Source organism: Hordeum vulgare, chromosome 5H, assembly GCF_904849725.1.
Source record: "Hordeum vulgare subsp. vulgare chromosome 5H, MorexV3_pseudomolecules_assembly, whole genome shotgun sequence".
Lineage (NCBI taxonomy): Eukaryota > Viridiplantae > Streptophyta > Magnoliopsida > Poales > Poaceae > Hordeum > Hordeum vulgare.
The window spans coordinates 509,093,061-509,165,149 of record NC_058522.1 but is presented as its reverse complement, the minus strand read 5'-3'; the positions used below and the strand labels follow the sequence as shown (position 1 = coordinate 509,165,149).

General features: G+C 46.3%; 3 protein-coding genes across 3 annotated transcripts; 2 read left to right on the top strand and 1 right to left on the bottom strand.

The window, feature by feature from the left end:
• The first annotated feature begins 28,689 nt into the window (after positions 1-28,689).
• Positions 28,690-30,241, top strand: LOC123451801. Its single transcript, XM_045128342.1, has 2 exons — positions 28,690-28,832; positions 29,317-30,241. Exon 2 carries the CDS (start codon positions 29,363-29,365, stop codon positions 29,936-29,938), a length of 576 nt encoding a protein of 191 aa, XP_044984277.1. The 5' UTR covers positions 28,690-28,832; positions 29,317-29,362; the 3' UTR covers positions 29,939-30,241.
• Positions 30,242-32,680: 2,439 nt separating this feature from the next.
• LOC123451799 (auxin-responsive protein SAUR36-like) lies at positions 32,681-35,229 on the bottom strand. Its single transcript, XM_045128340.1, has one exon. It carries the CDS (start codon positions 34,084-34,086, stop codon positions 33,274-33,276), a length of 813 nt encoding a protein of 270 aa, XP_044984275.1. The 5' UTR covers positions 34,087-35,229; the 3' UTR covers positions 32,681-33,273.
• Positions 35,230-35,374: 145 nt separating this feature from the next.
• LOC123451800 (auxin-responsive protein SAUR36-like) lies at positions 35,375-36,656 on the top strand. Its single transcript, XM_045128341.1, has one exon. It carries the CDS (start codon positions 35,987-35,989, stop codon positions 36,443-36,445), a length of 459 nt encoding a protein of 152 aa, XP_044984276.1. The 5' UTR covers positions 35,375-35,986; the 3' UTR covers positions 36,446-36,656.
• The last annotated feature ends 35,433 nt before the right edge of the window (positions 36,657-72,089 follow it).

Here is a 72,089-nt window from a genome sequence, read left to right as displayed (position 1 = left end):
AACCAGTGGTCTTATTCACCATCAACACTTGATGCTCTTTACGGAGTTCAGACTCTGCGACTTTCAGCATCGCAAACAACTCACCGGGTGACTTGTTCATCCCTTGCATGTTGTAGTTCAACACAAAGCCTTTATAGCTTGGCGGCAGCGATTGAAGGATTCTGTCAGTGATAGCCTCTTGCGGGAGTTCAATCCCCAGCTCAGCTAGACGGTTTGAGTACCCAGACATTTTGAGCACATGTTCACTGACAGACGAGTTTTCCTCCATCTTGCAAGCATAGAATTTATCGGAGGTCTCATACCTATCGATCCGGGCGTTCTTCTGAAAGATAAACTTCAACTCCTGGAACATCTCAAATGCTCCATGACGCTCAAAGCGACGTTGATTCCCGGTTTTAAGCCATACAAGACTGCACATTGAACTATTGAGTAGTCCTCCTTACGTGCTAACCAAGCGTTCCTAACATCCTGATCAGCCGTAGCGGGTGGTTCATCTCCTAGCGCAGCATTAAGGACATAATCCTTCTTCCCAGCTTGTAAGATTAGCTTAAGATTACGAGCCCAGTCTACAAAGTTGCTTCCATCATCTTTCAACTTAGCTTTCTCTAGGAACGTATTAAAATTCAGGGTGACTCTCGCGTGAGCCATGATCTACAACACAAACATATTCAAAGTGGACTTAGACTATGTTCAAGATAATTAGAGTTTAACTTAATCAAATTATTTGCTAAACTCCTACTCAAAAAGTACATCTCTCTAGTCATTTGAGTGGTTCATGATCCACTTACACTAGCTCAAGTCCGATCATCACGTGAGTTGAGTATAGTTTCAGTGGTAAGCATCCCTATGCTAATCATATCATCTATATGATTCATGATCGACCTTTCGGTCTCATGTGTTCCGAGGCCATGTCTGCACATGCTAGGCTCGTCAAGCTTAACCCGAGTGTTCCGCGTGCGCAACTGTTTTGCACCCGTTGTATGTGAACGTTGAGTCTATTACACCCGATCATCACGTGGTGTCTCGAAACGACGAACTTTAGCAACGGTGCACAGTCGGGGAGAACACAATTTCGTCTTGATATTTTAGTGAGAGATCACCTCATAATGCTACCATCGTTCTAAGCAAAATAAGGTGCATAAAAGGATTAACATCACATGCAATTCATAAGTGACATGATATGGCCATCATCACGTGCTTCTTGATCTCCATCACCAAAGCACCGGCACGATCTTCTTGTCACCGGCGCCACACCATGATCTCCATCAACGTGTCGCCATCGGGGTTGTCGTGCTACTCATGCTATTACTACTAAAGCTACATCCTAGCAAAATAGTAAACGCATCTGCAAGCACAAACGTTAGTATAAAGACAACCCTATGGCTCGTGCCGGTTGCCGTACCATCGACGTGCAAGTCGATATTTTCTATTACAACATGATCATCTCATACATCCAATATATCACATCACATCATTGGCCATATCACATCACAAGCATACCCTGCAAAAACAAGTTAGACGTCCTCTAATTTTGTTGTTGCATGTTTTACGTGGTGACCATGGGTATCTAGTAGGATCGCATCTTACTTACGCAAACACCACAACGGAGATATATGAGTTGCTATTTAACCTCATCCAAGGACCTCCTCGGTCAAATCCGATTCAACTAAAGTTGGAGAAACCGACACTTGCCAGTCATCTTTGAGCAACGGGGTTACTCGTAGCGATGAAACCAGTCTCTCGTAAGCGTACGAGTAATGTCGGTCCAAGCCGCTTCAATCCAACAATACCGCGGAATCAAGAAAAGACTAAGGAGGGCAGCAAAACGCACATCACCGCCCACAAAAACTTTTGTGATCTACTCGAGAAGACATCTACACATGAACCCAGCTCATGATGCCATTGTTGGGGAACGTCGCATGGGAAACAAAAAAAATTCCTACGCGCACGAAGACCTACCATGGTGATGTCCATCTACGAGATAGGATGAGTGATCTACGTACCCTTGTAGATCGTACAGCAGAAGCGTTAGCGAACGCGGTTGATGTAGTGGAACGTCCTCACGTCCCTCGATCCGCCCCGCGAACAATCCCGCGATCAGTCCCACGATCTAGTACCGAACAGACGGCACCTCCGCGTTCAGCACACGTACAACTCGACGATGATCTCGGCCTTCTTGATCCAGCAAGAGAGACGGAGAGGTAGAAGAGTTCTCCGGCAGCGTGACGGCGCTCCGGAGGTTGGTGATGACCATGTCTCAGCAGGGCTCCGCCCGAGCTCCGCAGAAACGCGATCTAGAGGAAAAACCGTGGAGGTATGTGGTCGGGCTGCCGTGGAAAAGTCGTCTCAAATCAGCCCTAAAACCTCCGTATATATAGGTGGGAGGGAGGGGGCCTTGCCTTGGGGCTCAAGGAGACCCAAGGGGGTCGGCCGAGCCAGGGGAGGAAGCCTCCCCCCCAAACCGAGTTGGACTAGGTTTGGTGGGTGGGAGTCCTTCCTTTCCTTCCCACCTCCCTTTTTTTTCTTTGTCTTTGATTTTTGTATCTCTTGCGCATAGGCCCCTTTTGGGCTGTCCCACCAGCCCACTAAGGGCTGGTGCGCCACCCTCAAGGCCTATGGGCTTCCCCGGGGTGGGTTGCCCCCCCCCCCCGGTGAACTCCCGGAACCCATTCGTCATTCCCGGTACATTCCCGGTAACTCCGAAAACCTTCCGGTAATCAAATGAGGTCATCCTATATATCAATCTTCGTTTTCGGACCATTCCGGAAACCCTCGTGACGTCCGTGATCTCATCCGGGACTCCGAACAACATTCGGTAACCAACCATATAACTCAAATACGCATAAAACAACGTCGAACCTTAAGTGTGCAGACCCTGCGGGTTCGAGAACTATGTAGACATGACCCGAGAGACTCCTCGGTCAATATCCAATAGCGGGACCTGGATGCCCATATTGGATCCTACATATTCTACGAAGATCTTATCGTTTGAACCTCAGTGCCAAGGATTCATATAATCCCGTATGTCATTCCCTTTGTCCTTCGGTATGTTACTTGCCCGAGATTTGATCGTCGGTATCCGCATACCTATTTCAATCTCGTTTACCGGCAAGTCTCTTTACTCGTTCCGTAATACAAGATCCCGCAACTTACACTAAGTCACTTTGCTTGCAAGGCTTGTGTGTGATGTTGTATTACCGAGTGGGCCCCGAGATACCTCTCCGTCACACGGAGTGACAAATCCCAGTCTTGATCCATACTAACTCAACTAACACCTTCGGAGATACCTGTAGAGCATCTTTATAGTCACCCAGTTACGTTGCGACGTTTGATACACACAAAGTATTCCTCCGGTGTCTGTGAGTTATATGATCTCATGGTCATAGGAATAAATACTTGACACGCAGAAAACAGTAGCAACAAAATGACACGATCAACATGCTACGTCTATTAGTTTGGGTCTAGTCCATCACGTGATTCTCCTAATGACGTGATCCAGTTATCAAGCAACACAACACCTTGTTCATAATCAGAAGACACTGACTATCTTTGATCAACTGGCTTGCCAACTAGAGGCTTGCTAGGGACGGTGTTTTGTCTATGTATCCACACATGTAAATGAGTCTTCATTCAATACAATTATAGCATGGATAATAAACGATTATCTTGATACAGGAATTATAATAATAACTATATTTATCATTGCCTCTAGGGCATAATTCCAACACATGTCTATGTATCTGTTCCTATGACCATGAGATCATGCAACTCCCGGAAACCGGAGGAATGCCTTGTGTGTTATCAAACGTCGCAACGTAACTGGGTGACTATAAAGGTGCTCTACAAGTATCTCCAAAGGTGTCTGTTGGGTTGGCATGGATTAAGAGTGGGATTTGTCACTCCGTGTGACGGAGAGGTATCTTGGGGCCCACTTTGTAATACAACATCACAACAAGCCTTGCAAGCAATGTGACTAAGGAGTTGGTCACGGGATCTTGTATTACGAAACGAGTAAAGAGAATTGCCGGTAACGAGATTGAACTAAGTATGGAGATACCGACGATCGAATCTCGGGCAACTAACACACCGACGGACAAAGCGAACAACATACAGGATTAACTGAATCCTTGACATAGAGGTTCGACCGACAGAGATCTTCGTAGAATATGTAGGAGCCAATATGGACATCCAGGTACCGCTATTGGTTATTGACCGGGGAGTGTCTCAGGTCATGTCTGCATAGTTCTCGAACCCGCAGGGTTTGCACACTTAAGGTTCAATGACGTTTCGGTATAGTTGAGTTATAATTGTTGGTAACCGAAGGTTGTTCGGAGTCCGGGATGAGATCCTGGACGTCACGATGAACTCCGGAATGGTCCGGAGGTAAAGATTTATATATAGGAAGTCATGTTTTGGTCACCGAAAAAGCTTCGGGCTCATCGATAGTGTACCGGGAGTGTCGGGAGGGTACCGGGGGGCATCGAGAGGGGTGCCTCGACCCAAAATACCTCATGGGCTGTGGGAGGAGTCAAACCAGCCCCTAGTGGGCTGGACGAACCAACCACTAAGGCTCATGCGGCTAGAGGTGGGAAAACCCAAAGGAAAGAAAAGGAAGGAGTCCAAGTAGGAATGGAATCCTACTTGGAGTAGGATTGGAGGTGGACTCTTCCACCTCCTCCTAATTTGGCCGAACCCCTAGAGGGTTCTTGGGCTGCCTCCTCCCCTCCCTCCCTCCTATATATACTAGAGGATTTAGAGGGAAGAGCTAACCCTAATTGCCACGTGCTCCCTCTACTTCTCTCTAGATCTGTTTCCCTCTAATCTAGTTCGGCGGTGCTTAGGCGAAGCCTTGCTGGATTAGTTCACCACCACCACCACCACCACACCGCCGTGCTGGAGAACTCATCTACCTCTCCGCCCCTCTTGCTGGATTAAGAAGACGGGGATCGTCACCGAGCTGTACGTGTGCTGAACGCGGAGGTGCCGTCCGTTCGACACTAGATCGGGATGGATCGTGATGGGATCGCGGAACAGATCGTGATGAGATCGCGGGACGGGCTGCGATTTGAATCGCGAAGATGTTCCACTACATCAACCACGTTATATACGCTTCCGCTTAGCGATCTACAAGGGTATGTAGATTCACTCTCATCTCTCGTAGATGATCATCACCATGGATAGGTATTGCGTGTGCGTAGTAAAAATTTTGTTTCCCATGCAACGTTTGATGTCTACGCATGCTTCTATTCTTGTAGACTATGTTGGGCCTCCAAGCGCAGAGGTTTGTAGGACATCAATAATTTCCCTCAAGTGGATAACCTAAGGTTTATCGAACTCAGGAAAGTAGAGGTTGAAGATGGTCTCTCTCAAGCAACCCTGCAATTAAGATACAAGAAGTCTCTTGTGTCCACAACACACCTAATACAATTCTCAATTGTATAGGTCCACTAGTTCGGCGAAGAGATGTTAAAAGGCAAGTGATATGGATGGTAAAACAAGGTATTGTAAATCTGAAATAAAATGGCAGCAAGGTAGCAAGTGACAAAAGTGAGCATAAACGGTGTAACAATGGTGAGAAACACGGCCTAGCCTTCATACTTTCACTAGTGGAAACTCCCAACAACATTAACATAGTTTAATCACATGATATTTCCACTAAAACATGCAATGGAGAAGTACTCGGAGGTCATTATTTGTGATCAAGAGAGGACGGGAATTATGTAGGGCTACAAAAGCACACCTCGGAGTTCGTAGTTCTCTCTATGGATTTCCCAATGTCACCACGACCATCCAAAAAGAGTACCACAATCACCACAACATATCTCAAGGATAGTCAAAGACAAGCACGAAGAGACTCTCAATCTTCAATCAATTCACAAAAGAGGAAATCATTCATGAAAATATTCTTCTAATCCATGTCCAATAGACGGATGTCACCATGGTCTCGGGGATTATACTAGATAAGATCAAGTGAGTACATCAATCCAATACATAGAAGAAGGGGAAACATCATGAGATCACCCTAGATTAACATAGCCTATGATTCATTATTTTTGACATTATCCTTGAGGTAAATGAGTTGGGCGGCAAATCATTTAAGCCCCTATCTTTCTATGTGCCCTATGAAAACATGAGCTCCAAAAATTTGACTTGAGTATGAGCAATCATAGAAGAATAAATGGTAGTTGAGTATGTGAACTTGCTAATAAGAAAGCTCTTACATAGACTCTCCTCTGAAATATGCTTAATTATGATTGCTCCAGTGACCGAGAACATAGTTTGTTGTTTTTCAATAAATTTTACGCTACATTCTTCAATATTTGTGAACGGATTGTTACTTGTTTATGAGAAGATATATGATAAAACAGTTGTTGCTATGCTAATATTCATGTTTCTCTCGTGTTCATATTATATTTTTATTGACTTCTCCCTCTCAAATCATGTGGCCATTATTCTCGAGCTCGGCTTTCGCTTGAGGACAAGCAAAGTCTAAGCTTGGGGGAGTTGATACGTCCATTTTGCATCATGAATCTTTATTGACATTTGTCTTATTATTGTCCATTATTCCCTATTATTATGTAATTCTTATGCCTCTTCTCTCTGAATATGCAAGGTACATCACGAAGAGGGAAGTATGTGGAAATTGGAATTCTGGACCAAGAAACCGAGAAAAAGGCAAAAAAATCAAGTTGCTCCAAATGACCTAAAAATTCATGGAGATTTTTCTGGAATATATAAGAACTATTTGGCCAAAAATACACCGGAGAGGGGCAGCCAGCTGGGCCCAAGCCAAAAGGGTGTCCCCCAAGGTCGCGCCCTGATGACTTGTGGGGCCCCTGCTGGAGGGAGCCCCTCTTCTCCTATATGGTGTGTTTTACCCTAAAAATCAAGATATAACTTTCTAGACGAAGAGTCGCCGTCTCGAGGCGGAAACCTGAGCAGAGTCCCTCTTGCTCTCTGGTAGAGTGATTCTGCCGGTGGAATTCCTCTCTAGGAGGGGGAAATCGAAGCCATCGTCATCACAAACGCTTCCTCCCTCGTGGGAGGACCAATCTTCATCAACATTTTCACTAGCACAATCTCATATCCAACCCTAGTTCATCTCGTGTATTCAATCTTTGTCTCAAAAACCTTAGATTGCTACTTGTGGGTTGCTAGTTGTGTTAATTACATCTTGTAGTTGTTGCTAGTTGGATTACTTGGTTGAAGACATTATGTTCAGATCCTTAATCATTATTAGTATACCTCTGATGTTGAACATGTTGATGAGGTGTGAGTAGTTACTATTGTTTCTGAGGACATGGGAGAAATCTGGTTATAAGTAATCATATAAAGTTGGTATTCGTTCGATATTTTTGATGATATGTATGTTGTTACTTCCTTTAGTGGTGTCATGTGAACGTCGACTACATGAAACTTCACCATGTTATGGGCCTAAGGGAAGTAATTGTGGAGTAGCAAGTAGATGATGGGTTGCGAGAGTGACATAAGCTTAAACCCCGGTTTATGTGTTGCTTCATAAGGGGCTGATTTGGATCCACATGTTTCATGTTATGTTTAGATTTATCTTAATTCTTATTTCATAGTTGCGGATGCTTGCGAGAGGGGTTAATCATAAGTAGGTTGTTAGTTCAAGTAAGACCAGCACCTTAGCACCGATCCACCCACATATCAAATTGTCAAAGTAGCGAACGCGAATCAACTCGATATGATGAACATGACTGGAGAGATATTCCCATGTGTCATCGGAAGCACTTGCTTTATATAAGAGTACTTTCAGTCCTGTCCTTTGCTATAAAAAGGATTGGGTTATCTTGCTGCATCTTTTATTGTTAGAAATCATCTTGCTACAAAACTATCTATCACTGTTACTTACAGCACTTGCAGAGAATTCCTTGCTGAAAACTATTTATCATTTCCTTTTGCTCCTCGTTGGATTTGACACTCTTAATTATTGAAAGGAGTATGATTGATCCCCTATACTTGTGGGTCATTGATACGTCTCAAACGTATCTATAATTTTTGATGGTTTCACGCTGTTATCTTGTCTTCTTTGGTTGTTTTATGTACCTTTTATATCTTTTTGGGGACTAACTTATTAATTCAGTGCCAAGTGTCGGTTGCTGTTTTTTTCGTGTTTTTGACTCTTTTCAGATCTGATTTTGGAATGGAGTCCAAACGGAATAAAAACCCCGAAATGATTTTTTTTTCCGAACGGAAGAAGACCAGGGGGCTTTTGGGCCAAGCCAGGTGGGCTCCAGGGAGCCCACAAGCCCCCACTCCGGCACCAGGGGGAGGCGGCGGTGGGCAGGCTTGTGGCCTCCCTGGCCGCCCCCTGACCTAGGTCTTTGGCCTATAAATTCCCAAATATTCCGCAAAAAATCAGGGTAGCCTCGAAAATACTTTTCCGCCGCCGCAAGCTTCCGTTTCCGCGAGATCTCATCTGGAGACCCTTCCCGGCGCCCTGCGGGAGGGGACTTTGGAGTTGGAGGGCTTCTTCATAATCATCATCGCCCCTCCAATGACTCGTGAGTAGTTCACTTCAGACCTACGGGTCCGTAGTTAGTAACTAGATGGCTTCTTCTCTCTCTTGGATCTTCAATACAAAGTTCTACATGATTTTCATGGAGATCTATCCGATGTAATCTTCTTTGGCAGTGTGTTTGTCGAGATCCGATGAATTGTGGATTTGTGATCAGATTATTTATGATATATATTTGAGTCTTTGCTGATTTCTTATATGCATGATTTGATATCCTTGTAAGTCTCTCCGAGTCTTGGATTTTGTTTGGCCAACTAGATCTATGATTCTTGCAATGGGAGAAGTGCTTGGTTTTGGGTTCTACCATGTCGTGACCTTTCCCAGTGACAGTAGGGGCAGCAAGGCACACATCAAGTAGTTGTCATCAAGGGTAAAAAGATGGGGTTTTTATCATTGGTTTGAGATTATCCCTCTACATCATGTCATCTTGCTTAAGGCATTACTCTGTTCTTATGAACTTAATACACTAGATGCATGTTGGATAGCGGTCGACGTGTGGAGTAATAGTAGTAGATGCAGAAAGTATCGGTCTACTTGTTTCGGACGTGATGCCTATAGAAACAATCATTGCATAGATATCGTCACGACTTTGCGCGGTTCTATCAATTGCTCGTCAGTAATTTGTTCACCCACCGTCTACTTGCTTTCATGAGAGAAGCCACTAGTAAACACTATGGCCCCCGGGTCTATTCACATCCATCGTTTACACCTCCGTTTTTACTTTGCTTTGTTACTTTGTTGCTTTCAGTTCTCACTTGGCAAACAATCTATAAGGGATTGACAACCCCTTCATAGCGTTGGGTGCAAGCTTTTGTGTTTGTTCAGGATCTTGAGATACTCTTCCGCCGGATTGATACCTTGGTTCTCAAACTGAGGGAAATACTTACCGTCGCTGTGCTACATCACCCTTTCCGCTTCGAGGGAACACCAACGCAAGGCTCCAAGGCCACGGGGGAAATCCTTTGCATACTTGCCTAGGAAGTCCCTTAAGGCGTAGCCCTAGCTGAAGGATTCCTGGTGCCGTCGACACAACTATTTCCTGGCGCCGTTGCAAGGGATACACAGCAAACATCAGAAGTATTTCTGGCGCCGTTGCCGGGGAGGATAAATCAAGATCTATCCAAGTAGGTCTCACAAACTCTTCTCTTGCATTTACTTTTGTTGCCAGTTGCCTCTCGTTTTCCTCTCCCCCACTTCACATTTGCCGTTTTCATTTGCCTTTTCCCGTTCACCCTTCTTTTGCTCGCTTCTGTTTGCTTGTGTTACCATGTGCCTTCTTTTAGCTTGCATCTTTGCTTGCTAAAAATCCGTTGATATGGATCCTCATCCACTAGCTAGTCTCTTTAAGAGACCCACTATTGTGGAACGAATTGCTAGTGAGTTGAGGACAATTGACTATTTCTATGGAGTTTTGCTTAAGATGCGTGAATCTGAAAATCATGATGAAGAAATTCATGAAGTGATTCACGAGGGCTCCTTGGATGAAAAGCATGATTGCAATGATTTCACTATAAATCCTATTAATGAAAATCATGCTAAAAATATGCAAAACCTAAGCTTGGGGATGCTAGTCTTGCTATGACCACTACTTGTTGCAAAGATCATGATTGGGGTGATGATTTTTCTTTTGATCTTGAAAATTTGTTCAAGCCTCAAGATGAATATGATATTTGCAATATTATTGAAAGTGGGTTTGGAGAAGTCATGACTTTAGATGATAATCCCACTATTTTTGAAGAGCGTCAACTTTGCATGCATGTGGATCATGAAAATAATATCCTATGGGATAGCTATATTGTTGAATTTGAATATGATCCCACTTGTAATTGCTATGAGAGAGGAAAATATTTTAGTAGAAACTGTCATGTTACCAAATTACCTCTCGTTATGTGGAGATTGCTATTGTCTCTTTCTTCTTCCTTGCATATGGCAACTATTGGTTGTCTTGACGATCTGTTTTCCTATAAAATGCCTATGCATAGGAAGTATGTTAGACTTAGATGTGATCTTCACATGCTTTAGGATGCTCTCGTTGTGCTTCAATTCTTATCTTTTGTGAGAGCATCATTGAATGCCTAGCTAAGGGCGTTAAACAAAAGCGCTTGTTGGGAGGCAACCCAACGAATCTATCATTTTTCTTTCTGTTTTGTGTTTTCCACACTTTCATAGTTCTGTTATGATTGTGTTTTTTTGTGTTTCTTTTTGCGTTTGTGCCAAGCAAAATTGTTATGATTAGTCTTGGGGATGATCGTTTGGTCATGCTGGAAAAGACAGAAACTTTCTGCTCACGAAAAGAATTTTCATTTTTTTCTATAAGAGCTTTTGAGTTGATTCTTTTTGCTGCTGATTGCTATGCAAATTCTTCAGACTGTCATAATTTGCCAGAATTTTTGAAGTACTAGAGGTATACGAAACATACAGATTGCTACAGACTGGTCTGTTGTTAACAGATTCTGTTTTTGTTGTGCTGGTTGCTTATTTTGATGAAACTATGGATAGTATCGGGGGGTATTAGCCATGGAAGATTGAAAGTACAGTAACCCAACATCAGCACAAGTAGAATTTAAGTTTGCTACGGTTTCTAAGGAAGTGGTGGTTTGCTTTCTGGTACTAATGTTATCACGAGTTTCTGTTTAAGTTTCGTGTTGTGAAGTTTTCAAGTTTTGGATGAAGTTCTTATGGACAAAAGGATAAAGAGTGGCAATAGATCAAGCTTGGGGATGCCCAAGGCACACCAAGAGATTTAAGGATGCCGTAAAAGCTTAAGCTTGGGGATGCCCCGGGAAGGCATCCCCTCTCTCGTCTTCAATCCATCGGTAACGTTACTTGGGGCTATATTTTTATTCACCACATGTTATGTGTTTTTGCTCGGAGCATCTTGTATCGTAGGAGTCTTTTATTTTTGTTGTGTCACAATCATCCTTGCTGCACACCTAGAGAGAGAGACATGCACACACTGTGATTTTGTCGAGCTTCACTTATATCCTTTGGTAGACAATTCAGCTCACATATGCTTCACTTATATCTTTTGAGCTAGATACTTTTGTGTTGGGGAACGTCGCATGGGAAACAAAAAATTTCCTACGCGCACGAAGACCTATCATGGTGATGTCCATCTACGAGAGGGGATGAGTGATCTACATACCCTTGTAGACCGTACAACAGAAGCGTTAATGAACGCGGTTGATGTAGTGGAACGTCCTCACGTCCCTCGATCCGCCCCGCGAACAATCCCACGATCAGTCCCACGATCTAGTACGGAACGGACGGCACCTCCGCGTTCAGCACACGTACAGCTCGACGATGATCTCGGCCTTCTTGATCCAGCAAGAGAGACGGAGAGGTAGAAGAGTTCTCCGGCCGCGTGACGGCGCTCCGGAGGTTGGTGATGACCTTGTCTCAGCAGGGCTCCGCCTGAGCTCCGCAGAAACGCGATCTAGAGGAAAAACCGTGGAGGTATGTGGTCGGGCTGCCGTGGAAAAGTCGTCTCAAATCAGCCCTAAAACCTCCGTATATATAGGTGGGAGAGAGGGGACCTTGCCTTGGGGCTCAAGGAGCCCCAAGAGGGTCGGCCGAGCCAAGGGGGGGAAGGTCTCCCCCCCAAACCGAGTTGGACTTGGTTTGGTGGGTGGGAGTCCTTCCTTCCCTTCCCACCTCCTCTTTTTTTTCTTTCTCTTTGATTTTTCTTCCAATGCGCATAGGGCCCTTTTGGCTGTCCAACCAGCCCACTAAGGGCTGGTGCGCCACCCTCAAGGCCTATGGGCTTCCCCGGGGTGGGTTCCCCCCCCCCCCGGTGAACTCCCGGAACCCATTCGTCATTCCCGGTACATTCCCGGTAACTCCGAAAACCTTCCGGTAATCAAATGAGGTCATCCTATATATCAATCTTCATTTCCGGACCATTCCGGAAACCCTCGTGGCGTCCGTGATCTCATCTGGGACTACGAACAACATTCGGTAACCAACCATATAACTCAAATACGCATAAAACAACGTCGAACCTTAAGTGTGCAGACCCTGCGGGTTCGAGAACTATGTAGACATGACCCGAGAGACTCCTCGGTCAATATCCAATAGCGGGACCTGGGTGCCCATATTGGATCCTACATATTCTACGAAGATCTTATCGTTTGAACCTCAGTGCCAAGGATCCATATAATCCCGTATGTCATTCCCTTTGTCCTTCGGTATGTTACTTGCCCGAGATTCGATCGTCACTATCCGCATACCTATTTCAATCTCGTTTACCGGCAAGTCTCTTTACTCGTTCCGCAATACAAGATCCCGCAACTTACACTAAGTTACATTGCTTGCAAGGCTTGTGTGTGATGTTGTATTACCGAGTGGGCCCCGAGATACCTCTCCGTCACACGGAGTGACAAATCCCAGTCTTGATCCATACTAACTCAACTAACACCTTCGGAGATACCTGTAGAGCATATTTATAGTCACCCAGTTACGTTGCGACGTTTGATACACACAAAGTATTCTTCCGGTGTCACTGAGTTATATGATCTCATGGTCATAGGAACAAATACTTGACACGCAGTAAACAGTAGCAACAAAATGACACGATCAACATGCTACGTCTATTAGTTTGGGTCTAGTCCATCACGTGATTCTCCTAATGACGTGATCCAGTTATCAAGCAACAACACCTTGTTCATAATCAGAAGACGCTGACTATCTTTGATCAACTGGCTAGCCAACTAGAGGCTTGCTAGGGACAGTGTTTTGTCTATGTATCCACACATCTAAATGAGTCTTCATTCAATACAATTATAGCATGGATAATAAACGATTATCTTGATACAGGAATTATAATAATAACTATATTTATTATTGCCTCTAGGGCATAATTCCAACAGTCTCCCACTTGCACTAGAGTCAATAATCTAGACCTCACATCATCATGCGAATTACATTGTAATAAATCTAACACCCATACAGTTCTGGTGTTGATCATGCTTTGGCCGTGGAAGAGGTTTAGTCAGCGGGTCTGCTACATTCAGATCCATGTGCACTTTGCATATATTTACATCCTCTCCTTCGACGTAGTCGCGGATGAGGTTGAAGCGTCGTTTGATGTGTCTGGACTTCTTGTGAAACCGTGGTTCCTTTGCTAAGGCAATGGCACCCGTGTTGTCACAGAACAAGGTTATTGGATTCAGTGCGCTTGGCACCACTCCAAGATCCGTCATGAACTGCTTCATCCAGACACCCTCCTTAGCCGCCTCCGAGGCAGCCATGTACTCCGCTTCACATGTAGAATCTGCTATGACGCTTTGCTTGGAACTGCACCAGCTTACCGCACCCCCATTAAGAATAAATACGTATCCGGTTTGCGACTTAGAGTCGTCCGGATCTGTGTCAAAGCTTGCATCGACGTAACCTTTTACGGCGAGCTCTTCGTCACCTCCATACACGAGAAACATCTCCTTAGTCCTTTTCAGGTACTTCAGGATATTCTTGACCGCTGTCCAGTGATCCACTCCTGGATTACTCTCGAACCTACCTGCCATACTTATGGCCAGGCTAACGTCCGGTCTAGTGCACAACATTGCATACATGATAGAGCCTATGGCTGAAGCATAGGGGACGGAGCGCATATGCTCTCTATCCTCATCAGTTGCTGGGCACTGAGTCTTACTCAATCTCGTACCTTGTAAAACTGGCAAGAACCCCTTCTTGGACTATTCCATTTTGAACCTCTTCAAAACTTTATCAAGGTATGTGCTTTGTGAAAGTCCTATCAGGCGTTTTGATCTATCCCTATAGATCTTAATGCCTAGAATGTAAGCAGCTTCTCCTAGGTCCTTCATAGAGAAACTTTTATTCAAGTAATCCTTTATGCTCTCCAAAAACTCTACGTTGTTTCCAATCAGCAATATGTCATCCACATATAGTATTAGGAACGCCACAGAGCTCCCACTCACTTTCTTGTAAATACAAGATTCTCCAACCACTTGTATAAACCCAAATGCTTTGATCACCTCATCAAAGCGTTTGTTCCAACTCCGAGATGCTTGCACCAGTCCATAAATGGATCGCTGGAGCTTGCACACCTTGTTAGCATTCTTAGGATCGACAAAACCTTCGGGTTGCATCATATACAATTCTTCCTTAAGGAAACCGTTAAGGAACGCCGTTTTGACATCCATCTGCCATATTTCATAATCGAAAAATGCAGCTATTGCTAACATGATTCTGACGGACTTAAGCATCACTACGGGTGAGAATGTCTCATCGTAGTCAACTCCTTGAACTTGTGAAAAAACCCTTTGCCACAAGTCGAGCTTTATAAACGGTCACATTGCCGTCAACGTCCGTCTTCCTCTTAAAGATCCATTTATTCTGAATAGCCTTGCGGCCTTCAGGCAGTACCTCCAAAGTCCACACTTTGTTCTCATACATGGATCCTATCTCGGACTTCATGGCTTCTAGCCATTTGTTGGAATCTGGGCCCACCATTGCTTCTTCATAATTTGCAGGTTCATTGTTGTCCAACAACATGATTGATAAGACGGGATTACCGTACTACTATGGAGCAGCACGTGGTCTCGTCGACCTGCGTGGTTCGATAGAAACTTGAACCGGAGTTTCATGATCATCATCATTAACTTCCTCCTCAACCGGCGTCGCAACGACAGAGGTTTCCCCTTGCCCTGCGCCACCATCCAGAGGGATGAGAGGTTCGACAACCTCGTCAAGTTCTATCTTCCTCCCACTCAATTCTCTCGAGAGAAACTCCTTCTCGAGAAAAGCTCCCTTTTCAGCAACAAACACTTTGCCCTCGGATTTGAGATAGAAGGTGTACCCAACTGTTTCTTTTGGGTAACCTATGAAGACGCACTTTTCCGCTTTGGGTTCCAGCTTTTCAAGCTGAAGCTTTTTGACATAAGCATCACATCCCCAAACTTTAAGAAACGACAACTTTGGCCTTTTGCCATACCATAGTTCGTATGGTGTCGTCTCAACGGATTTTGATGGTGCCCTATTTAAAGTGAATGCAGTTGTTTCTAATGCATAACCCCAAAACGATAACGGCAAATCGGTAAGAGACATCATAGATCGCACCATCTCTAATAAAGTACGATTACGACGTTCGGACACACCATTACGCTGTGGTGTTCCAGGCGGTGTCAACTGTGAAACAATTCCACATTGTCTTAAGTGAGCACCAAACTCGAAACTCAGATATTCACTCCCACGATCAGACCGTAGGAACTTGATATTCTTGTTACGATGATTTTCAACTTCACTCCGAAATTGCTTGAACTTTTCAAATGTTTCAGACTTGTGCTTCATCAGGTAGACATAACCATATCTACTCAAATCGTCAGTGAAGGTGAGAAAATAACGATATCCGCCGCGTGCCTCCACGCTCATCGGACCACACACATCGGTATGTATGATTTCCAACAAGTCACTTGCACGCTCCATTGTTCCGGAGAACGGAGTCTTAGTCATCTTGCCCATGAGGCATGGTTCACACGTGTCAAGTGAATCAAAGTCAAGTGACTCCAAAAGTCCATCAGCATGGAGTTTCTTCCTTCGCTTTACACCAATATGACCTAAGCGGCAGTGCCACAAAAATATGGCGCTATCATTGTTAACTCTAACTCTTTTGGTCTCAATGTTATGTATGTGTGTATCGCTATCAAGATTCAATATGAACAATCCTCTCACATTGGGTGCATGACCATAAAAGATGTTACTCATAGAAATAGAACAACCATTATTCTCTGACTTAAAAGAGTAACCGTCTCACAATAAACAAGATCCAGATATAATGTTCATGCTTAACGCAGGCACTAAATAACAATGATTTAAGCTAATAACTAATCCTGATGGTAACTGAAGTGAAACTGTGCCGACGGCGATTGCATCAACCTTGGAACCATTTCCTACGCGCATCGTCACTTCATCTTTTCGCCAGCCTTCGTCTATTCCGCAGTTCGTGTTTCGAGTTGCAAATATGAGCAACAGAACCGGTATCGAATACCCAGGCACTACTACGAGAGTCGGTTAAGTACACATCAATAACTTGTATATCAAATATACCTGATTTTTCTTTGGCCGCCTTCTTATCTACGAGATACTTGGGGCAATTGCGCTTCGAGTGACCCATACCCTTGCAATAGTAACACTCCGTTTCAGGCTTAGGTCCAGCTTTGGGTTTCTTCGTCGGATTGGCAACAGGCTTGCCGCTCTTCTATGAATTACCCTTCTTGCCTTTGCCGTTTCTCTTGAAACTAGTGGTCTTATTCACCATCAACACTTGATGCTCTTTACGGAGTTCAGACTCTGCGACTTTCAGCATCGCAAACAACTCGCCGGGAGACTTGTTCATCCCTTGCATGTTGTAGTTCAACACAAAGCTTTTATAGCTTGGCGGCAGTGATTGAAGGATTCTGTCAGTGATAGCCTCTTGCGGGAGTTCAATCCCCAGCTCAGCTAGACGGTTTGAGTACCCAGACATTTTGAGCACATGTTCACTAATAGACGAGTTTTCCTCCATCTTGCAAGCATAGAATTTATCGGAGGTCTCATACCTCTCGATCCGGGCGTTCTTCTGAAAGATAAACTTCAACTCCTGGAACATCTCAAATGCTCCATGACGCTCAAAGCGACGTTGAAGTCCCGGTTCTAAGCCATACAAGACTGCACATTGAACTACTGAGTAGTCCTCCTTACGCACTAACCAAGCGTTCTTAACATCCTGATCAGCCGTAGCGGGTGGTTCATCTCCTAGCGCAGCATTAAGGACATAATCCTTCTTCCCAGCTTGTAAGATTAGCTTAAGATTACGAGACCAGTCTATAAAGTTGCTTCCATCATCTTTCAACTTAGCTTTCTCTAGGAACGTATTAAAATTCAGGGTGACTGTCGCGTGAGCCATGATCTACAACACAAATATATTCAAAGAGGACTTAGACTATGTTCAAGATAATTAGAGTTTAACTTAATCAAATTATTCGCTAAACTCCCACTCAAAAAGTACATCTCTCTAGTCATTTGAGTGGTTCATGATCCACTTACACTAGCTCAAGTCCGATCATCACGTGAGTTGAGCATAGTTTCAGTGGTAAGCATCCCTATGCTAATCATATCATCTATATGATTCATGATCGACCTTTCGGTCTCATGTGTTCCGAGGCCATGTCTGCACATGCTAGGCTCGTCAAGCTTAACCCGAGTGTTCCGCGTGCGCAACTGTTTTGCACCCGTTGTATGTGAACGTTGAGTCTATCACACCCGATCATCATTTGGTGTCTCGAAACGACGAACTGTAGCAACGGTGCACAGTCGGGGAGAACACAATTTCGTCTTGAAATTTGAGTGAGAGATCACCTCATAATGCTACCGTCGTTCTAAGCAAAATAAGGTGCATAAAAGGATTAACATCACATGCAATTCATAAGTGACATGATATGGCCATCATCACGTGCTTCTTGATCTCCATCACCAAAGCACCGACACGATCTTCTTGTCACCGGCGCCACACCATGATCTCCATCAACGTGTCGCCATCGGGGTTGTCGTGCTACTCATGCTATTACTACTAAAGCTACATCCTAGCAAAATAGTAAACGTATCTGCAAGCACAAACATTAGTATAAAGACAACCCTATGGCTCCTGCCGGTTGCCGTACCATTGACGTGCAAGTCGATATTATCTATTACAACATGATCATCTCATACATCCAATATATCACATCACATCGTTGGCCATATCACATCACAAGCATACCCTGCAAAAACAAGTTAGACGTCCTCTAATTTTGTTGTTGCATGTTTTACGTGGTGACCATGGGTATCTAGTAGGATCGCATCTTACTTACGCAAACACCACAACGGAGATATATGAGTTGCTATTTAACCTCATCCAAGGACCTCCTCGGTCAAATCCGATTCAACTAAAGTTGGAGAAACCGACACTTGCCAGTCATCTTTGAGCAACGGGGTTACTCGTAGCGATGAAACCAGTCTCTCGTAAGCGTACGAGTAATGTCGGTCCAAGCCGCTTCAATCCAACAATACCGCGGAATCAAGAAAAGACTAAGGAGGGCAGCAAAACACACATCACCGCCCACAAAAACTTTTGTGTTCTACTCGAGAAGACATCTACGCATGAACCTAGCTCATGATGCCACTGTTGTGGAACGTCGCATGGGAAACAAAAATTTTCCTACGCGCACGAAGACCTATCATGGTGATGTCCATCTACGAGAGGGGATGAGTGATCTACGTACCCTTGTGGACCGTACAGCAGAAGCGTTAGTGAACGCGGTTGATGTAGTGGAACGTCCTCACGTCCCTCGATCCGCCCCGCGAACAATCCCGCGATCAGTCCCACGATCTAGTACCGAACGGACGGCACCTCCGCGTTCAGCACACGTACAGCTCGACGATGATCTCAGCCTTCTTGATCCAGCAAGAGAGACGGAGAGGTAGAAGAGTTCTCCGGCAGCGTGACGGCGCTCCGGAGGTTGGTGATGACCTTGTCTCAGCAGGGCTCCGCCCGAGCTCCGCAGAAACGCGATCTAGAGGAAAAACCGTGGAGGTATGTGGTCGGGCTGCCGTGGAAAAGTCGTCTCAAATCAGCCCTAAAACCTCCGTATATATAGGTGGGAGAGAGGGGACCTTTCCTTGGGGTTCAAGGAGCCCCAAGGGGGTCGGCCGAGCCAAGGGGGGGAAGGTCTCCCCCCCAAACCGAGTTGGACTTGGTTTGGTGGGTGGGAGTCCTTCCTTCCCTTCCCACCTCCTCTTTTTTTTCTTTCTCTTTGATTTTTCTTCCAATGCGCATAGGGCCCTTTTGGGCTGTCCCACCAGCCCACTAAGGGCTGGTGCGCCATCCACAAGGCCTATGGGCTTCCCCGGGGTGGGTTGCCCCCCCGGTGAACTCCCGGAACCCATTCGTCATTCCCGGTACATTCCCGGTAACTCCGAAAACCTTCCGGTAATCAAATGACGTCATCATATATACCAATCTTCGTTTCCGGACCATTCCGGAAACCCTCGTGACGTCCGTGATCTCATCCGGGACTCCGAACAACATTCGGTAACCAACCATATAACTCAAATACGCATAAAACAATGTCGAACCTTAAGTATGCAGACCCTGCGGGTTCGAGAACTATGTAGACATGACCCGAGAGACTCCTCGGTCAATATCCAATAGCGGGACCTGGATGCCCATATTGGATCCTACATATTCTACGAAGATCTTATCGTTTGAACCTCAGTGCCAAGGATTCATATAATCCCGTATGTCATTCCCTTTGTCCTTCGGTATGTTACTTGCCCGAGATTCGATCGTCACTATCCGCATACCTATTTCAATCTCGTTTACCGGCAAGTCTCTTTACTCGTTCCGCAATACAAGATCCCGCAACTTACACTAAGTTACATTGCTTGCAAGGCTTGTGTGTGATGTTGTATTACCGAGTGGGCCCCGAGATACCTCTCCGTCACACGGAGTGACAAATCCCAGTCTTGATCCATACTAACTCAACTAACACCTTCGGAGATACCTGTAGAGCATATTTATAGTCACCCAGTTACGTTGCGACGTTTGATACACACAAAGTATTCTTCCGGTGTCACTGAGTTATATGATCTCATGGTCATAGGAACAAATACTTGACACGCAGAAAACAGTAGCAACAAAATGACACGATCAACATGCTACGTCTATTAGTTTGGGTCTAGTCCATCACGTGATTCTCCTAATGACGTGATCCAGTTATCAAGCAACAACACCTTGTTCATAATCAGAAGACACTGACTATCTTTGATCAACTGGCTAGCCAACTAGAGGCTTGCTAGGGACAGTGTTTTGTCTATGTATCCACACATGTAAATGAGTCTTCATTCAATACAATTATAGCATGGATAATAAACGATTATCTTGATACAGGTATTATAATAATAACTATATTTATTATTGCCTCTAGGGCATAATTCCAACAGTTTGCTCTATGTGCTTCACTTATATCTTTTAGAGCACAGCGGTGCGTGGCTTGGTAGTTGATCTATGCTTTGAAAGTATTCTCAAAAGGGGTAGTTATCCAAAGGGATACGAAAACTTCCACCTTCATGTGCATTGAATAGTTAGAGAAGTTTGACTCATCTCAATTAGTTTTGAGTTGTGGTTATGGTAATATTGAAGTCATGCTAGTAAGGTGTTGTGGATCTAGAAATACTTGTGTTGAAGTTAGTGATTCCCGTAGCATGCACGTATGGTGAACCTCTATGTGATGAAATCTGAGCATGATTAGTATATTAATTGTTATCCTTTGCGTGGCGGTCGGGATCTCGCGATGGTTTATACCTACCAACCCTTCCCCTAGGAGTATACGTTGAATGCTTTGTTTCGATTACTAATAAAACTTTTGCAACAAGTATATGAGTTCTTCATGACTAATGTTGAGTCCATGGTTTAGATGCACTTTCACCTTCCACCATCACTATCTTCTTAGTACGGTGCAACTTTCGCCGGTGCACAAAACCCACCATTAGCCTCCCTCAAAACAGCCACCATACCTACCTACTATGGCTTTTTCAAAGTCATTCCGAGATATATTGCCATGCAACTACCACCATGACATGTGCCACCACGTCTACATTGCCATTGCATGATCGTAAGATAGCTAGCATGAGATTTCCATTGATGTCTATGCCATGCTAGATCATTGCCACAGTACACTACCGAAGGCATTCCATATAGAGTCATAGTTGCTCTAAGTTTTGAGTTGAAAGTGTGATGATCATCATTAATGGAGCATTGTCCCATGTGAGGAAATAAAAAGAGGCCAAAGAATCCCACCAAAAAAAGAGAGGCCAAAGAGCCCACCAATAAAAAAATGAGAGAAAAGGAGAGAAGGGACAATGCTACCACTTTTTCCACACTTGTGCATATTAAGCACCATGATCTTCATGATTGAGAGTCTCTCGTTTTGTCACCACCATATAGCTAGTGGGAAATTTTCATTATATAACTTGGCTTGTATATTCCAATGATAGGCTTCCTCAAAATTGCCTTAGGTCTTCGTGAGCAAGCAAGTTGGATGCACACCCACTAGTTTTCTTTAAGAGCTTTCGCATACTCGTAGCTCTAGTGCATCATTTGTATGGCAATCCCTACTCATTCACATTGATATCTATTGATGAGCATCTCCACAGCTCATTGATATGCCTAGTTAATGTGACTATCTTCTCCTTTTTTGTCTTGCAACCTCCACCACATTCCACACCATCTATAGTGCTATAACCATGGCTCACGCTCATGTATTGCGTGAGAGTTGAAAAGGTTTGAGAAAGTAAAGGTGTGAAACAATTACTTGATCAATACCGGGGTTGTGGATGATTTAAATTCGTTGTGCAATGATGATAGAGCATAGCCAGACTATATGCTTTTGTAGGGATAACTTTCTTTTGGCCTTGTTATTTTGAAAGTTCATGATTACTTTGCTAGGTTGCTTGAATTATTATTGTTTCCACGTCAATAGCAAACTATTGTTTTGAATCTAATGGATCTGAACATTCACGTCACATAAGAGGAATTACAAAGGACACCTATGCTAGGTAGCATGAAAGCATCAAAAATTCATTCTTATCACTTCCCTACTCGAGGACGAGCAGGAGTTAAGCTTGGGGATGCTTGATACGTCTCAAACGTATCTATAATTTTTGATGGTTTCACGCTGTTATCTTGTCTTCTTTGGTTGTTTTATGTACTTTTTATATCTTTTTTGGGACTAACTTATTAATTCAGTGCCAAGTGCCAGTTCCTGTTTTATTCCGTGTTTTTGACTCTTTTCAGATCTGATTTTGGAACGGAGTCCAAACAAAAGAAAAACCCCGAAATAATTTTTTCCCGAACGAAAGAAGACCATGGGGCTTTTGGGCCAAGCCAGGTGGGCTCCAGGGAGCCAACAAGCCCCCACTCCGGCACCAGGGGAGGCGGCGGTGGGCAGGCTTGTGGCCTCCCTGGCCGCCCCCTGACCTAGGTCTTTGGCCTATAAATTCCCAAATATTCCGCAAAATATCAGGGGAGCCTCGAAAATACTTTTCCACCGCCGCAAGCTTCCGTTTCGCGAGATCTCATCTGGAGACCCTTCCTGGCGCCCTGACGGAGGGGACTTTAGAGTTGGAGGGCTTCTTCTTCATCATCATCACCCTCCAATGACTTGTGAGTAGTTCACTTCATACCTACGGGTCCGTAGTTAGTAACTAGATGGCTTCTTCTCTCTCTTGGATCTTCAATACAAAGTTCTCCATGATCTTCATGGAGATCTATCCGATGTAATCTTCTTTGGCGGTGTGTTTGTCAAGATCCGATGAATTGTGGATTTGTGATCAGATTATTTATGATATACATTTGAGTCTTTGCTGATTTCTTATATGCATGATTTGATATCCTTGTAAGTCTCTCCGAGTCTTGGGTTTTGTTTGGCCAACTAGATCTATGATTCTTGCAATGGGAGAAGTGCTTGGTTTTGGGTTCTACCATGTGGTGACCTTTCCCAGTGACAGTAGGGGCAGCAAGGCACACATCAAGTAGTTGTCATCAAGGGTAAAAAGATGGGGTTTTTATCATTGGTTTGAGATTATCCCTCTACATCATGTCATCTTGTTTAAGGCGTTACTCTGTTCTTATGAACTTAATACACTAGATGCATGCTGGATAGCGGTCGACGTGTGGAGTAATAGTAGTAGATGCAGAAAGTATCGGTCTACTTGTTTCGGACGTGATGCCTATAGAAATAATCATTGCATAGATATTGTCACGACTTTGCGCGGTTCTATCAATTGCTCGACAGTAATTTGTTCACCCACCGTCTACTTGCTTTCATGAGAGAAGCCACTAGTAAACACTACGGCCCCCGGGTCTATTCACATCCATCGTTTACACCTCCGCTTTTACTTTGCTTTGTTACTTTGTTGCTTTCAGTTCTCACTTGGCAAACAATCTATAAGGGATTGACAACCCCTTCATAGCGTTGGGTGCAAGCTTTTGTGTTTGTGCAGGATCTTGAGATACTCTTCCACCGGATTGATACCTTGGTTCTAAAACTGAGGGAAATACTTACCGTCGCTGTGCTACATCACCCTTTCCGCTTCGAGGGAACACCAACGCAAGGCTCCAACGCCACGGGGGAAATCCTTTGCATACTTGCCTAGGAAGTCCCTTAAGGCGTAGCCGTAGCTGAAGGATTCCTGGTGCCGTCGACACAACTATTTCCTGGCGCCGTTGCAAGGGATACACAACAAACATCAGTCATTGCAGGGGAACGTCGCATGGGAAACAAAAACGTTCCTATGCGCACATAAGATCTATCCATGGTGATGACCATCTAGGAGAGGAGAGAGTGCATCTACATACCCTTGTAGATCGCTAAGCGGAAGCATATGTAACGTGATTGATGTAGTCGTACGTCTTCGTGATCCAATCACGATGCGCCCCGCGATCTCATCACGATCCGTCCCACGATCCCATCACAAGCCGTCTCGTGATCCCATCACGATCCTTCACGATCTAGTGACGAATGGACGGCACCTCCGCGTTCAGCACACGTACAGCTCGATGAAGATCTTTGCCTTCTTCATCCAGCAAGAGGGAGGGAGAGGTAGATAAGTTGTCTAGCACGATGACGTGGTGGTTGTGGTGGTGAACTAATCCAACAGGGCTTTGCCAAGCTATGTGGGACTAATCTAGACGAGGGAGACGGTCTATGGAGGAGAGGGCAACGCGTGGCTATTTTCTGGTGTGTGTTGCCCTCAAAACCTCCACTATATATAGGAGGAAGAGGGAGGTGGGTTGCCTTGCCCTCTCCTCCAAGGAGGAGAGGTTCAGCCGAACTAGGGGGAGGAGTCCTCCTCCATTCGGCTTGGTGGAGGAGGACTTCCCTTCCTAGTGGGATTCCTCCTTCCCTCTTTCCCTTTGGTCTCTTGGCGCATGTGCCTCTTGGGGATGGCTTCCCAAGCCCACCAGGGGCTGGTGCGCCACCTCCTAGGCCCATGTGCCCCCCTCGGGGTGGGTGGACCCCCGGAACCCATTCGTCACTTTCGGTACACTGCCGGAAATGTTTGAAACTTTTCCGGAATCCAAAAACCACATTCCTATATATCAATCTTTACCTCCGGACCATTCTGGAGCTCCTCGTGATGTCCGATATCTCATATGGGACTACGAACAACTTTTGGTTACCAACATACATAACTCAATAATACCAAAATGTCACCGAACCTCAAGTGTGCAGACCCTGCGGGTTCGAGAACTATGTAGACATGACCTGAGACACTCTCTGGTCAATAACCAATAGCGGGACCTGGATGACCATATTGGCTCCTACGTATTCTACGGAGATCTTTATCGGCCGAACCTCTATGTCAAGGATTCAGTTAATCCCGTATGTTATTCCCTTTGTCCATTGGTATGTTACTTGCCCATGATTCGATCGTTGGTATCTCCATACCTAGTTCAATCTCGTTCCCGCAAGTCTCTTTACTCGTTCCATAATACAAGATCTCGTAACTGACTCCTTAGTCACATTGCTTGCAAGGCTTGTTGTGATGTTGTATTACTGAGTGGGTCCCGAGATACCTCTCCGTCACACGGAGCGACAAATCCCAGTCTTGATCCATACCAACCCAACAGACACCTTTGGATATACCTATAGAGCACCTTTATAGTCACCCAGTTACGTTATGACGTTTGATAACACAAGGTATTCCTCCGGTGTCCGGGAGTTGCATGATCTCTTGGTCATAGGAACAAATACTTTGACATACATGAAACGACAGCAATAAACTGACACGATCATATGCTACGTTCATAGTTTGGGTCTTGTCCATCACATTATTCTCCTTATGATATGACCCCGTTATCAAACGACATTTCATGTCTATGGCCAGTAAACCTTGATCATCTTTGATCAACGAGCTAGTCCTTCAGAGGCTCACTAGGGACAGTGTGTTGTCTATATATCCACACATGTATTTGAGTTTCCAATCAATACAATTCTAGCATGGATAATAAACGATTATCATGAACAAGAAAATATAATAATAACCAATTTATTATTACCTCTAGGACATATTTCCAACAGTCATCACATAGCTACTCGTACAAACCCCCAGTTCCGAGGTTGAACTACTCACGCATCACCACGAACGCAACGAGGATGGTGAAGATGGCCTCCCAATCATTCCCTCACCGGTAGGGCACCGGAACAAGGATCCACATGACGTCTCTTCAGAACAGGGGCCTGCAAGAACGACGAAAAAGTTCTTGGTTTATTTTTGGGGGATTCTCAATTTATAGGATTTTTAGCGTTGGAATCATGTCAAAAGAGTGTCGGGATGCTTGATCCAAGGGGGTGCGGACACCCCTTACGGGCCCCTCGTCCATCTTCTGGTTGCCTCTTGAAGCTTCTATGGTCCTTCTCGGTCCATAAAAATCACCGTAAAATTTCATTGTTTTTGGACTTTCGTAGGTGTGGTTTTTTTGCTTCGAAACCAAAAACATGCAAAAAGCATGAACTAACACCAAGCACTAAGTTAATAGGTTAGTCCATCAAAATAATATGAAAGTGCACTAAAACTATATACCATTGATGTAAAAATAGCATGAATACTTCATAAATTATAGATATGATGCAAACGTATCACGTCCTTAGGACTACCTTATTCTCCTCAGGCCCTCGCCCAGTGAGAGGTGTCATGAATACACTAGCGATGCCCTTGAAGGCCACGACCAAAACCTTTACAAACAAGGTTGGGGCTCTCTCCACAACTTAATTGAAAGATCCCAACACTAGCACATAGCTTCTCCCCAATGAAAAGTGGCTCCGAGATAGCCTCTTCTATCTAGGCGTCCAAACATTCAAGAGTAATAAGTTCCATAAGTGGAAGTATGGGAAATCAAATTTACTTCTCTAAAAGTGTAAATCTAGTTCTTCTTCCTCAATTCCTAACGAATCAACAAATTTGATTGGTTGGGAAAAGAGATTGGGCAAGATATTTGATTCGTTAGGAAAAGAGATTGGGCAAGATAAAAAAACTTAGGCCAGCAATGAACGAGAGAAAGAGGTGGGAGATGGAAGAACCACCTCTTTATATATATCCCTACAAATCCAATCCTTATGTATAGATTCGCACAGGGGTGGTACAACCGCCCAAGGCTAAAATGTGCACATGTAGTGCCACAATGGTACAACCACGATGAGGTCCACTTGTAACGGTTTAAATTAATAATAAATCTAAACAAACGACGTAAACACCGTCTTGTACCACACACACAAGACCCTAGTGGAATCACCTAGTCGCGGTACTTGAGCAGTACTCCCTCCGTTCCTAAATATATGACCTTGTAGAGATTGCACTATGGACTACTTACGGATATATATAGACATATTTTAAAGTATAGATTCACTTATTTTTTTTCCGTATGTAGTCTATAGCAAAATCTCTACGAGGTCTTGTATTTAGGAACGGAGGGAGTACAAACTACCAATACAACCGCCACATGAGAACCTTTTGATGCCTGCCAAGTACAACCGTTGTCGGACATCGGTAGTACCAGTATGTAAGGATTCACTGGAACTAATATACGACCACTGCCCTGTTCCGCTAGTGAACCCGAGCGGAATCATCCTGCTCGCTGTTCATCAAGTGGTACACGAGGCGAGCCGGTTCAACCGCCTCCGAGGTGTCCTAAGTCCGGAACGATATATACAACCGCCCATGACCCCGGTTGTACCAATACTTAATAAATACAGTACGTACCAGAATAAATGGGCCGCAACTACCCGGAACAACATGCCCTACCCGAGAGGAATCACCCTTCTCTGTGTGGAAGGGTCGGTGCACGCTCGGGTTGTACAACTGGCGCACCAAACGGTACAACCCTTCAGGGTAGTTTTTTCTGCAATGGTTAGATAGGAAGCTCTCTCCCCAAAACGAAAAAACTACATGCGAGTGTAAATATTTACTCCCTCCATTCCTAAATATAAGTCTTTTAAGAGATTTGATTAGGTGACTACATACGAAGCAAAATGAATGAATCTATACTCTAAAGTAAGTCTATATACATCCGTATGTAGTCTTTTAATAGAATGCCTAGAAAGACTTATATTTAGGAACGGAGGGAGTAGATGTGTATGTATTTGATTCACCAAATGCATTCTAATACGGACCCTTTTTAATAGTATAAATTTTCTATGACCAAAGAAATAAACGCGTTGAAAATGCCGTCTTCACATTTTTTTATTCCAAGGGGGTGTCCAACCGTCCTGTGTCATATGAAGTATACACATGTAGCTTAGGCACACAGTTAGTCCGCAAATTGCATTGTATCATCCTCAAAACCCTTAAGGCATGAAATGTGCTTTCACCTACTCCGGTGTCCTGAGCGCCACACACTCATTCTTGTGTCGACCGACATTAAACACCTCTTCGACTAACATTTTGCATCCGTTCGTAATATAAACGTGTGCGGGCGCCGGCGAATAACCGCATCTCGTCCCACCTCCACTTTCTTCCACCTCCTCCTTGTACAACATCCGTCATGACATCCAACCGCTATATAAACGTGACCAGGAGTTCTCCGACATTGCATCTGTCTGGTTTGTCCGGTGAACCAGCCTGATACTTGTCAGCTTTGCTGAAAACCCTCCAGATTTAGCGCCACCACCATCATCATCGCACCCCCTCGTCGTAGCCCTGTATAGTTCTGTTAAAATATGCCTGAAATATAAATGTTTTTGTTCAGCTTAAATGAAAATAATTCGGTTTGCACGTAACGTGTCTAGTTAGTTTAAGACGATCTAAGAGCAACTTTAATGGAGCGACCCATTTCATCTACGGTCGTCCGTTTGCATCCGCAAGGACAAAAGTGATGGCCCAACACGCGGACCCATTGCTAAAATGTGTCCGCGTCGATCCATTTCGGCTCAAATTTGGGACTGAAATGTGTCGAAACGGACGCACGCGCACCCTCGTGGTGTCCGCATGTGACCGGCCTGATCCACTTGTCACACAACCACCTAGCAACCTTTGTCTGCTAATTTAATTCGCTGACCCACTTCATTTGTGTGTATTCTGCTTGACTAGATGAATGGCACGTGACAACCTTCTAAAAAAAAAAAGAGGCAAGAGTCGCTCTCCCAAATCAAACCCCAGTCTCCCCGGTGCGCCGCCTGCGCCTACCACCGCGTCATCGGACCGCCGGCTGCCGCCTCACCTCTTCCCCGAAGGGCCGCCCGCATTTGCCTCACCGACGGTATGTATCCGGCTATCTCGCCACCCGTCCGACGCCTCCCCGCCCTGCTTCTCACGGCGACTGCAGGAACTCCGCCACTCACCGCCGGACATCCTCTCCGCCCCCATCCCCACTGAACCCTAAGCCCAGATGTGATTTGCTGGATCTGTTCTTACGCAGCTTTCAGGCAAAAAATAATAATAATTCCTAGCATGCCATCAACTCAATCTACACTAGTTTTGGGATCTTCTCAAGGGCTCAATTGATGCTAGTTCATCCTGTAAGGTGTCTTTGGCCCAATTCATACTGGAACCTGTTAATCATCAATTCCCAGTCTGAAACAGCAGCAGACCAATTTGGGAGTCGGCTTCTATCAGCCATCTTTTTTTTTTATGCCTGCAATACCCATGCCTTTTCCTGTGAATCATCATTTCTGCGTTGATGTTTGTTGAATGGACAACCGTGTGTGATTGTTAACCCCTCTATATATCTACCACCTTGGCAGCAAGACTGGGTGCGGGAGATCGCTCGAGTCAACAGCGTGGCCGGCCATGGACATGGAGGCAATTTCGGCAAGCAGCAATCGTCTTATTGAGTTGGCCGGGGGCACCCACCCACATCCTGATGCTATGGTACGCCTCCGGCAGGTGCTGAGCACTGCTGCGGCACGTTGCATCTCCAACCCCCCCATCTACGCCTATTGTCTCAAACAGATGTTGGCCAACTTCCTTCGTGATTTCGGCAATGACATCAGTGAGCTGGACAACCTCACTGCTCGCCTCCAGGCCACGCGCAGCCCTAAAGGCCGCCGCCACTCTGTCTCCCCTACTGCCCGGCTCGCCGGCCTTCATGGAAATGATCTATTCCGTGCACTGATGACCCTGCACCTGCCTGTCACCGCGCCTGCAGAGCTCTGCCTTGAGGCCGCTCTCGCCGCGCAGAGGCTCATCACGCATGACCACCTCGACATTTTCATCCACCTCTGTGAGGACGTTACGGCGGCCGATGAGTTTAACTCCAAGGTCTTCCTGGACCACATAAAAACCTTGGAGAAGTTTGTGCAAGAGCACATTGACCTCGCCTACGCCGCTGCCACTTCACGTGCAACCACTCGCGAAACGAAGTAAAAGCTTGATTGCCATAGTAATGAAGCTAGCTAGCTGAAAGTAAGGCGAAGGGGGCAGGAGGGTCATTGATTGCCATAGTAAGGAAGATGGCTTCCTCGAGTAGTTTGCTGCATCTCGTTATCGAGCCAAGAACAAAAACAACTGCTTATGTATTATGCTACTTGTCAGCGATCAAGTGTGCCTTAAGTAGTAGTAGTAGTTCTATCAAATTGCTTGTTGTGCGCTTGGCCTGCTATAATTAATTTTGTGCAATGGAGTTTGTTTGGCACCAAGTTCTGTTATTAATAGTCTATATGTTCCTTTTGTTGTGTTGCATTACCTGCCTTCTGTTTTACTTCATGCACCATGCATCTATATATTTTTCCTCTCCTTTATTTTCTGATGATGATGATGGTACATACAAATGTTGACACGCTGAAATGAACAAATTCACATTGATGAACAGTTGTCTTGAGTGTTTGTTCTGTAAGTGTTAATCTTCCAAGCCCGCTGACCATGGTTTCAGATGAAGCTGGAAATTATGAATAAAAAACACATGCCGAATCTGTGTTTTTATACTCTTGAGGAGAATGTGCGTCTAGCATGTGGTAGTGACCTCCTGAGTGGGGCTACCAACCAGGGTTTGAATCCTGGTTCTCACAAAAAAAGGCCCCTCGCTGTGTATACTTGAGTTGTGCAAGCCAGCGTGTTCGCTGTGCATACTTGCACCGCGCAAGCTGGCATTCGGGGCCTTTTCTCAACGTTACGATGCAATCCCTTCAGGATATCTCTCCCCTTAGGTCGAGTTTTTATAATTTTCCTCGAGTATTTTCAGGCTGCCGACTGCCTTATTCAAAGTTGTTGGATTCAGGAGTGTTCTTCAGTACCATGTAAATGTTGATAATTTCTATCTTAAGAATAAACCTTCCTTATACGGCTAGATACTATTTTCTCTTTTCTTTTGTGATTTACGTACCTACTTGCTTATTTTTATTCTGATTCCCTTTTTAGTTTCTCTCAAAGATTCAACATTGAAAATGGCTATTGTATTACCTGGTCATGTCACTTATTCATTCTTTTTTCCTAATAACCTGGCTTATATGATATATGTATTAAACTTGTGTATTTTTCATTCAGAATTATTACGAAAGCAGTATTGAACTATTGACATCTAAATGAGCTGCTCCATCAACTATTTATTCACTATATGCAAGATTTCGTGCATTACACAACATTTTTCCTTCTATTGCATATATCTTGTTGAAGTGTATGTGTGGATTGCTTAGCCCTTTCCATCAGTTTGGACTTTTGATTTTGTTGGCTAGTGCATGAAGCTTAACATGATATCAGAGCTAAGGTCTTGAGTTCAAGTCCTGGCTTTCACAGTCTATTAAAAAAAGAACTGTTTCCCCCTTTGTGTCCACATATAGGCATCTTGAGCCATTGTGGCATCACAAGGCAGTGTGATATTGCCATCGCTTGCAAAGCTAAACTCCTCCTGGAACATCCTTGGGAGCTCCTGGTACACCAATGGTACCTTGAAGCGCCTCCCATCAGCTGTGTACATGACAAAGTGGCCCTTGACTGCTATTGAGGTGCAGAACTCTTCATCTTCTTTGGCTGTTGTTGTCAGGCTCTTCCTCTCAATTGTTGCCATCCTCTGCCACTTCTTTGCTAATTGAGCAAGTCTCTTGGTGCTGACCATTGTTGGTCCCGGGTCTTGTTTTTCAGCTAGGAATTCGGAGAAGTGAGCGATAGATGTTGTAATACTCTGTTGGTGGTGGATGAGCTGATGAAGTGATCCTGTTAATCTTAGCCATTTGCTGAATTTATAGCCGAGAGGAAGGACATTGTGACGGTGAAGTGTAGTTGTCATCAGAAGAGATGGCAGGGGACAAGGCCATGGGATCATCACATGCAGTGTTGTAGCATATATGATTATTTTGGATTAGATTGTGATGTGACCAAATGTTTGGAGCATCAAAACATGGGTCGTCTGCTCTCATTCCATCTGTCAGTGTGGCAAGATGGTGAGGGACAATGCCATGATCTGTTCGGTCACTCTGTTATGGATGGATTGGGTTTAGATATCATCAGTGTCAATGATCATGCTGCTATCTGAAGCTCTGATTTGACTCCTGTTTTGCTGAAATGCAAAAAACATGTAGGACTAAAAGATCAGTAACTCGTTCATGGCCATGATCGGCCGCCGCTAAACTTTCAGTCTTAGATTGGTTATTGATCAGTCAGATCTCAGATGATGTAATTCTGCCTGAATCAACTTGTTCGACCATCGTCGTTATTTCTTCAAATCATGGTCTTGTCCGTGCACACTGAAGCTCCGCCACTGTCCGTGCATGACCAGTCTCCAGTCCAGCATCTCATGTGGTCTCTCCATTTCATTGTTGCTTCCCCCATTTTCACTTATGTCAGAACGGGTTAAAAAAGGTACTCTGTTTTCAGAGGTATACTCCCTTTAAATCATGTTCTTTTTAGAGATCCTACTACGGACTATATACGGATGTATGTGGACATATTTCAAGAGTAGATTCACTCAATTTTCTTCGTATGTAGTCCGTAGTGAAATCTCTAGAAAGACTTAATACTTAGGAACAGAGGGAGTATTTCATAACTTTAGTTCTTATGTAAGTGTTTGATAACTACTCCCTCCGTTCCTAAATATAAGTCTTTTAGAGTTTTTAGTAGGGAACTACATACGGATGTATATAGACATACTTTAGAGTATAGATTAACTCATTTTGCTCCGTATGTAGTCACTTAGTGAAATCTCTTAAAAGACTTATATTTAGGAACGGAGGGAGTAGTTTTCATACTGTTACTAATTCGGCAGCTGTTCATTAATTATTCAGCTGAACTTGCGGTTAAATGAAATGTACCCCCTCCGTCCCACAGTATAAGAGCATTCAAGCTAACATAGCTTGAAAAACACTCTTATATTGTTGGGACGGAGGAGGTAATTCTAAGCTGCTAACTCATATGCATGCATACCTGAATGTATGAGCGTTTGCTTGTAAAGTCAAAGCACCTGCCTCATTCTTCAAGAAAAACATGTGCGAGACTTGATTAGGATTTTTCAAAAATAGCAGCATGCATTAGTGTTAGTAGTTTCAAAGTGTACACATTTACTAGGTTTGTTAAAACACAACTATAATTGTGTTACTGAAGCTTTATCGCTGCATTCACACTCCAAAGCAGACATTTAAACTGAACATTTTGCAAATTCCATCACAAAACTTTGTTCCATTTCTAATCTTCTAACTTCATATTTACATCTTCCATTGAACAAACAATAGTGCCTAGAACAAGGATCCTAGCTTGCTGACATTCTTCAGAAGCTAACAAACACCTACATAATGGTTAAGCCCTACGCATGGCACCACCACATCACCATCAAAGCAGCACGGTCTTGCAATGGAGCTCAGGAACGCCATCACTACCTCCATGGAGGCATCTCTCCTGAGCAAACACATGGCGTATTCCATGACTGCAGTATCACAGGGCAGCGTGATGCGACCATTATCTCCGCCCTCGAATCCAAATTCCTCTTGAGACATCCTCAGCAGCTCACTGAAGACCGCTGTGCTGAGGTACTCCACTGGCACCTCAAACCGGCTGCCATCGGAGGTGTATACCATGCAGTGTCCCTTCACCGCTACTGAGGTCACCGTGCGGCACTCGGCGGCCGCTCTTTTCGCCGTTGTAGTCTGGGTGATCCTCTTCCTCCCAATAGCCACCATTCTCTGCCACTTGTTTGCCAGTTGGGCAAGCCTCTTGGCACTGACCATGACTGCTTCTCCTCTTCTCTTCGCTGAAAGTTCAGAGAAACTTTTGTAGCAGCTATGTGCTGTGGTAGTGCTTGGTTTGTGGATGAAGTGATGAAGATGGTAAGCTGATAGATTTATAGGTGAGGAGGAAGAGAAGAGAACAATGCAATGCAGTGCATGTGCAGCTACCAAGCTATCATGACAAGTTGGCAACGGACAGAGCCAAGTAGTCAGAAGATGCACAAGCTGGCAACGGACAGAGCCAAGAAGATGCTGCAGAGTGTATGGGCATGCAATGTGATTGTGGTCTTGATTTGATTCCTCTGAGACTATCGATACTAGCAGCGTAGTCTTGGGTGCTTGGACATTGTGAATTGCTCCCATACTGACCTGTTTCAAGAGACATGTGACTGAGGGCCACCTGAAACTGGCTCCATTTGTGTCTGTGAGTTCCTGCTTGACTTTTGATTATATCCTAATGATAAGAAGTTTGTAGAGTGGCCGCCCCCTGAGATGTAGATATCCGGGCTGAGATGCAATTTGCCCAAATTGTCTAGGCTAAGAAATTCTCTCTGAAAATTTCATTGAAATCTTGTGCTGGTCTAGGTAGCACATGATCTGTTTGATTTTCGGCATCTCATGATGAGTTCTGCTTCTTGCATTTCCTGTCTCTTGGATATAGGATTACACAACTAGAATCAAACTTGTTGTGAAGCAACCACCTTTTTTTTAATTATTTCCTGTGAAAGTGGCACATCACATTTTCAAGCAGAACCAGATGTCTCCGATGCCAAAAAAAAAAAGTGCAGATCTGATGTGTGTTTTGTTGACTGCTCGGTTACAATACATTGTCCTATATTGTAAAATGTGATGTTTCCAGTTATATTTTATTTTCTTGGACATGACCATGTGGACAAGAAAATAAGAATGATTCAAAAGGGGAATTGGCTCCTTGTGGACAGACATATTCAGCATTTGTAATTGTCCGTCTTTCTGTAGTCCTTCTGGTTTTGAACGTGTTCATATTTGTTTAGAGACTCCATTCTCATACTCCAATCTTCTTGGATTAACAGTTAATTTGGGATTGAAGCTTGTGAACTGATGGTAAAATTAGTCTGTTGCAATGCCTGGGTTAATCTGTAGGTGATGGCTGGAAAGGCTGATTTGATCTCTCCAGTCAAAAGACGTGCATGCACGGTGTGGTATGGCAACACACTCTGATTTGATCTCTGATAAGTACATTGCTGCATCTTGGCCTTACACTTGTTGTTAGCGCTGCATGCCAACTTGTCGCCCATGTAGAGTAGAGTCGAGGATGGGGGCTAATCTCAGATTATTTATGGCATAGGCACAAGGCCATATTTGCAAATTGATATAGTAGTATGAAATTGTGATCAAGTAATGTCCACTCCTGCAAAAATGATTAGAATTCTGCACAGGACATCGATCTCATTATGTTCAGACAAATGTAAATTCCTTTTCCTTGCATTATTTCTTTTTGAAAATAAATCATGTAGAGACAATAGTTCAGCTACCAAACATGAGCTACTTGTAATCTTACAGCCAAGTGTCTCGACCACTGAAGAGATTTTGTCACTTAATAACGATCATGAGCTACTTTTAATCTTGTACTCCCTCCGTTCCATATTCAGTGTCGCTGATTTAGTACAATTCTCAATGATCTAGTACATCGGAATTGTACTAAATCAGAGATACTTAATATGGAACGGAGAGAGTAGTTAGCTAGGTGTGTGGAGCATTGAAGGTATTTTATCTTCTTGTTGCATGAGCGACTCTCACACTACAAATCTCCTTCTCAGGGTACATTTCGTTAAGGTATGATTAATCAAGCACCCAAAATGATTAGTATGTATATGATTGCGCAATCACAAACAGAAATGGGCCCAATTTACATATAACTCATATGCTGCTTATACTATTTGCCAGTGAAACATATCGGTATGGCAGATGTCGAAGCATACCCAAAGACTATGCTTGTTCTGTCCAACAAGTGGCAAACTCATGGCCCCAGACAAATCAAATCAAGAATCACATTGCACTCTTGCAGTTAGCATTGCATGTTCTGTGTTCATGGCCATGTCCCTTGCCAACCTGTCATGATAGCTGCACCTAAGCTGCATTGTCCTCTTTACTTTCTCCGTCACCCCTATAAATCCCTCAGATTAGCACCACCACCAGCAGCAGCATATCAAGTTCATTCAGAAGCCAAAGCAGCATTACTACACCTAGCCAAGAAAGAAGTACAAGGAGGAGCAAGACAAGCATGGTTAGTGCCAAGAGACTTGCTCAGATGGCAAAGAAGTGGCAGAGGATGGCAGCCCTGGGGAGGAAGAGGCTCACCCGGACCACGACGGCCGCGAAAGGAGTATCCAATGACGAGTGCTGCGCGACATGGCCATCGGTGGCGATGAAAGGCCACTGCATGGTGTACACCATAGACGGGGCACGGTTCGAGGTGCCGCTGGCATACCTCGGCACGCCCATCTTGAGCGAGCTCCTGACGATGTCCCAGGAGGAGTTCGGCTTTGCAGGCGGCGATGACGGGAGGATCGTGCTGCCCTGTGATGCAGCGGTCATGGAGTACGCCATGTGCTTGCTCCGGAGAGATGCCTCCACGGAAGTCATGAAGGCATTCACGAGCTCCGTCGCGAGGCCATGCAGCAGCTTTGAAGGTGGTGTGGTGGGCGTAGGGCCTAACCAGCAAGTACTAGCTGTTTGTTAGCTTCTGCAGAACAGCTGCCGTAGTGTCCATCTTTAGCCCGCTTCTGTTTGTTGCGTGGTGTGAATATACAGTTGCAAGCGGTAGGCTGGACTATAGGATAGTAATGAAGATTACCTTGCATAGCACAGTCGACATTTGTAATTCCAATAGATAGCCAAGGGTATAAACGCACACATATCTTTTTGACAAGAGGTACTACCAATGTGCATCATTCCTTGTGTCTCTGATTTGCTAGACCAAGTTGAATCGGCACCGTAGCAGTTTGCCGGAATGGAAGGATACTGGGAGAACAGAGAACGGATCGGCCTTTCTCTAGTCCAACCAGTACCAAACTGATAGCCACAGAGAAACAAAATCAAGATTACACTGCACTCTTGAAGTTACAACTAGAGAATGATGCGCTGAGGTGATGATTGTATTGCATCAGAGAGTACATATATATACACGCTGTGGTGTTGGTTTACAACGGCAGCAAGCCATGCATGCCGTGCATGCAGGTGCATGCGCACGACCTGGCGAGGAGTAGCGCCTAAGCTACCTATCAAGATCCGCATGACCAGGGAGTAGGAGTTATCCAGAGGGAGGTTCCGAACACCCCCCCGCAGTTGAAACGTGCGGTTCGCCGACGTTGAGACTGGACCGAAAGTCAAGGAATACACTGGTCGGCAGACCCTTGGTGAATATGCCAGCAAACTGCGAGCTCGTGGGCACGTGAAGGACGCGGATTTTTCCAAGGGCGACACGTTCACGGACGAAGTGTAGATCGATCTCGATGTGCTTGGTGCATTGATGTTGCACGGGGTTGCTTGACATATAGACGGCGCTGATGTTGTCGCAGTAGACCACTGTGGCGCGAGACGGCGGGTGGTGGAGCTCATCGAGGAGCTGTCGGAGCCACATCGACTCGGCGACGGCGTTGGCGACGGCTCTGTATTCTGCCTCGGCGCTCGATCGCGAGACAGTGACCTGCCGCTTCGAGGATCAAGAGAGAAGGTTGGAGCCGAGGTAGACGCAGTAGCCTAACGTGGAACGGCGAGTGTCGGGGCAGCCCGCCCAATCAGCGTCGGAGTAGGCGACTAGATCAGTGCCGGTGTCGCGGTGGATCCGAAGCCCCAGATGTGTTGTACCACGCAGATATCGGAGAATGCGCTTCACAAGCTGATAGTGGCAGTCACGCGAGGCATGCATGAACATGCAGCACTGCTGAACGGCGTAGGAGAGGTCGGGGCGTGTCAACGTGATGTACTGGAGAGCACCAACCAAGTTGCGGTAGAGTGACGGATCGTGGAAGAGAGGACCGGTGTCGATGGAGAGCTTGGAGGACGTGTCGACCGGAGTGGAGATGGGCTTGCAGTTGAGCATGCCTGCACGGTCGAGGATCTCCAGGGCGTACTGTTCCTGAGAGAGAAACAACGCGTGTGTAGTGGTGGTGACGTTGATGCCGAGGAAGTGATGAAGAGCGCCGAGGTCGATCATCGCGAATTCGCGGCCGAGCGACTGGATGGCGGAGTCGAGGACCGCGGCAGAGCTGGCGGTGAGGATGATGTCGTCGACGTAGAGCAGCAGGTAGGCGAGCTGGTCGTCGCGTCAAAGGATGAAGAGAGATGTATCCGAGCGGGACGCGACGAAGCCGAGCGTCCGGAGGTAGGCGGTGAAGCGGGTGAACCACGCACGCGGAGCGTGCTTGAGACCGTAGAGGGAACGGTTCAGCCGGCAGACGTGAGATGGTGATGCAGCGTCGACGAATCCGGAGGGCTGATGGCAGTAGTGTTGGAATTATGCCCTAGAGGCAATAATAAATATAGTTATTATTATAATTCTTGTATCAAGATAATCGTTTATTATCCATGCTATAATTGTATTGAATGAAGACTCATTTACATGTGTGGATACATAGACAAAACACTGTCCCTAGCAAGCCTCTAGTTGGCTAGCCAGTTGATCAAAGATAGTCAGTGTCTTCTGATTATGAACAAGGTGTTGTTGCTTGATAACTGTATCACGTCATTAGGAGAATCACGTGATGGACTAGACCCAAACTAATAGACGTAGCATGTTGATCGTGTCATTTTGTTGCTACTGTTTTCTGCGTGTCAAGTATTTATTCCTATGACCATGAGATCATATAACTCACTGACACCGAAGGAATGCTTTATGTGTATCAAACGTCGCAACGTAACTGGGTGACTATAAAGATGCTCTACAGGTATCTTCGAAGGTGTTAGTTGAGTTAGTATGGATCAAGACTGGGATTTGTCACTCCGTGTGACGGAGAGGTATCTCGGGGCCCACTCGGTAATACAACATCACACACAAGCCTTGCAAGCAATGTGACTTACTGTAAGTTACGGGATCTTGTATTACGGAACGAGTAAAGAGACTTGCCGGTAAACGAGATTGAAATAGGTATACGGATACTGACGATCGAATCTCGTGCAAGTAACATACCGAAGGACAAAGGGAATGACATACGGGATTATATGAATCCTTGGCACTGAGGTTCAAACGATAAGATCTTCGTAGAATATGTAGGATTCAATATGGGCATCCAGGTCCCGCTATTGGATATTGACCGAGAAATCTCTCGGGTCATGTCTACATAGTTCTCGAACCCGCAGGGTCTGCACACTTAAGGTTCGACGTTGTTTTATGCGTATTTGAGTTATATGGTTGGTTACCGAATGTTGTTCGGAATCCCAAATGAGATCACGGACGTCACGAGGGTTTTCGGAATGGTCCGGAAACGAAGATTGATATATAGGATGACCTCATTTGATTACCGGAAGGTTTTCGGAGTTACCGGGAATGTGCCGGGAATGACGAATGGGTTCGGAAGACCATAGGCCTTGAGGGTGGCACACCAGTCCTTAGTGGGCTGGTGGGACAGCCCAAAAGGGCTCTATGCGCCAAGAGAAGAAAAATCAAGAGGAAAGAAAAAAAAAGGAGGAAGTGGGAAGGAAGGGGGACTCCCTCCCACCAAACCAAGTCCAACTCGGTTTGGAGGGGGGGAGTCCTCCCCCCTTGGACTCGGCCGACCCCCTTGGGGCTCCTTGAGCCCCAAGGCAAGGTCCCCTCCCTCCCACCTATATATACGGAGGTTTTAGGGCTGATTTACGACGACTTTTCCACGGCAGCCCGACCACATACCTCCATGGTTTTTCCTTTAGATCGCGTTTCTGCGGAGCTCGGGCGGAACCCTGCTGAGACAAGGTCATCACCAACCTCTGGAGCGCCGTCACCCTACCGGAGAACTCTTCTACCTCTCCGTCTCTCTTGCTGGATCAAGAAGGCCGAGATCATCGTCGAGCTGTACGTGTGCTGAACGCGGAGGTGCCGTCCGTTCGGTACTAGATCGTGGGACTGATCGCGGGATTGTTCGCGGGGCGGATCGAGGGACGTGAGGACGTTCCACTACATCAACCGCGTTCTCTAACGCTTTTGCTGTACGGTCTACAAGGGTACGTAGATCACTCATCCCCTCTCGTAGATGGACATCACCATGATAGGTCTTCGTGCGCGTAGGAAATTTTTTGTTTCCCATGCGACGTTCCCCAACAGTGGTATCAGAGCTAGGTTCATGCGTAGATGTCTTCTCGAGTAGATCACAAAGTTTTTTGTGGGAGGTGATGTGCGTTTTGCTGCCCTCCTTAGTCTTTTCTTGATTCCGCGGTATTGTTGGATTGAAGCGGCTTGGACCGACATTACTCGTACGCTTACGAGAGACTGGTTTCATCGTTACGAGTAACTCCGTTGCTCAAAGATGACTGACAAGTGTCGGTTTCTCCAACTTTAGTTGAATCGGATTTGACCGAGGAGGTCCTTGGATGAGGTTAAATAGCAACTCATATATCTTCGTTGTGGTGTTTGCGTAAGTAAGATGCGATCCTACTAGATACCCTTGGTCACCACGTAAAACATGCAACAACAAAATTAGAGGACGTCTAACTTGTTTTTGCAGGGTATGCTTGTGATGTGATATGGCCAACGATGTGATGTGATATATTGGATGTATGAGATGATCATGTTGTAAGAGAAATATCGACTTGCACGTCGATGGTACGACAACCGGCAGGAGCCATAGGGTTGTCTTTATACTAACGTTTGTGCTTGCAGATGCGTTTACTATTTTGCTAGGATGTAGCTTTAGTAGTAATAGCATGAGTAGCACGACAACCCCGATGGCAACACGTTGATGGAGATCATGGCGTGGCGCCGGTGACAAGAAGATCGTGCCGGTGCTTTGGTGATGGAGATCAAGAAGCACGTGATGATGGCCATATCATGTCACTTATGAATTGCATGTGATGTTAATCCTTTTATGCACCTTATTTTGCTTAGAACGACGGTAGCATTATGAGGTGATCTCTCACTAAAATTTCAAGACGAAATTGTGTTCTCCCCGACTGTGCACCGTTGCTACAGTTCGTCGTTTCGAGACACCACGTGATGATCGGGTGTGATAGACTCAACGTTCACATACAACGGGTGCAAAACAGTTGCGCACGCGGAACACTCGGGTTAAGCTTGACGAGCCTAGCATGTGCAGACATGGCCTCGGAACACATGAGACCGAAAGGTCGATCATGAATCATATAGATGATATGATTAGCATAGGGATGCTTACCACTGAAACTATACTCAACTCACGTGATGATCGGACTTGAGATAGTGTAAGTGGATCATGAACCACTCAAATGACTAGAGAGATGTACTTTTTGAGTGGGAGTTTAGCATATAATTTGATTAAGTTAAACTCTAATTATCTTGAACATAGTCTAAGTCCACTTTGAATATATTTTTGTTGTAGATCATGGCTCACGCGACAGTCATCCTGAATTTTAATACGTTCCTAGAGAAAGCTAAGTTGAAAGATGATGGAAGCAACTTTGTAGACTGGGCTCGTAATCTTAAGCTAATCTTACAAGATGGGAAGAAGGATTATGTCCTTAATGCTGCGTTAGGAGATGAACCACCCGCTACGGCTGATCAGGATGTTAAGAACGCTTGGTTAGCACGTAAGGAGGACTACTAATAGTTCAATGTGCAGTCTTGTATGACTTAGAACCGGGACTTCAACGTCGCTTTGAGCGTCATGGAGCATTTGAGATGTCCAGGAGTTGGAGTTTATCTTTCAGAAGAACGCCCGGATCGAGAGGTATGAGACCTCCGATAAATTCTATGCTTGCAAGATGGAGGAAAACTCGTCCGTCAGTGAACATGTGCTCAAAATGTCTGGGTACTCAAACCGTCTAGCTGAGCTGGGGATTGAACTCCCGCAAGAAGCTATCACTGACAGAATCCTTCAATCACTGCCGCCAAGCTATAAAGGCTTTGTGTTGAACTACAAAATGCAAGGGATGAACAAGTCACCCGGCGAGTTGTTTGCGATGTTGAAAGTCGCAGAGTCTGAACTCCGTAAAGAGCATCAAGTGTTGATGGTGAATAAGACCACTAGTTTCAAGAGAAACGACAAAGGCAAGAAGGGCAATTCGAAGAAGAGCGGCAAGCCTGTTGCCAATCCGCCGAAGAAACCCAAAGCTGGACCTAAGCCTGAAACAGAGTGTTACTATTGCAAGGGTATGGGTCACTGGAAGCGCAATTGCCCCAAGTATCTCGCAGATAAGAAGGCGGGCAAAGAAAAATCAGGTATATTTGATATACATGTTATTGATGTGTACTTAACCGGCTCTCGTAGTAGTGCATGGGTATTCGATACCGGTTCTGTTGCTCATATTTGCAACTCGAAACAGGAACTGCGGAATAGACGAAGGCTGGCGAAAGATGAAGTGACGATGCGCGTAGGAAATGGTTCCAAGGTTGATACAATCGCCGTCGGCACAGTGTCACTTCAACTACCATCAGGATTAGTGATGAACTTAAATCATTGTTATTTAGTGCCTGCGTTGAGCATGAACATTATATCTGGATCTTTTTTATTGCGAGACGGTTACTCTTTTAAGTCAGAGAATAATGGTTGTTTTATTTCTATGAGTAACATCTTTTATGGTCATGCACCGAATGTGAGAGGATTGTTCATATTGAATCTTGATAGCGATACGCATATACATAACATTGAGACCAAAAGAGTTAGAGTTAACAATGATAGCGCCATATTTTTGTGGCACTGTCGCTTAGGTCATATTGGTGTAAAGCGCATGAAGAAACTCCATGCTGATGGACTTTTGGAGTCACTTGACTTTGATTCACTTGACACATGCGAACCATGCTTCATGGGCAAGATGACTAAGACTCCGTTCTCCGGAACAATGGAGCGTGCAAGTGACTTGTTGGAAATCATACATACCGATGTGTGTGGTCCGATGAGCGTGGAGGCACGCGGCGGATATCGTTATTTTCTCACCTTCACTGACGATTTAAGTAGATATGGTTATGTCTACTTGATGAAGCACAAGTCTGAAACATTTGAAAAGTTCAAGCAATTTCAGAGTGAAGTGGAAAATCATCGGAACAAGAAGATCAAGTTCCCGCGGTCTGATCGTGGGGGTGAATATCTGAGTTTCGAGTTTGGTGCTCAAATAAGACAGTGTGGAATTGTTTCACAGTTAACACCGCCTGGAACACCTCAGCGTAATGGTGTGTCCGAACGTCGTAATCGTACTCTATTAGAGCTGGTGCGATCTATGATGTCTCTTACTGTTTTGCCGTTATCATTTTGGGGCTATGCATTAGAAACAGCTGCATTCACTTTACATAGGGCACCATCAAAATCCGTTGAGACGACACCATACGAACAGTGGTATGGCAAAAGGCCAAAGTTGTCGTTTCTTAAAGTTTGGGGATGTGATGCTTATGTCAAAAAGCTTCAGCCTGAAAAGCTGGAACCCAAAGCGGAAAGGTGCGTCTTCATAGGTTACCCAAAAGAGACAGTTGGGTACACCTTCTATCTCAAATCCGAGGGCAAAGTGTTTGTTGCTAAAAACGGAGCTTTTCTCGAGAAGGAGTTTCTCTCGAGAGAATTGAGTGGGAGGAAGATAGAACTTGACGAGGTTGTCGAACCTCTCATCCCTCTGAATGGTGGCGCAGGGCAAAGGGAAACCTCTGTCATTGCGACGCCGGTTGAGGAGGAAGTTAATGATGATGATCATGAAACTCCAGTTCAAGTTTCTGTCGAACCACGCTGGTCGACGAGACCACGTACTGCTCCAGAGTGGTACGGTAATCCCGTCTTATCAATCTTGTTGTTAGACAACAATGAACCTGCGAATTATGAAGAAGCAATGGTGGGCCCAGATTCCAACAAATGGCTGGAAGCCATGAAATCCGAGATAGGATCCATGTATGAGAACAAAGTGTGGACTTTGGAGGTACTACCTGAGGGCCGCAAGGCTATTCAGAACAAATGGATCTTTAAGAGGAAGACGGACGCTGACGGTAATGTAACCGTTTATAAAGCTCGACTTGTGGCAAAGGGTTTTTCAAAAATTCAAGGAATTGACTACGATGAGACTTTCTCACCCGTAGCAATGCTTAAGTCCGTCAGAATCATGTTAGCAATAGCTGCATTTTTCGATTATGAAATCTGGCAGATGGATGTCAAAACGGCGTTCCTTAACGGTTTCCTTAAGGAAGAGTTGTATATGATACAACCCGAAGGTTTTGTCGATCCTAAGAATGCTAACAAGGTGTGCAAGCTCCAGCGATCCATTTATGGACTGGTGCAAGCATCTTGGAGTTGGAACAAACGCTTTGATGAGGTGATCAAAGCATTTGGGTTTATACAAGTGGTTGGAGAATCTTGTATTTACAAGAAAGTGAGTGGGAGCTCTGTGGCGTTTCTAATATTATATGTGGATGACATATTACTGATTGGAAACAACGTAGAGTTTTTGGAGCGCATAAAAGGTTACTTGAATAAAAGTTTCTCTATGAAGGACCTAGGAGAAGCTGCTTACATTCTAGGCATTAAGATCTATAGGGATAGATCAAAACGCCTGATAGGACTTTCACAAAGCACATACCTTGATAAAGTTTTGAAGAGGTTCAAAATGGAACAATCCAAGAAAGGGTTCTTGCCAGTTCTACAAGGTACGAGATTGAGTAAAACTCAGTGCCCAGCAACTGATGAAGATAGAGAGCATATGCGCTCCGTCCCCTATGCTTCAGCCATAGGTTCTATCATGTATGCGATGTTGTGCACTAGACCAGATGTTAACCTGGCCATAAGTATGACAGGTAGGTTCCAGAGTAATCCAGGAGTGGATCACTGGACAGCGGTCAAGAATATCCTGAAGTACCTGAAAAGGACTAAGGAGATGTTTCTCGTGTATGGAGGTGACGAAGAGCTCGCCGTAAAGGGTTACGTCGATGCAAGCTTTGACACAAATCCGGACGACTCTAAGTCGCAAACCGGATACGTATTTATTCTTAATGGGGTGCAGTTAGCTGGTGCAGTTCCAAGCAAAGCGTCGTAGCAGATTCTACATGTGAAGCAGAGTACATGGCTGCCTCGGAGGCGGCTAAGGAGGGTGTCTCGATGAAGCAGTTCATGACGGATCTTGGAGTGGTGCCAAGCGCACTGAATCCAATAACCTTGTTCTGTGACAACACTAGTGCCATTGCCTTAGCAAAGGAACCACGGTTTCACAAGAAGACCAGACACATCAAACGACGCTTCAACCTCATCCGCGACTACGTCGAGGAAGAGGACGTGAATATATGCAAAGTGCACACGGATCTGAATGTAGCAGACCCGCTGACTAAACCTCTTCCACGGCCAAAACATGATCGACACCAGAACTGTATGGGTGTTAGATTTATTACAATGTAATTCACATGGTGATGTGAGGGCTAGATTATTGACTCTAGTGCAAGTGGGGACTGTTGGAATTATGCCCTAGAGGCAATAATAAATATAGTTATTATTATAATTCTTGTATCAAGATAATCGTTTATTATCCATGCTATAATTGTATTGAATGAAGACTCATTTACATGTGTGGATACATAGACAAAACACCGTCCCTAGCAAGCCTCTAGTTGGCTAGCCAGTTGATCAAAGATAGTCAGTGTCTTGTGATTATGAACAAGGTGTTGTTGCTTGATAACTGGATCACGTCATTAGGAGAATCACGTGATGGACTAGACCCAAACTAATAGACGTAGCATGTTGATCGTGTCATTTAGTTGCTACTGTTTTCTGCGTGTCAAGTATTTATTCCTATGACCATGAGATCATATAACTCACTGACACCGGAGGAATGCTTTGCGTGTATCAAACGTCGCAACGTAACTGGGTGACTATAAAGATGCTCTACAAGTATCTCCGAAGGTGTTAATTGAGTTAGTATGGATCAAGACTGGGATTTGTCACTCCGTGTGACGGAGAGGTATCTCGGGGCCCACTCGGTAATACAACATCACACACAAGCCTTGCAAGCAATGTGACTTACTGTAAGTTACGGGATCTTGTATTACGGAACGAGTAAAGAGACTTGCCGGTAAACGAGATTGAAATAGGTATACGGATACTGACGATCGAATCTCGGGCAAGTAACATACCGAAGGACAAAGGGAATGACATACGGGATTATATGAATCCTTGGCACTGAGGTTCAAACGATAAGATCTTCGTAGAATATGTAGGATCCAATATGGGCATCCAGGTCCCGCTATTGGATATTGACCGAGAAATCTCTCGCGTCATGTCTACATAGTTCTCGAACCCGCAGGGTCTGCACACTTAAGGTTCGACGTTGTTTTATGCGTATTTGAGTTATATGGTTGGTTACCGAATGTTGTTCGGAATCCCGGATGAGATCAAGGACGTCACGAGGGTTTCCGGAATGGTCCAGAAACGAAGATTGATATATAGGATGACCTCATTTGATTACCGGAAGGTTTTCGGAGTTACCGGGAATGTGCCGGGAATGACGAATGGGTTCCGGGAGTTCACCGGGGGGGGCAACCCACCCCGGGGAAGCCCATAGGCCTTGAGGGTGGCACACTAGTCCTTAGTGGGCTGGTGGGACAGCCCAAAAGGGCTCTATGCGCCAAGAGAAGAAAAATCAAGAGGAAAGAAAAAAAAAGGAGGAAGTGGGAAGGAAGGGGGACTCCCTCCCACCAAACCAAGTCCAACTCGGTTTGGGGGGGGGGGAGTCCTCCCCCCTTGGACTCGGCCGACCCCCTTGGGGCTCCTTGAGCCCCAAGGCAAGGTCCCCTCCCTCCCACCTATATATACGGAGGTTTTAGGGCTGATTTACGACGACTTTTCCACGGCAGCCCGACCACATACACTAGTAGAAAACAGGGCATTGAGCCAACCACATTGGACCCGGATTGGATATAAACCGGTTCTAAAGGGTCTGTCCGCTGGGCCCCCTCCCTGCAGCAAATGGCCGCAAGGCCTTTAGGACCGGTTTGTAACACAAACCGGTCCTAAAGGTTTTTGGACCGTTTGCTGCAGGGAGGGGGACCCAGGGGACAGACCCTTTAGAACCTGTTTGTATCACAAACCGGTGCTAAAGGTTTTCTCATTTTTGCAGCAACTGCGTGGCCCCGCTGTCGGACCCTTTAGCATCGGTTTTTAACACAAACCGGTCTTAAAGCCCTCCTCTCCTTCCTCCCCGAGCACCCCTATATTCCACCCCATTTTTTCTAGCTCCATTTTTTCTAGCTCGAGCTCAACTCCATTTTTGCTCTCTCCTTCCTCTTGGGAGCTCTAATCCATCCCCATTTTTCTCCACAATTTGTCAAGATTGTTGGCACCCATCGGTCCTACGGTTAGCATCAACATTCCCTCTTCCGGTATTGCAAGTTTTGCTCGTTTTCTTGCTCATTTCATTTTTGTTGTGCTAGCTAGGTGTTTGATGAAATGCCTAAGCTAGAGAGAGTTCATCATTTGTTATGTATACATATGCAATTTGAGCTCAAATTTAATTATGATTTGTGGTTTTTTTTAGTGTCGCGCGCCTTGTCCCCTTCCTCACCGCCGTCGATCGCCCCGTCACCGACACAACCTTGGTGAGCCTATTGTTTTTATTTACCAAAACAAATTTTGATTTGTATGATTTACATATTTACTTGTATATAATTTTCTTATTGTGTAAGATTTTTTTTATATGTATAGCGCCATGGTTTTGATATCCGTCCTCGTTGGCCCTCGTCCAGTCTATGATTCGGATGTGGTATATTATCTTTTATAACTACATATTTTCATTTCCTGATTATATGACAATTAATTACGCCGACCAACTTGACATGGATATTTTTATCTAGGAGGTAGTGGAACCGGAAATGCCAATCGACCCTATTGTTGAGAAGTTACACTTAATTGAACAAGAAAATGTTGGCCTGAAAGAAAGATTGAAAAAAACTGAAGAAAGGTTGGAAAAAACTGAAAGAGAGAAGATGACCTTGGAAAAGGTTCTTGCCGGTGTCGTCGATGGTCACAAGAGCGAGATGGACGCAATGCGTCTGAAGATTAGAAAGATTAGAAAATATGCAATTAGTAAAGAGGCTTGGTATCATTATGCCGTCGGGTCAATTGTTACCTTTGTTGCGATTTTGATCGCATTTGTTGTTGTTTTTAAATGCATTAATTAGAGAGAGTTTTTATGGTTGGTTTCAGTGTGTGTTTTTATGAGAACTATATATGTATGGTCACTACGCTACTTTGGTTTTAACGTGTGATGAACTTTTTGTATTAATTAATTAATTTAGTCATGATGATTTAGCATAATGGTTTTTGATAATTTTATATAATGCAGATGAACCGGCAATGGATGTACAGTGATCGACGTCGTCCCGAATTCCTTAATGGCATGCATAGTTTTCTCAATATGGGTGAGAAAAACAGGCAGAATGGATTTATTTTTTGTCCATGTAAAAATGCCAGAATAAGAGGAATTTCCCTAACTCAAGAACCATACACACCCACCTGTTGCAAGAAGGCTTCATGCCAAGTTATTTTTGTTGGACCAAGCACGGAGAAAGAGGGGTTGTAATGGAAGACAATGAAGAAGAAGAGGATAATGATAACTATCCTATGTTCGGTGAACACGGTGATACTGAAATGGGGGAAGACGAGCCTGAACTTGAGGACATTGTTGATGAGTCTGATGATGATCTTCATCAGGTCATTCGTGAAGAACAGATAAACTGCGGAAGTGAAAACGAGAGGTTGAAGTTGGAGCGCATGTTAGAAGATCACAAAAAATTGTTATACCCAAATTGCGAAGATGGCCAGAAAAAGCTGGGCACCACCCTGGAATTGCTGCAATGGAAGGCAGAGAATGGAATATCTGACAAGGGATTTGAAAAGCTGCTGAAAATAATGAAGAAGATGCTTCCAAGAGATAACGTGCTGCCCTGCAGTACGTACGAAGCAAAGAAGGTTGTCCGCCCTCTATGATTGGAAGTGCATAAGATACATGCATGCATCAATGACTGCATCCTCTACCGCGGTCAGCACGAGAATTTAAATGCCTGCCCGGTATGCGGTGCATTTCGGTATAAGATCAGGCGAGATGACCCTGGTGATGTTGAGGGCGACGACCGCCCCAGGAAGAGGGTTCCTGCCAAGGTGATGTGGCATGCTCCTATAATACCACGGTTGAAACGTTTGTTCCGAAACAAAGAGCATGCCAAGTTGCTGCGATGGCACAAAGAAGACCGGAGGGAAGACGATATGCTGAGACAACCCGCTGATGGGTCGCAGTGGAGAAACATCGACGATAAGTACGAGGACTTTGCATGTGACCCAAGAAACTTAAGGTTTGGTCTAAGTACAAATGGCCTGAATCCGTTTGGGGAGCAGAGTAGCAGTCATAGCACCTGGCCCGTGACTCTATGTATCTATAACCTTCCTTCTTGGTTATGCATGAAGCGTAAGTTCATTATGATGCCAGTGCTTATCCCAGGCCCGTCGCAACCCGGCAACAACATTGATGTGTACCTGAGGCCACTGGTTGATGAACTTTTAGAGTTATGGGCTGACGAAGGTGTACGTGTGTGGGACGAGTACAAACAGGAGGAATTTGACCTACGAGGGTTGCTGTTTGTAACCATCAATGATTGGCCCGCTCTTAGTAACATCTCAGGACAGTCAAACAAGGGATACAGCGCATGCACACACTGTTTAGGCAAGACTGAAAGTATACATATAGGCAAGAATGTGTACCCGGGGCATCGTCGATTTCTTCCAGATAGGCATCCCGTAAGAAAGAAAGGAAAGCATTTCAAAGGCGAGGCAGATACACGGAGGAAGCCAACCCTCCCTAAAGGTACTGATATATATGACATGGTCAAAGATATAAAAGTAATCTTTGGTAAGGGTCCTGGCGCACAATCTGTTCCGAATGACGCCGACAACCACGTAGCCATGTGGAAGAAGAAATCTATATTCTGGGAACTACCCTATTGGAAATTCCTAGAGGTTCGCTCTGCGATCGACGTGATGCACGTGACGAAAAATATTTGCGTGAACCTGCTAAACTTATTGGGCGTGCATGGGAAGAAGTCGAGAGATACACCAAAAGCACGGCTGCACCACCAACGTATGCACGAACGAGACGACCTGATGAATCGAGAGAATTTCAAAGGTGCTGCCAGCTACGCTCTTACCAAGGAAGAGAAGGAGATCTTTTTCCAAGTCCTGAGCAGTATCAAGGTCCCGTCTGGCTACTCGTCGAACATAAAAGGAATACTAAACCTGGAAGAGAAAAAGTTCCAAAACCTAAAGTCTCATGACTGCCACGTGATCATGACCCAGTTACTTCCGATTGCATTGAGGGGGCTTCTGCCAGAAAACGTGCGAGTACCCATTGTGAAGCTATGTGCATTCCTCAACGCAATTTCTTAGAAGGCAATCGATCCAGCAACTCTACCAAGTTTGCAGAAGGACGTGGTCCAATGTCTTGTCAGCTTCGAGTTGGTGTTCCCACCAACCTTCTTCAATATTATGACGCACCTCATAGTTCACCTAGTCCAAGAGATTTCCGTTCTCGGTCCTGTATTCTTACACAATATGTTCCCCTTTGAGAGGTTCACGGGAGTCTTGAAGAATTATGTTAAAAACCGTGCTAGGCCAGAAGGAAGCATGGTCAAGGGCTATGGAACAGAGGAGGTCATTGAGTTTTGTGTTGACTTTATTCCTGACCTGAACCCGATCGGTGTTCCTCAGTCGCGCCATGAGGGGAGACTGTGTGGAAAAGGCACGCTAGGAAAGAAATCAACAACATGTATGGACGAGCAATCTTTCACTCAAGCACACTACACAGTTCTAGTTAATTCCAGCTTGGCGGCTCCATATATCCAGGAACACAAGGATATTTTACGCTCGGAATACCCGGAGCAACCTGAAGATTTCATTGCTAAAGAACACGCGAAGACTTTCGGCGGTTGGTTGCAAAGACGTCTCATTAATGACAACATTGTTGAAGATGAGCTATACTTGTTGGCCAAGCAACCATCTTCGACTGTATTGACCTTTAAAGGGTACGAGATAAATGGTAACACATTTTCCAAGGCAGACCAAGATAAAAAGAGCACCAACCAAAACAGTGGCGTCCGGTTTGATGCAAAAAACGACAACGGGCAAAGGGTCACATACTATGGTTACATAGAGCAGATATGGGAACTTGACTACGGACCTTCCTTTAAGGTCCCTTTGTTCTGGTGCAAATGGTTCAACCTGTCAGGCGTGAAGGTAGACCCGAAGTACGGAATGACAACAGTGGATCAGAAGAATCTTGGGTACGGCAATGATCAATTCGTCCTAGCCAATGATGTGGCTCAGGTTTTCTATGTGAAGGACATGTCTAGCAGACCGAGAAAAAGAAAAGATAAGGAAGCGAATACATCAGACGATGAGCCAAGGCGCCACATAGTTCTTTCAGGGAAAAGAAACATCGTGGGAGTCGAGGACAAGACAGACATGTCACAAGATTACAACAAATTTGATGAAATTCCTCCCTTCAAAGTCAAAGATGATCCAAGCATCCCGTTAAATGATGAAGATAGTCCATGGTTACGGCGCAATCAGAAGAAAGGCAAGAAGAAAAATAGATAAGGGGTGTTGTTGGTGATGTGTAATAATGTATTAAACCTTTTATGTAATTGTGTTGACCATTTTGATAAATATTAAAAATTTGACCAGTTTCCACTAAATTTGACCATTTTGATAAATATCATTTTTATTTTTTAAGTGTAAAAATGACATTTTGACAATTTGTAAATAAATGTAAAAGAAAACAGAAAAGGGAAACAAAAAAGAAAAATAAAAGAAGAAACAGGAAAAAGAAAAAGGAAACAAAAAGAAAAAGAAAACAAAAAACAGAAAAAAGGAAAAAAGAAAAATAAAAGAAGAAACAGGAAAAAGAAAAAGGAAACAAAAAGAAAAAGAAAACAGGAAACAGAAAAAAAGGAAAAAAGAAAAATAAAAGAAGAAACAGGAAAAAGAAAAAGGAAACAAAAAGAAAAAGAAAACAGGAAACAGAAAAAAGGAAAAAAGAAAAAGGAAAAAAACCTTTAGGACCGGTCTGTAACAACAACCGGTCCTAAAGGTGGGTTCGGTTCGCGCCCAATTTTTGGACCCTTTAGCACCGGTCTGTGTTAACAACCGGTGCTAAAGGGTCTTTAGAACCGGTTGTTAACACAGACCGGTGCTAAAGGGTCTATACCTCTACGGGGTCGCCAACTTCTCGCCTCCCCGCGCGTCTCTCTTCGCCTTCTCTCCTCGCCGCCTCTCCTCGCCGACTCGGCCTCCTCGCGCCGCCTCGCCGGTCGCGATCCTCGGCGCCACCTCCTCGCCGCGCCGTCGCCTCCTCGCGCCGCCGCCTCCTCGCGCCGCCTCGCCGGCCGACGATCCTCGGCGCCGCCTCCTCGCCGCGCCGTCGCCTCCTCGCGCCGTCGCCTCCTCGCGCCGCCTCCTCCTCGCGCCGCCTCGCCGGCCGACGATCCTCGGCGCCGCCTCCTCGCCGCGCCGCCGCCTCCTCGCGCCGCCGCCTCCTCGCCGCGCCGCCGCCTCCTCGCGCCGCCGCCTCCTCGCGCGCGCGGCCTCCTCGCGCGGCCTCGCCGACCGACGATCCTCGCCGCCTCCTCGCCGCGCCGTCGCCTCCTCGATGCCTCCTCGCGACGCCTCCTCGCCGCCTCCTCGCGCGCCGCCCCACTTCGTCTTCTTCACGTAAGGTATATCCGTATTTTCGTATATCCATATTGTTGTATGCTTGTAATTATAACCGTCGATATTAGTTTTTTTCCGTCCCGAATAGGACATCCTATAAAAAAAAGTTACGTGATCATGCATATTCTCACGGCTCTCACGGCTAAAAAAAGTTACGGGATTTGTTCTATCGACGTACAAATCGTACCTGCTAGAGATGCTCTCACGGCTCGATTTGAAGCCGCCTTCATCATTTATGTCGCTAAAGCGAGGAAGACGATTCTAGTAGACTCACTTTTTCAGTCAACATTCGAAACTTTCCGACGTACAAATCCTATAGACGAAGTCGGTCAACATTCGTGCAACGTGAGGTGACTCCGACGATTCCGACGATTCCGTAAAACCCTAAACCGACGATTCCGACGATTCCGTAAAACCCTAAACCGACGATTCCGACAATTCCGTAATACCCTAAAGCGACGATTCCGACGATTCCGTAAAACTTTCCGACGATTACAATTCCGTAAAACTTTCCTACGATTCCGACGATTCCATAACTGCGGGGAAAGTTTCCGACGATTCCGACGATTCCGTAAAACTTTCCGACGATTCCGTAAAACTTTGCGACGATTACGACTCCGACGATTCCGTAAAACTTTTCCGTAAAATTTCCGGTTCCGTAAAACTTTTCCGTAAATAATTTTGCTAAGTTAAATTCTTGTTACTAGCAGGTGTTGAGCTATGGATCCCCAAGAACCACATGATCAGCACGCCGATCAGCTCGCGGGAATGGGTGAGGCGGAGAAGGAAAGATACATGTGCCAGATGATTTTTGAAGATGCAACGGCCATATATCATGATGACGACGGTGGGCATGCGTTTAGCAATCAATTTTTGAACGACTCCGGTGACGGAGCTGAGAATATAGAAGATGTAGTAGATGCAGAAGTGCCCTCCGGAACAAACTCTGCCAATGTATATCTCAAGTCACTGTTGATGCAACAATTAATTTGTATTGCACTTACTAACGAATCATTATTTTCCCGTTTAGGTGCCCTCCGGAACACCTAGCGCAAGTACTGAGACAAAGTCGAAACGAGGCCCGGCCGCAAGGTTGAAAGATACTGCAAGGTACTCGATCGATAAAGTTGCTGCTGATGACAAACCACTGGAACCCCCAGAAACTTATCGCAAATTTGTAAATCAGTGTGGAGTTGTTGTAAGAGACCTGGTCCCGATCAACTTAATAGAATGGAATAAGCCGAAGACCGGCGCCAACGTTGGAGCTACTTATGTCGATGACAGATTGAAAAGAGTGCTTTGCGACACGGTCTGGCTAAATTTCAGCGTAGCGGAAGATAAGAAGAAGAAAGTCGAGGAGTGGGCTTTGAAGAAGATGGCCACACAATTCCAGAGGTGGAAGAAAGACTTGTGGAAGAAATATAAGGACGAAGATCCAGTTTTCACTGGGCACCTAGTGAAGATAAGAGACGCTTGGCCTGATTTTCAGGCGTACAAGAAATCGGGTGTCTTACATCCCGATCAGCCACAAATACGGAGAATGCGAAGAAGAAGAAATATCACCATATTTTGGGGTCAGGTGGCTACATGACTGCCCTGCCTAGGTGGCGACGCTATGAAGATGCGCTTCTGAAAAGAAATATCATTCCACAGACACATGACTGGCCCGATAGGTCCAAGTTCTGGTTGTTCGCGCATGGGGCAACGTTGGACGCTGAGACTGGGATGATTGTTGCGGAGGGACCATGGTCGGAAAAAATAAGACAAGTCGTATCAGATCTAGAGAAGGCAATAGAAGCTGTTCGAAAAGGAACTTTTGTTCCCGATAGAGAGAACGACGAGTTGACGAAGGCACTCGGGAACCCCGAAAAGTGGGGACGAACACGAGGCTTTGGAGCCACTACCCCGTGGAACCAAGGGTTTCCGGCGGACCTTGGCACTTACAGAAGCCGTGGTAGAAGCAAGAGGAAGGCGCTGGAACGGATATCGACATTAGAAGAAAAGGTGGCGTTTCTCTTGAAGAAAGGGGGACACCCTGTACCTGACACTGAAGAGGAGGAAGAAGATCCTGCACCTGACGCTGATCAGCAGCAATTAGAAGACGATCCTGTAGCAGATGCCGTCCCATCTCAGCATAGAAGCAGCGTGGGTTCCACGCAGCTGCAGCTAGAAGACGGTCCTGCAGTCGAACCGTCGGCGGCTCACTACCCCGTGGATGATGTCACGGAGAAGACAAACTGTGAGATACATATGCCAATGGGGAACATATCCTTCATGGTGGCGTCAGGCTATGCTTTACCGAATCAACCTGGAGCAACCTACCATGGTGGTCAGATTCCAGCATCCCATGCTCGTGTCGGGTTGTCAACAATTACGCCGGGATGCCAGTCAATTGAGCTTGATATTCCTGGAGGTGAAGGCGAGAAGTCACTGGGAGAAATGGAGCTTGGTATCATCTTGTGGAAGAAGAAACACATCGTGTTTCCTAACGCGGCGCCAAGGCCACCGACTCCTCCAGGTACAAATGCACCACCTCCAACAATTACTGAATGTTGCACCACATGTAAGCCTATTTTTAATAGTTTTTTCACTTTCGTACAGAGAATGCACGACCTCCAAGTCCACCCCCCAACGCACCTCCAAGTCCACCCCCAACGCACCTCCAAGTCCACCCCACAACGAAGATAGGGAGCCCGAGGCCGAGAGTCCATCGCCCGTGCACTCCAGTGAGCCGACGGATGCGCCCACTACGGGTACGGCAAAGCGGAAGCTGCAGTTCACAAGAAACGGGACTCCTCCCAAGAAGAGAGAAAGGAAACCCAATAAAGTCAAGACTCCCCCGAAGTTACCAGGCCTGATGACTCCGGAGGAACTAGACGAGGCCGTGAAAGCCAAAAACAAAGCATGGTTCGCACGGTTTCCCCTGAAGCCCCCTCCAGACATCTGGAAGGAAACTCTGAAGAACGTACCAAAGTGGAAAATTGAGCGCACCATCGACAACTTATATTATCCTGAACCGCCGCCACCGCCGCCCCTTTCAGACTATGAACGGTTCATTGAAAAGATGCACACCGCACATATGAAGCAGGCGGAGCAGATGAAGCAGGCGGAGCAGACGAAATGCGGGAAACAAGTTCCCCAGCTCGGACAACAAGAAGCACAGTCAATTGCCCCGCTCAAGGTGTTATCTGACCAGGCTTCAGTGTCCGGTCCACGCATGGGCGACGTAGGTTACGCTATTGCTGATGTGGTATATAAATATAAGCCCGAGCACCCTCTGGTCGAAAATCCTAGTGCTCTAACAACCCAACTATGGAATTTACATGGTTGGTACTTGGAGGCCGCAAGGCAAAAGAGAGACTGTATCATGGCGGCAGTTCAGGATCAACACTACTTCGGAGAGTACGGTGTGGAGGTTGGGTTCGATGATTTTTTCCAGATGTACAATCAACGTGCCCTCGACAAAGCTATCGTTAGCTGCTACTGTTTGTAAGTGATTTATTTGTGTAATTTAATTATTTAGTTAAGCTCGCGTTCATTGCCCGTATAATTATCACTCACGAGACATTCTTTTTGTACGCTACTATGCAGAATGAAGATTCGTGAATGCAGGCTGGCAGGAATCTGGGACTTTGGGTTCATTGACCCGTATTCGTTTCATCAAGAGACAATAGAAAAGTTCAACAAGGATACACCGGATGATTTGCTAAGGTTTTTGAAGCGACAAAGTACCAAAAAAGAAATACTTTGGCCCTACGGATTCAAGTGAGTGTTACTGTCTTGTACACATTCCATTTTGCTTACCTGATGTTAAGTGTAATTGATGAGTATGCATGACTGCGTGTGTACACGTGCGCAGGTCCCACTTCATATTGTTCATCATTAGAATCGATCAAGGACAAGTCGAAGTCTGGGACCCGTTAACCCGGGACGCTGACAAATGGAAGAGCGCGCGTCAGATGCTTCAAAGGTATATATATATCGGCCTCTTTCGTTCATCGGCCTCTTTTCGTTCATTTCCTGATATCAAGTAAGTAATAATTAACTCTTGTATTCATTTTTCTTTGTCAGCCAGGGTTTGGCAAATGTTCATCAAGGAAGAACCCGGTACATGGGCAGACAAGCTCCACTTTCAGATTAACAAAGTAAGTAGTACTACGTACCCTGGTTTCAATACCATTACCATTCTCTTGATTATTATTAATTTGACTGAATTATGTTCTCGTATATAGGGCGTCCCGCAACAACCACAGGGCACTGATTATTGTGGATACTACGTTTGCGAGTACATTCACAGGATTATCAATGAGAAATCCCGTACTTCCAGAAATCTAGAGGTACGTAACCGGATCTTCACAACTTTATTTATGTTGCCATCAATTATGTTAGTTTTGTTCATAACTTAATTGTTTTCATCTACTTCTTTTAAAGCTGCAACGAAAGCGGGCGATGCTAAGACCAATCCAACGTTGCAAGACAGTTGCAGAGGAATTGGCAGGATTTCTCCTCACGCAAGTCATAGATGAAGGCGGAGAATTTTTCCATCCTATGAACCAATAGCCAGCTCCCTTCTCTATGCAAGTATACAGCTATAGGAAACGAACTTCAAATTATGTAATGATAATCGGTCCAGTACTTCGTGTTACATGTATATATGTACTTTTATTTGGTGCATCAACATTTAACCGCAAACACGGAATCGGAAACACTTAACCGCAAACACGGAATCGGTGTTTCCGATTCCGTGTTCGTAAAAAACGGAACACGGACACACGGAATCGGAAACACGGAATCGGAAAGACGTAAACGAAAATACGGAACCGGAAACACGTAAACGAAAACCCTAAAAATACGGAACACGGAAACGCCAAAATACGGAATCGGAAACCCTGAAAAGAAAAGGAAAAAAAAGAAAAAAAAAAGCATTAGGACCGGTTGGTGTTACCAACTGGTTCTAAAGGTCCTCCGCCTGCGCGCACTCTTCGGCGCCCACGTGGAGGCCTTTAGCACCGGTTTGTAAGAGACCGGTGCTAAAGGGGGGGGCCTTTAGTCCCGGATACGTAGCACCGGATGTGTATCCGGGTCCAAAGGCCCTTACCAACCGGTTCTAATACCCCTTTCTCCACTAGTGATACCTCCACAGTTTTTCCTCTAGATCGCATTTCTGCGGAGCTCGGGCGGAGCCCTGCTGAGACAAGGTCATCACCAACCTCCGAAGCGCCGTCACGCTGCCGGAGAACTCTTCTACCTCTCTGTCTCTCTTGCTGGATCAAGAAGGCCGAGATCATCGTCGAGCTGTACGTGTGCTGAACGCGGAGGTGCCGTCCGTTCGGTACTAGATCGTGGGACTGATCGCGGGATTGTTCGCGGGGCGGATCGAGGGACGTGAGGACGTTCCACTACATCAACCGCGTTCTCTAACGCTTCTGCTGTACGGTCTACAAGGGTACGTAGATCACTCATCCCCTCTCGTAGATGGACATCACCATGATAGGTCTTCGTGCGCGTAGGAAAATTTTTGTTTCCCATGCGACGTTCCCCAACAAGTAGACCGTCTCGGCGAGGTGACCGTGGAGGAAGGCGTTCTTGACATCCAACCCATGGCTGGCGGCGATGCTCAGAACTGTCCGGATCGTGGCCGGCTTGACCACAAGGCTGAAAGTCTCAGCGTAGTCGACGCCGGCCTGCTGTGTGAAGCCGCGGAGGACCCAGCGCGCCTTGTATCGGGCGAGCATGCCGTCGGGATGGAACTTATGTCGGAAAATCCACTTCCCCGTGACGACGTTCGTACCTGCAAGACGAGACACTAAACACCAAGTATTATTCCGCATCAGTGCGTCATATTCCTCGAGCTACGCGGTGTACCAGTTCGGGTCACGAAGAGCGACACGATAGGACGAGGGGATGGGACTGATGGAGGTAGTGTCGGTGTGGAGAATTTTAGGCTGGGCGAAGCCAGACTTGCCGCGAGTGCGCATGGGATGGCGATTAGCAGGCGGATCAATGAGAACTGCGCGCGGCGGGAGCGGGGTGGGAGGCGACGAGGCGGCAGTATCTGCATGGGTACTGGCAGATGGGGCCGGTGCGGGCGCATGGGTGCGGGTGGGACGCGGCGCGCGGGGTGCGTCTGCATGGGAGCTGTCGCGGGACGCGGCTGCATGGGAGCTGTCGCGTGATGCGGCTGCATGGGAGCGGGCGCGGGAAGGTGGGGTGGCAGGGGCGGCTGGAAGTGGGGAGGCAGGGGCCGCGACGGGAGTGGTTGGCGAGGGGGCGAATCCAGGTGGTTGGCGATGCGTGGGAGTAGTGGTAGGGGAGGTGGTTAGTGGTGCATGCGCGGGCGCGTGGGAGACGCGGCTGGAGGCGGGTACGGTGGGGCCCGACGCAGATCCCGAAGGGCGAGCGGGAGACGGGTTGTTGGCCGTACGGGGCAGGCGCGGGAATGTGGGAGGTGGTGCTGGGTGGGGATCTGGTGCGTCGAGAAAGGTGTGGCCAGAGGTGTGGGAGGCTGGTTTGTTGGGAAAGCAACGTTCGTCGAACGTGACATGCCGGGAGATAATAACTTTGCGAGTGGCGAGGTCGAGGCACCGGTAACCCTTATGTTCAAGGGGGTAGCCGAGGAAGACACACCGAGATGAGCGTGGGGCAAGTTTGTGAGGCGAGGTGGCTATGGTGTTTGGAAAACAGAGGCAGCCAAAAACGCGCATATGATCATACGTGGGGTGTTGGCCGAGAAGCTGGTAGTAGGGTGTGTGAAAGTGGATGGTAGAGGAAGGGCGCCGGTTGAGGATGTAAGTGGCAGTGTGGAGTGCTTCGACCCAGAAGGGTGGGGGTAGGCTGGCATGGATGAGGAGGACGCGAACGATGTCATTTGTGGTTCGTATAAGGCGTTCGGCTTTGCCATTTTGTGGAGAGGTGTGAGGACAAGAGAGGCGAAACGATGAACCGTGGCGAGAGAATAGATCACGTAGGGAGGAAGTGAGAAACTCACCGCCATTGTCGCATTGCATGCATTGGATCGTCACGTGAAATTGTGTGAGGATGTAGGCAAAGAAACGAGAGATGGTGTCGGCGGTGTTCGATTTGTGGCGCAGCGGAAAAGTCCAAGAGTAGTGTGTATGGTCGTCAAGTAATACAAGGTAGTACTGAAAACCGGAAAAACTTTGCACGGGTGATGTCCACAAATCACAATGTATTAATTGAAAAGGTGCACTAGTCTTGGAGGTGGAAGTGGGAAAGGGCAGCCGAGGCTATTTGCCTAGTTTACATGCACTACAAACATGGTGACTAGGGATGTTATTACAACTGGGAAGAAAACTACGAGCGATGGTGGAGACGGCGTTATTGTTGGCGTGACCCGAGCGAAGATGCCATAGATCGTCGGTGGTGATGGAGAGGGATGCCTGCACACCGGAGTTGCTGAAGAAGGGGTAGAGGTCCCCATGACTATTTGATCTCATGATCAGCCTCCCCGTTGCTAGGTCCTTCACGGAAAAACCGAAAGGGTCAAAAGCAATAGAGCAAAAGTTGTCTATAGTGAAACGGCGTACCAAAATAAGGTTTTTTATTATGGAGGGGGAGATCAACACATCATTGAGAGAAAAATTGGAGAGAGAGCTGGAACCGACGGCAGTGATGGGTAGGCGGGAACCGTCACCGACGCGGATACCAGAGGAGTGACGCAAAGAGGGAGAACCATACGAGGTGAGAGTGTTCGTGTTACCTGCGACGTGCGATGTAGCGCCCGTGTCGAGGAACCAATCCGGCGTGCCGCCGGCATGTTGTTGCTGCAGTGTCAGGTTCTGGAGGGCCGCGTAGAGTTGGTGGTACTGCTCCCAAGACGGCCCGACACTCGGAGTGGGAGGGGTGGCCACGGGATAGGCTGTTGGGGTAACGTAGCATAAATTCAAAAATTTCCTACGCATATTCAGATCTTCCTATGGAGAGACCAACAACGAGAGAGGGGTAAGAGCATCTTCATACCTTTGAAGATCGCTAAGCGGAAGTGTTGCTAGAACGCGGTTGATGGAGTCGTACTCGCAACGATTCCGATCTAGTGCCGAACTACGGCACCTCCGCGTTCAACACACGTGCAGCCCGGTGACGTCTCCCGCACCTTGATCGAGCAAGGAGGAGGAAGAGGTTGGGGAATAAATCCAGCAGCACGACGGCGTGGTGTCGATGGAGAGACGAGGTCTCCCGGCAGGGTTTCGCCAAGCACCGACAGAGAGGAGGAGGAAGAAGGGCAGGGCTGCGCCGAGAAAGAGGCAAAAGTCTGATCTCCAATGGCCAAAAGTGCCCACTATATATAGGGGGAGGGAGGGGTTGCGCCCCCTTGAGGGTTTCCCTCTCCTGGGGGGGGGCGGCAGCCCTAGATGGGGGCTGGTGCGGCGGCCAAGGGGGGAGGAGGGGTGTGGCGCACCCCTGGTGGGCCTTAGGCCCACCTGGCTTAGGGTTTGTCCCCCATTTTCTCACCCCCACGCATTGGGCTGAGTGGGGAGGCACACCAGCCCACCTAGGGGCTGGTTCCCTTCCCCACTTGGCCCACCTTACCTCCCAGGGTCGTTGCCCCCCTTCGGTGGACCCCCGGGGCCACCTCCGGTGGTCCTGGTACGTTACCGGTGATGCCCGAAACACTTCCGATGTCCGAAACCATCCGTCCTATATATCAATCTTTACCTCCAGACCAGTCCGGAGCTCCTCGTGACGTCCGGGATCTCATCCGGGACTCCGAACAACTTTCGGTAACCTCGTATAACAATTCCCTATAACCCTAGCGTCACCGAACCTTAAGTGTGTAGACCCTACGTGTTCGGGAGACAGGCAGACATGACCGAGACACCTCTCCGGCCAATAACCATCAGCGGGGTCTGGATACCCATGGTGGCTCCCACTTGCTCCACGATGATCTCATCGGATGAACCACGATGTCAAGGATTCAATCAATCCTGTATACGATTCCCTTTGTCTGTCGGTATAGAACTTGCCCGAGATTCGATCGTCGGTATACCTATACCTTGTTCAATCTCGTTACCGGTAAGTCTCTTTACTCGTTCTGTAGCACGTCATTGTGTGACTAACTCCTTAGTCACATTGAGCTCATGATGATGTTCTACTGAGTGGTCCCAGAGATACCTCTCCGTCACACGGAGTGACAAATCCCGATCTCGATTCGTACCAACACAACAGACACTTTCGGAGGTACCCGTAGTGCACCTTTATAGTCACCTAGTTACGTTGTGACGTTTGATACACCCAAAGCACTCCTACGGTATCCGGGAGTTGCACAATTTCACGGTCGAAGGAAAAGATACTTGACATTAGAAAAGCTTTAACATACGAACAATACGATCTAGTGCTATGCTTAGGATTGGGTCTTGTCCATCACATCATTCTCCCAATGATGTGATCCCGTTATCAATGACATCTAATGCCCATGATTAGGAAACCATGATCATCTATTGACTAACGAGCTAGCCAACTAGAGGTTTGCTAGGGACACATTGTGATCTATTTATTCACACATGTATTACTGTTTCGTGTTAATACAATTATAGCATGAACAATAGACGATTATCATGAACAAGGAAATATGATAATAACCATTTTATTATTGTCTCTAGGGCATATTTTCAACAGTCTCCCACTTGCACTAGAGTCAATAATCTAGTTACATTATGATGTATCGAACACCCATAGCATTATGGTGTTGATCATGTTTTACTCGTGGAAAAGGTTTAGTCAACGGGTCTGCAATATTCAGATCCGTGTGTACTTTACAAATATCTATCACTCCACTCTAGACATGGTCCTGGATGGAGTTGTAGCGGCGTTTGATGTGCTTCGTCTTCCGGTGAAACCTGGGCTCCTTGGCTATGGCAATGGCCCCAGCGTTATCACAGAAGAGTGTCATTGGACCCGACGTGCTTGGAACCACTCCAAGGTCGGTGATGAGATCCTTCATCCAAATTCCTTCATGAGCTGCTTCTGAAGCAGCTATGTACTCCGCTTCACATGTAGATGCTGCCACGACTTCTTGCTTGCTGCTGCACCAGCTCACTGCCCCACCATTCAACACATATACGTATCCGGTCTGTGACTTAGAGTCATTTGGATCTGTGTCGAAGCTAGCGTCGACGTAACCCTTTACGACGAGCTCTTCGTCACCTCCATAAACGAGAAACATTTCCTTAGTCCTTTTCAGGTACTTAAGGATATTCTTGACCGTTGTCCAGTGTTCCATACCGGGATCACTTTGGTACCTCCCTACCAAGCTTATGGCAAGGTTTATATCAGATCTGGTACACAACATGGCATACATTAGAGAGCCCACGGCTGATGTGTAGGGCAGAACTCATCTTCTCTCTATCTGCTGCCATGGTCGGCGACTGAGTCTTACTCAATCGCACACCTTGCAAAACTGGCAAGAACCCTTTCTTTGAGTTTTCCATATTGAACTTCTTCAATATCTTGTCAAGGTATGTACTTTGCGAAAGACCTATGAGGCATCTTGATCTATCTCTATAGATCTTGATGCCTAATATGTATGCAGCTTCTCCAAAGTCCTTCATTGAAAAACTTTTGTTCAAATAGGCCTTTATGCTCTCCAACATCTCTATATTATTCCCCATCAACAATATGTCATCCACATACAGTATGAGGAAAGCTAAAGAGCTCCCACTCACTTTCTTGTACAGATAGGCTTCTCTGTAAACCTGTATGAACCCAAACGCTTTAATCACCTCATTAAAGCGAATGTTCCAACTCCGAGATGTTTGCACCAGCCCATAGATGGAGCGCTGGAGCTTGCACACTTTGTTAGCACCCTTAGGATCGACAAAACCTTCTGGTTGCATCATATACAACTCTTCCTTAAGGTTCCCGTTCAGGAACGCTGTTTTGACGTCCATTTGCCAAATTTCATAATCATAAAAGGCGGCAATTGCTAACATGATTCGGACTGATTTCAGCTTCGCTACGGGAGAGAAAGTCGCTTCGTAGTTAACTCTTTGAATTTGTCAAAAACCCTTTGCGACAAGTCGAGCTTTGTAAATGGTTACATTACCGTCTGCATCAGTCTTCTTCTTGAAGATCCATTTATTTTCTATGGCTCGCCGGTCATCGGGCAAGTCCACCAAAGTCCATACTTTGTTCTCATACATGGATCCTATCTCGGATTTCATAGCCTCAAGCCATTTGTTGGAATCCGAGCCCGCCATCGCTTCTTCATAGTTCGAAGGTTCACCGTTGTCTAACAACATGATTTCCATAACAGGGTTGCCGTACCACTCTGGTGTGGAGCGTGCCCTTGTGGACCTTCGTGGTTCAGTAGTAACTTGATCCGAAGCTTCATGATCATCATCATTAACATCCTCTTCAGTTGGTGTAGGCGCCACAGGAAAAACTTCCCGCGCTGCACTACTATCCTGTTCGAGAGGGGGTGTAGTTACCTCATCAAGTTCTACCTTCCTCCCACTTACTTCTTTCGAGAGAAACTCTTTCTCTAGAAAGGATCCGTTCTTGGCAACAAAGGTTTTACCTTCGGATCTAAGATAGAAGGTATACCCAATAGTTTCCTTAGGGTATCCTATGAACACGCATTTCTCCGCTTTGGGTTCGAGCTTTTCTGGTTGAAGTTTCTTCACATAAGCATCGCAGCCCCAAACTTTAAGAAACGACAACTTAGGTTTCTTGCCAAACCATAGTTCATACGGTGTCGTCTCAACGGATTTAGACGGTGCCCTATTTAAAGTGAATGTTGCAGTTTCTAATGCGTATCCCCAAAATGATAGCGGTAGGTCGGTAAGAGACATCATAGATCGTACCATATCTAATAAAGTGCGATTACGACGTTCAGACACTCCGTTGCGTTGCGGTGTGCCAGGCGGCGTCAGTTGTGAAACAATTCCACACTTCCTTAGGTGTGTGCCAAACTCGTGACTCAAATATTCCCCTCCACGATGAGATCGCAGACATTTAATTTTTCTGTCACGTTGATTCTCAACCTCACTCTGAAATTCCTTGATCATTTCAAATGTCTCAGATTTGTGCTTCATTAAGTAGATATACCCATACCTACTCAAATCATCGGTGAGAGTGAGAACATAACGATAGCCACCGCGAGCTTCAACGTTCATTGGACCACACACATCAGTATGTATTATTTCCAATAAGTCGGTTGCTCTCTCCATTATTCCTGAGAATGGAGTCTTAGTCATCTTGCCCATGAGGCACGGTTCGCATGTGTCAAATGATTCAAAGTCAAGAGACTCTAATAGTCCATCAGTATGGAGCTTCTTCATGCGCTTAACGCCGATATGACCAAGGCGGCAGTGCCACAAGTATGTGGGACTATCATTATCAACTTTACATATTTTGGTACTCACACTATGAATATGTGTAACATCACGATCGAGATTCATCAAGAATAAACCATTCACCAGCGGAGCATGACCATAAAACATATCACTCGTATAAATAGAACAACCATTATTCTCTGACTTAAATGAGTAGCCGTCTCGCATTAAGCAAGACCCTGATACAATGTTCATGCTTACAGCTGGTACTAAATAACAATTATTAAGGTTTAAAACTAATCCCGACGGTATATGTAGAGGTAGCGTGCCGACAACGATCACATCGACCTTTGAACCATTCCCGACGCGCATCGTCACCTTGTCCTTGGCCAGTCTCCGCTTATTCCGCAGTTCCTGCTTTGAGTTGCAAATGTGAGCAACAACACCGTATCAAATACCCAGGAGCTATTACGAGCGCTGGTAAGGTACACATCAATAACATGTATATCACATATACCTTTAACGTTGCCAGCCTTCTTGTCCGCTAAGTATTTGGGGCAGTTCCGCTTCCAGTGACCTTTTCCTTCCTTTGCAATAGAAGCACTCAGTCTCAGGCTTGGGTCCATTCTTTTTCTTCTTCCCGGCATCTGGCTTACCGGGCGCGGCAATAGCTTTGTCGTCTTTCTTGAAGTTCTTCTTGCGCTTGCCTTTCTTGAAACTAGTGGTCTTGTTGACCATCAACACTTGATGCTCTTTCTTGATTTCTACTTCTGCAGACTTGAGCATCGAGTACAACTCGAGAATGGTCTTCTCCATCCCTTGCATGTTGTAGTTAAGCACAAAGCCTTTGTAGCTTGGTGGGAGAGACTGGAGGATTCTGTCAATTATAGCATCATCCGGAAGTTCGACTCCAAGTGAAGTCAGACGACCGTGTAACCCATACATTTTGAGTATGTGCTCACTGACAGAACTGTTCTCCTCCATCTTACAGCTAAAGAACTTGTCGGGGACTTCATATCTCTCGACACGGGCATGAGCTTGAAAAACTAGCTTCAGCTCCTGGAACATCTCATATGCCCCGTGTTGCTCAAAACGCCTTTGGAGCTCCGTTTCTAAACTGTATAACATGCCACACCTAACCAGAGAGTAGTCATCACTCCGCGTTTGCCAGACGTTCACAATGTCCTGGGCTGCTGCGGGAGCGGGAGGGTCACCTAGCGGCGCATCAAGGACATAAGCCTTTTTAGCTGCTTCAAGGCTGAGCTTCAAGTTGCGAACCCAGTCCGCATAGTTGCTACCATCATTTCTCAACTTGTTTTTCTCTAGGAATGCGTTGAAATTGAGGTTGACGTTGGCCATCTACAATATTTATAAAGACAACTTTTAGACTAAGTTCATGACAATTAAGTTCATTTAATCAAATTAATTATGAACTCCCACTTAAATCGACATCCCTCTAGTCATCTAAGTGATACATGATCCATGTTGACCAACCCGTGTCCGATCATCACGTGAGACGGACTAGTCACCATGGTGAGCAACTTCATGTTGATCGTATTCAACCATACGACTCATGTTCGACCTTTCTGTCTCTTGTATTCGAGGTCATGTTTGTAGATGCTAAGCTCGTCGAGTCAACCTAGGTGTTTCGCGTGTGTAAATCTGGCTTACACCCGTTGTATGCGAACGTTAGAATCTATCACACCCGATCATCACGTGGTGCTTCAAGACAACGAAGCTTCGCAACGGTGCACACTTAGAGGAATACGTTCTCGAAATTTTAAGAGGGATCATCTTATTATGCTACCGTCATTCTAAGCAATAAGATGTAAAACATGATAAACATCACAATGCAATCATATAGTGACATGATATGGCCATTATCATCCTCGCCCTCTCGATCTCCATCTTCGGGCATCGCATGATCATCATCGTCACCAGCGTGACACCATGATCTCCATCATCATGATCTCCATCATCGTGTCTCCGTGAAGTCGTCACGCCAACTACTACTATCACTACTACTATAGCTAACCGTTAGCAATGAAGTAAAAGTAGTAAGCACATGGCGTTGCATCTCATACAATAAATTAAGACAACTCCTATGGCTCCTGCCGGTTGTCATACTCATCGACATGCAAGTCGTGAAACCTATTACAATAACATGATCATCTCATACATCATACATGCAACATCACAACTTTGGCCATATCACATCACATGTCAAACCCTGCAAAAACAAGTTAGACGTCCTCTAATTGTTGTTGCAAGCTTTACATGGCTGATTTGGGTTTCTAGCAAGAACGCCTTCTTACCGATGTGACAGCCACAACGATGATATGCCAAAGCTATTTACCCTTCATAAGGACCCTTTTCATCAAATCCAATCCGACTAGAGTAGGAGAGACAGACACCCGCTAGCTACCTTTATGCACGGTGTGCATGTATGTCGGTGGAACCAGCCTCACGTAAGCGTACGTGTAAAGTCGGTCCGGGCCGCTTCATCCCACAATACCGTCGGAAAAGAATAAGACTAGTAGCGGCAAGCAAATTGACACATCATCGCCCACAACTTTTGTGTTCTACTCGTGCATAGAATCTACGCATGGAAAACCTGGCTCGGATGCCACTGTTGGGGTAACGTAGCATAAATTCAAAATTTTCCTACGCATATTCAGATCTTCCTATGGAGAGACCAGCAACGAGAGAGGGGTAAGAGCATCTTCATACCTTTGAAGATCGCTAAGCGGAAGCGTTGCTAGAACGCGGTTGATGGAGTCGTACTCGCAGCGATTCCGATCTAGTGCCGAACTACGGCACCTCCGCGTTCAACACACGTGCAGCCCGGTGACGTCTCCCGCACCTTGATCCAGCAAGGAGGAGGGCGAGGTTGGGGAAGAACTCCAGCAGCACGACGGCATGGTGTCGATGGAGAGACGAGGTCTCCCGGCAGGGCTTCGCCAAGCACCGGCAGAGAGGAGGAGGAAGAAGGGCAGGGCTGCGCCGAGAGAGAGGCAAAAGTCCGATCTTCAATGGCCAAAAGTGCCCACTATATATAGGGGGAGGGAGGGGCTGCGTCCCCTTGAGGGTTTCCCTCTCCTGAGGGGGCGGAAACCCTAGATGGGGGCTGGTGCGGCGGCCAAGGGGGGGAGGAGGGGTGTGGCGCACCCCTGGTGGACCTTAGGCCCACCTGGCTTAGGGTTTGTCCCCCCTTTTCTCTCCCCCACGCATTGGGCTGAGTGGGGAGGCACACCAGCCCACCTAGGGACTGGTTCCCTTCCCCACTTGGCCCACTCCGGACCACTCCGGAGCTCCTCGTGACGTCCGGGATCTCATCCGGGACTCCGAACAACTTTCGGTAACCTCGTATAACAATTCCCTATAACCCTAGCGTCACCGAACCTTAAGTGTGTAGACCCTACGGGTTCGGGAGACACGCAAACATGACCGAGACACCTCTCCGGACAATAACCATCAGCGGGGTCTGCATACCCATGGTGGCTCCCACTTGCTCCACGATGATCTCATCGGATGAACCACGATGTCAAGGATTCAATCAATCCCGTATACGATTCCCTTTGTCTGTCGGTATAGAACTTGCCCGGGATTCGATCGTCGGTATACCTATACCTTGTTCAACCTCGTTACCGGTAAGTCTCTTTACTCGTTCCGTAGCACGTCATCGTGTGACTAACTCCTTAGTCACATTGAGCTCATGATGATGTTCTACCGAGTGGGCCCAGAGATACCTCTCCGTCACACGGAGTGACAAATCCCGATCTCGATTCGTACCAACCCAACAGACACTTTCGGAGGTACCCGTAGTGCACCTTTATAGTCACCCAGTTACGTTGTGACGTTTGATACACCCAAAGCACTCCTACGGTATCCGGGAGTTGCACAATCTCACGGTCGAAGGAAAAGATACATGACATTAGAAAAACTTTAGCATATGAACAATACGATCTAGTGCTATGCTTAGGATTGGGTCTTGTCCATCACATCATTCTCCCAATGATGTGATCCCGTTATCAATGACATCTAATGCCCATGATCAGGAAACCATGATCATCTATTGACTAACGAGCTAGCCAACTAGAGGCTTGCTAGGGACACATTGTGATCTATTTATTCACACATGTATTACTGTTTCGTGTTAATACAATTATAGCATGAACAATAGACGATTATCATGAACAAGGAAATATGATAATAACCATTTTATTATTGCCTCTAGGGCATATTTCCAACATAGGCCTGGTGTGCCGGAGGCGGACGCGGGCCGAGGACGCGGGCCGCATTGGGAGCCACCCAGGGAGGCCGAGCAGCGGGTACGTTGGTGAGGAGGGTGCCGTAGGGGGCGAAGAAGCCGGCGGGCGGTGCGGCGTGTCCCGGAGAAGGCGAGCCGCGCCGGCGCCGGAGCCGCGCCCTCCTCCTCGGTCGCGGTCGCTGGTAGGAGAGGCGGGGCCTCTGCCTCGGTCAGTGGAGCCACCGGTGGTGCCGGAGGTGGTTCGGTCGACGGAGGTGCCGCCAGTAGCGTGCCCGACGGCGAGGGCGGTGGCCGTTCCTTCGGGGCGTCCGTCGAGGCGGGCGCGTTCGTTGGTGGAGATCTCCTCCATGAGCATCTTGGAGCGAGCCTGGACGAAGGAGGGGAAGAGCGACTGCATCACGAGGAGGGTGGCCATGACGTGGAACTTGCGGATAAGGATGCGCAGCAGCTGCAGGGTAAGGGACTGGTCGGAGACGGGCTCGCCGACATCCGTGAGGGCGTCGGCGAGGGACTTGAGGCGGCGGCTGTACTCGGCGATGGAGAGGTCACCCTGGACGAGGTTGCGGAATTCGGCGCCGAGGATGACGGCGCGGCAGGGCTGGTTGTCCGTGAAGAGGAGGTGGAGCAGCATCCAGATGTGATGCGCAGAGCTGGTGGGGGTGGCGACGGCGACCAGGAGCACGTCGTCGACGATGCCATGCAGCCATAGGACGACGGTGAGGTCGTCGTTGCGCCAGAGGGCACTCTGGGCGAGGGGCTCAGTGGCATCGTCAAGGTGATGCTGGACCTCGTGTTTGCAGGCGACGAGGTAGAAGAGCTGGCGCCACCGGGTGTAGTTGCCGGACTCGAGCTGAAGTTTGGCGGAGAAGAAGTGCACGATGGAGGCGGGCAAGCCGTTGGCCACGGAGGAAGGCCCGGCATCGCAGTCGAGGCCGAGAGCGGGGACGAGGGCGCGATCCGGAACACCGAGAGGAAGGTGCGGGACTGCGACGCTGCCCGCTGTGCGGAGGGCGCCCATGGCAGGAGGAGCGGGCGTCGCGGAGGAGGTGGCCGCGCCGTCGTCCCGCACGACAGTTTTGCCGAGGGCGGCGGGGGAGGCAAGACGGGGCGCGGGGGCTGGGGCTGGGGCCGGAGGCCATGGGGCGAGCACGACGGGTGCAATAGCAAGAGGAACGGGAGCGACGGGTGGTGGAGAGGCATTGTCGAGCTTGGCCGAACGGGTGTGGCGGAGGAGACGGTGCATGGTGGGATAGGATCGAGAAGGGCTGATACCAAACTAGAGAATGATGCGCTGAGGTGATGATTGTATTGCATCAGAGAGTACATATATATACACGTTGTGGTGTTGGTTTACAACGGCAGCAAGCCATGCATGTCGTGCATGCAGGTGCATGCGCACGACCTGGCGAGGAGTAGCGCCTAAGTGGATTTTTTTCACTGTTTTGATCCTTAAGGCGCAAGTTCATCACGTAACGAACTCGGTTCGAAAGTATTTCACGTTTTGACCCTTTTGGAAACGCCACAATCCGTGGCGTTGCAGCCCTGTTATGCAACGCCAGAACCTATGGCGTTGCAGACCTTACTTCAAACGCCTGTATATTGTGGCATTGCAGACCTGAGGTGAAACGCATGTCTAACATGGCGTTGCAGACATGAGATGAAACGCCAGGACCTATGGCGTTTCTTGCCTTTATATTCTGCCACCACGACCCCCTCGCCCACCAACCACCATTTCTCCTCTCCTCTTGTTCTTGTTAGCCCGAAAAAGCTCTCCCTCCTCCTCACCCCCCCCTTCGATCTCCCTCCCCCCTCAACCTTTTAGTAGGTTCTTTGGGGCAAATCGAAGAGGCCGGTAAGCTCCTCCAATCCCTCCAATTAGTTTTTGCAATGATTTTGTATTTGTGTAGATTTCTTTTGCACTAGGTGTTCTATTTATGTTGCATTGTATTGGTTGGTTTCTTATTATTGAGTAAATTTAGTGTTAGGTTTTGGTTAGGGTTATGCCTAGTTTGGTTGGACAAGGGTTAGGGTTAGTGTTAGGTTTTGTGTTATGCCTAATTTGGATGGACAAGGTTTAGGGTTAGGGTTTGTGTTAATGCCTAATTTGGATGCAAATGGTTAGGGTAATGTTTTGTTATACTTAGAATTGGTAATTTTGTCCCCTTTTTTAGATGGACAAGATTGTGAATATTCATTATGTTGACAAAGAGGCATTCATAAATGTTGCTATTGTTGACAAATATGAGGAAGTGTTGACATTTATTGATAGTCCTACTTATGAAGAGGTTGTGGCAGAAACTCGGATAAGATTGAAGTGGGTTGATCCAAGTGACCAAGTAGAATTATTAGGAAGATATGATGTTGGGTCGGCACACAAGTGTCGAATGAAGACAATGCCTATCAAGTCTAATTTGCATTGGGTTGCATACAAGGAGGCTGTTGCATCCTCGATAGACAAGCCACTCGAAGTGTTTGCTAGTACGATGGTCAATGCTCCTCTTCATGTTGACTTGAACCAACCCATAGTAGATGATTTGAGCCCGTATAATGTTGTGGCACCTATTGTTGAGCATAAAGTAGAAGTCCAAGTGAATGAGTATCCCCAATATGAGTTTGGAAGTAGTGCACCGATCAATGATGATGGTCATGAGTCCGACGAAGAGTATGAGAGGCAACACAACATTGTTGGTGACGTAGAGGCTCAAGTAAGGCATGATGACATGGATCCTGACATTGTTTATCAGAGTGCTTGTGTGGACGAGTCGGATGATGAAGGCCCGGAGAATGAGTTGGATGAGGATGGCTTCACTGAGAAAGAAGCAGAGTGGTATACAAAAATCACCGGGAGGGATCACAAAGTTCCCTTGTTTTGTGATGTTAGCCTTGCAGATAAGGCTTTAGTCGACGGTGGCATGAGCAAGACAATTGAGGCTAGAATGT

Excerpts from the sequence above, each read along its gene's own strand:
- LOC123451801 (XM_045128342.1), top strand. The coding sequence starts at position 29,363 with ATGGACATGGAGGCAATTTCGGCAAGCAGCAATCGTCTTATTGAGTTG.
- LOC123451799 (XM_045128340.1), bottom strand. The coding sequence starts at position 34,086 with ATGGGAGCAATTCACAATGTCCAAGCACCCAAGACTACGCTGCTAGTA.
- LOC123451800 (XM_045128341.1), top strand. The coding sequence starts at position 35,987 with ATGGTTAGTGCCAAGAGACTTGCTCAGATGGCAAAGAAGTGGCAGAGG.